The sequence below is a fragment of the Diadema antillarum genome, unplaced genomic scaffold (assembly GCF_040938485.1).
Source record: "Diadema antillarum isolate AM-2024a unplaced genomic scaffold, OU_Dant_1.0 seq00000266_RagTag, whole genome shotgun sequence".
In the NCBI taxonomy this organism is placed as follows: Eukaryota; Metazoa; Echinodermata; class Echinoidea; order Diadematoida; family Diadematidae; genus Diadema; species Diadema antillarum.
The window spans coordinates 381,424-453,512 of NW_027271303.1; the positions used below are offsets into that span (position 1 = coordinate 381,424).

General features: G+C 38.7%; 1 protein-coding gene across 1 annotated transcript; it reads right to left on the reverse strand.

The window, feature by feature from the left end:
* Nucleotides 1-1,028: 1,028 nt before the first annotated feature.
* LOC139729860 (acyl-CoA dehydrogenase family member 10-like) lies at nucleotides 1,029-58,274 on the reverse strand (the record flags this gene model as incomplete). The annotated part of the gene is made up of 17 exons (XM_071640783.1): nucleotides 1,029-1,519; nucleotides 2,427-2,570; nucleotides 3,874-3,957; nucleotides 5,159-5,497; nucleotides 6,129-6,266; nucleotides 7,758-7,898; nucleotides 8,884-9,050; nucleotides 9,630-9,848; nucleotides 14,033-14,206; nucleotides 15,030-15,172; nucleotides 19,956-20,106; nucleotides 27,270-27,451; nucleotides 28,157-28,527; nucleotides 29,186-29,344; nucleotides 45,129-45,323; nucleotides 50,323-50,471; nucleotides 58,169-58,274. Coding segments are annotated over 17 exons (3,087 nt in total), but the record flags the coding sequence as incomplete, so codon positions are not given.
* Between the last annotated feature and the right edge of the window lie 13,815 nt (nucleotides 58,275-72,089).

Below are 72,089 nucleotides of genomic sequence, written 5' to 3' on the forward strand. Positions count from 1 at the left end.
TGGTCCAGATTTGCCCTTTAACTGTGGGATTAAAGTGCCATTCTGTGGCAAAATTTTGAACAGTTCTTTTATTTCTTTAATTTCCTGAAATGTCAACAAGCCCTTTTGAAGTCGACAAATATCTACATTTGCAGACATGTCTACCTTCCAAGCGCTCAAAAACTTAAGATCGCACTTGTCCAATTTGAAAAGCACTTTCAGGAAAGGCACATGTAAAGGCTAGAGGCTGGTAGCCTACACATACTGTCACAACATACACTTCATACCAGTATTCAATGTATCTTTATATCAGCATTCATCCAATCTTATTGTTACAGTCTCTGTCTCCCTCCCCACACCCCCCCCCCAAAAAAAAATACTGTAAAAGTGAAAATTTTTGTACAAATGACGTTTTTGCTCTCCGTCCAGTAAGATGAATTTCGCATGTTTTTAATTTCAAAATATAAAACAGTACGACATACAGCAAGGAAAATATTGGAGTGTTTTTATTTTTGCACTAGTTTCATATCGCGAAAAATGTGCAAATATAACTTTTACAGTAATTGCTGGGGGGGGGGGGAGGGGTGGGAAGAATCACAAACATGATTTTCCTGTGCTGTGTAAAGTTGAGTCTGATGACACTATTTCTCAAACACTCTATCTGCATATTTGCTTTTTTGTTCAATATCATTGAAAGAAATTGTCCAAGCTTTCTTTACTCTAATCCTCAAGAAGCAATCTACGCTTGATCATGCCCACCTGTAAATGTCACAAAACCATTTTGAGCTGACATTATAAATCCAAGTATGAACTTCGTCGGTTGAGTAAAATAAGAAAGTTCAGGTTCCTTATAATCTATGGCATCAGCGGCACCTTAACTCCCTTATCTTTCTCAACCGATGACTTGTAAATTGTAAATGTCATCATCAACTGTAATGGGTTGTGATGTGGATTCAGGCATATGATGATAACTGTAAAAAAAAAAAAAGAGAGAAAAAAGGTGTATATGGAGAGCTTTGTGGTTTGTTTGAGAAGTTCACCCTGTAAGGCCCTAAAACAACTTTTATACTCAGTTTGCCCTTACATTTCCTAAGAAATTAAAGACAGGCTTAATATCTCATCACATCCATCTTACCACCAATTGTCTTAAGATTTTCTTATATTGCCCTGATTCAAGAGCAATAATTCATCACCAGCCGTAGACAAACTTAAAATCATGTATCACTGGTTTGTGCTGTTAACTGAGAGAGAGAAGAGAGAGAGAGAGCGAGACAGAAAAAAAGAAGGGCGTGGCTTCAAATCGAAACCAATCATTTCATGTTGGCTTCGCCTTCCTCAGCTCCATCCTGGCCACGGCCTGTCTGTGGACCTCGTCCGGCCCATCGGCCAGCCGGAGCGACCGGGCCAAGGCGTAGAAGTGGGAGAGGGGGAAGTCCGAGCAGACACCGGCCCCGCCGTGGGCCTGCATGGCGCGGTCGATCACGCTCAGGGCCATGTTGGGGGCAACGACCTTGATCATGGCAATCTCCCTAGCAGCAACCTGTCAAAAGAAATTTTTTACATTTTCATTAAAAAAAGGGGAAATCAACATTGGAACCATCATCTAAATTGTACAGTATTTTGGCCAAAATACACACACAGTGCAACAAGATTTATGCATCATGTGGCAAAATAATGTAATGACAATGACAAATGCTACACTTTTGTGTGAAATTGTACATTTGTATACTAGTTTATCCTTGTCCTGACTTTGTTTTGAGATGTGTTCAACCATACATTTACATGGCCTGGAAGAATAACAGGTTTCTCAATCACTCTGAAAGAGCTGCTATTGTGTTACAATAAGACTCTTCATAACTGATCGAATAATAGACTAAATGAAATGAACACATACATATTATAAATGAAGAAATGCACGCATAATTGATTTGATGAAAATAATGGACAAATAAACACATAAATCAGTGAATACTAAGTCCATGAATACATAACTACCAGCATGAATAGATATACATGGTATAAATACATAAATACACACATACATACTGCAGACATACAGTGTACATACATACATACATACATACAAACATACATACATACATTGTACATACAGTGAATCAAAGAAAAAACAGACCTGCTAAGAGCTGCCAGTATCTCTAAAGCATATACTCACTGTGTGTTAATTTAAGGGAGAGGCTGACCCAAACATACAAAGTGGATTCAATGAAATTAGAAGCCAAACATCAGACAATTCATTCATCACTTATAAATCTTTCAAACTTGAGGTTAATCTAATAATCAAATGAGTAATAAATAATCTAAATGATAATGATTAATTTCACCTGTTGAGGATGAGTCCAGAGTATACTCGGGCAAGGGTCTATGGGAAATGCATGTTGTAGCAAAATCAGCCTGTCCTCAATGGGTTAACAAAGTTAAATCCTCACCTTGTTTCCCACTGTGTCCATCATCATGGCCGCCTTGAGGGTCAGTAGTCTGGCCTGTTCAATCTCTATCCTACACTTGGCGATGTCTTGCTGGATGGCTCCCTGTTCTGCAAGGGTCTTGCCAAACGCAACTCTGCTGGTCGCCTGGTTTAATGATAAAGTAAAAAAACCAGCGAGTCAGAGAATGTCCTTTATCAATAATGCTGTCACATCACACTGGGGACAATGCTACAATGTACATCACTTTGAATCTTCCTCCTCGTACGTGGAATGTTTAACTTTCATGTGTTTTTGTAAAAATGGTGGATATTCGGAGCAAACAAAATTAGCAGATTGGAGATGACAATGTACAACACCTTAAAAGCTTCCCACTGGGCCCAACATAAATGTTCTCAACATTTTCATATATTGTGTTTGAAATAAAGATGATTCTTTTCTATCATTCCCAGCATGTTTGCCGTCTTGTTATCATACAATGACGCTATCAGTGGGGAAAGGGGTTGAGGTTGCTAACTTATAGACCGCAAACATTTTTACACCTAGAGTTTGTAGCAGAAAGCACTTTGGGAGCACTTGCAACGTATTAAACTATGTATGAATACAGCTTAACATAAAATCTTTAGCATCACATTTTTGTGGTCCTTTAATAACATCATGACATTGACTTTCAGTAGGGAAAGGGGTTGTAGTTGCTAAATTATAGACCACAAACTTTACTGTATCCAGAGTTTGCAAGAGAAAGTACATTGGGAGCTCTTGCAATGTATCAGACTGTACATTTGTATGGTTTCAGGGCTGTAGAAATGTGGATATTTATATTATATTGGATGGCCATGAATGGGATACCAGGGAATATTGCACGAGTTAGGGCCAATATTGCACGAATCGAAGATGAGTGCAATATTGAACCTAATGAGTGCAATATTCCCTGGTATTCCATGAATCAAGGCCATCCACTATAATTATTATCATCTATACAATCAAGCAGAGCAAGCATAAACTGCACAAAATTACCCGGCTTCTACTCGTCTTGGAAGTTGACTCGGCAGTCACATCCCAGCGCTGAAAAGGGGAAGCCCCTAAAACTGCGTATGAAACAAACAACTAGCAAGATGTTTGCGCGCTCGTGAATTGTAACAAAATGACGCGCACTAGTAGCAAGCGTTTGCGCATTCAGCAAGCGCTCGCGCGATAGATGAGACAGAATTGAATATGGGGTGATCTTGAATGGCAAGTAACAACGGTAGCCTATGGGGAATTATTACGTTGGCCTATGCGTTTCGTTTAATATGCTCTGATATTGAACGGTAAAAATTGAGCGGTAAAAATTGAGCGGACTACAATACGCGTTTTTAATGCGCTGCTAAAACGCTCTATATAGATGATAATGTATCATATTGTTTAAAAAGAAAGTAAGAAAGAAGAGTATTGACCATTGCCGACTCACCCTGTGTACCATGAGGTCCAGTGACCTCTCTGCTGCTCCGATGAGCCTCATACAGTGGTGTATCCTACCTGGACCAAGGCGACCCTACAAACAAACACACACAGATAGACCTTTCATCCATCAGAGAATACTTCAAACAAGACTATGAAATTTCAGATCTGCCACATCACACGTGTGGGTGTGTGTCTGTCCTAAAGCCTACATATTACTGTAAAGGAACCTTCTTTTTAACCAATGGGAACTTTGCAATTTGTTTGGAAATGTTAATTCCTGATTTGTGCTTTTGCTTGATGTTGTTTTTGTTTGATCAATGCAACTCACTGAGAAGGAAGGATCCACAATATTACCCTACAGAAACAACAGCGCCACTGAAATCACTTTGCAGTTTTAAGACGAAAATCAACATTCACAGATATTATCTTGTGGCGACAATAACATCTCTTGACTCTGCGATACATTCTCCAGAAATTGATAAAGAATGTAAAAACCTGGCAAAAGTAGGTTTCCTAGCATGATCTATATTTTGGTGCTTTACTCATGGCTTCAATATGTTAAGTTACTGTACATTCCCCCCCCCCCCCAGAGACTGTGCTTAAAGGGGCATTCCGGACGATTTTCCTAATTTCACATCATGTAGTACATAAATCGACAGCTCCATGTATAGATTTGTGGAATTTATTGTGGTCCTTGAGCAGAGAAACCAATAAATTGAAAATCTTAAACAAATTACACTGAACAGTGTTGATGACATCAGAGCCTCATCTATTTCAGAAATGTAGCAGTGTAATTCCATTACAATACCGCTTGTTCAACAAGTTCACCTGTGAAAAATCTATGCATGCCTTCTTCTTTTGTTCTGCTTCCTTGAGCCCCAACTCATGCATTCTTATGGTGAGGCTGCTATGTCATCATCCTTGTTCATTGCAATTTGTTATAGATTTTGAAAACATTCTCATTCCTCATCCCAATCACTAAAAATTCTGAAACTCTGTACTCAGTTTAACTAATTTATAGTTGTTCAAATGTAAAAGTCTGAAAATCATCCGGAGGTCCCCTTTAACTACAGAACATGCTCATGCATTCTGTATTAGTTCATTGTACTAACTTGTATCTACAAGACATATGCATTTTTCTCAATTGATTTGGAAGTAAACGTATCACAAACCGGATTAACCAATCCTTGGCGAAGATGAGAGTGCTAACATCTAATTCTCTGGGATGCTTTGATGCACGTGAGAATACAGATAATGAAGATGACATATCATAGTTTCTGTGTCCTACACACCTGCGCAATTTCAAAACCACGCCCCGCTCCAAGGATCATGTTCCCTGCCGGCACCCTGACGTCGTCGAAGACCACCTCCGCGTGGCCCTCGGGCCTGTCGTAGAAGCCGTATACCGACAGCGGGCGCGCGATGGTGACGCCCGGTGCATCCATGGGCACCAGCACCATGGACTGCTGGAGGTGCCGAGCGGCGCCGGTGTCCGACTTGCCCATGAAGATGCAGACCTTGCAGCGGGGGTTCATGGCACCCGAGGTCCACCACTTCCGCCCGTTCAGGACCAGCTCGTCCCCCTGCGTCTGGATGTCGGCGCAGATGTTGGTGGCGTCCGATGAGGCAACCTGAGGGAGAGAAGGCAAACATCTGTCTTGAGAAACAGCACCTCACTCCACTGCTTCTTGATTACAATTCAAATAATAAATTATGGAAAATGAGATTCACAAAAAGTTTTTGTTTCCTCATTTGCTATTGATTTTGATGCATAAGGTAACATATCAGGATCAGATTAAATCTGAAATATGGAAGCCCCTTGGAATGTTCACACTACATACATGTACGTATTAATCACATTGTAGTCTATATAAAGATCAGTTAGCTACAAAACTTGTATACCCTCATTCCACAGAGAGTCTTTGAAACTTTGAATCAATGCAGACTAAATAATTTTTACAATTTCTGGACTTCTGAAAGCATTTTTTAATTTTTCAGGCTGACCATACAAGGCAAAAACAGTAACTCACAGTTGTATAGTAGTGTATATCACCTCAACCCTAATAAAAACAACAGATGAAAACATGATTATACCTCAAAAGTCCATCACTTCAAATCAGTGACTACTAATAGGCAATAGCTCGACATACTATGTCTTATTACAAAATATGCCATCTGCACACAACGTTGGCAGAGAATTTAAGTTCTGCCATAGGGTCTGCAAATACCCTTTAATGGGATGGGATGGGAGGGGGCACTCACGGCAGGTTCTGTCATGCCAAAGCAGGAGCGGATCTCGCCCGCTAGGAGCGGCTCCAGCCACTGCTTCTTCTGCTCCTCCGTCCCGTATCGCACCAGGACCTCCATGTTTCCTGTGTCGGGGGCGCTGCAGTTGAAGATCTGGAGGAATGACAATAAAACACTTGGATCACTCCATGTTGGATGGATATAGACCCTATCATAGATGTAGATGCTTCCCCAAGGATCATCTCTCACTGCAAATGCAGCTGTAACATTGTATTGTATCGTATTATATGTGATTGTGCATCACAAAACGAACAAAAAGTCGCACCCCTTGATTTTACGTGAGGACTCAAAAAAGGTGAAACGGGTCAACTAGGTCAATATTGAGATTTTCATATTTTCTGAAAGAACTACCCTTCTTCTACATTATTCTTAAGTTTGGGATCATAAAATGAATGGGAAAATGCATTTTCAGCAGTTTTTCTACAACTCTTTTTTGTAGAGTAGTGAGATAAGGTATGTCATAGAGGCCCCTTTTCATTGCTCAATAACCCTTTGCACACTCTTCACTTTCAAGTCTGATAACTTTTGAAGGGATAAGGCTACTACCTTGAAAGTTGGCATTAATCATGGTCAGAATGTGTTAATAGAGCATGTTCAATTTTAACTTAATTTGATAATTCCTTCATTGTTGTTGCCCCAGTGGTTTACCTCCTGTTTTTTGTCCCTTTCATCGCACAGCTAGCACCGCTTTGGTAAAGATTAAGCGCTTGAATAGACAGATAAGACCCTATACTCCAGAGCCTCTTTTCTCTGTTCACAATTTTTCCAGAGTGCGTGCTTTCTTTCCAATATTTAGATAGGTTAGGAGAGTCCATTTCAATTGAGCTATACATCATTTTAAAGCTTAGAGTCTGTTCTTTCAGAATCTGCCCTTAACTAAAAATCCATATCTGGCGACTTTTTGTTTGTTTTGTGATGCAGGGTCACATATAGTGAAGGCAAGCAAAGTAAATTTGCTACTTTATGTTTGTTAGGGGAGTTTGTTTCATATAACATACACAAGCAATTCAAATAAGAAAAGGGGGTCTTGACCTTGACCCCCCGTCCTGCAGCCCCCCTCCCCCTACATCCACACTGACAAACATTCTGCGGCCCCTGCAGCAGCAGTGCAAGCCATCTTTCACTGGCACTCAATGCATTGTGTAGATAGAGACTTTCGTGTGCATTTCACTTTTGCTTATCTTGGCTCCTCAAAAACTGTGCGAAAGTTTTATGTGGGCAAAAAATTTCTGGTTTTGCAGTATGTAGCTCTGGTGCATATGGACTGTGACCAAAATTCACGAAAGTTTCACACATGCAAAAATGTATGGTTTTACTGAATGTACAGTGTACCTCTGGTGCATATAAACTGCAACCCAAATTCACGAAAGTTTCATGCATGCCAAATTTCTGGTTTTACAGTGTGCACAAAGGTGTACGTCTGGTGCATATACACTGTGACCCAAATTCATGATAGTTTTATGCATGGGATTGGGAAAATTTCTGGTTTTACAGTATGTAGCTCTGGTGCATACACACTGCAATCAAAATTCACAAAAGTTTCGTGCATGCAAGAATTTCTGGTTCTACACTACATGTACATACCTCTGGTGCATATAAACTACGACCCATGACCTCACAGAGGTGGGCGTACTCCACGTTGGTCAGACCGGCTCCATACTTGACCTCTGGGTCAGACTCTATGGGCAGGAAGAGGTTCCAAAGGCCTTGGGCCTTAGCCTTTGCCTGCATGGACCAAAAAAAAATAACAACACCAACAACAGTAGCCGAGGCAAAAAATTAAATTAAAATAGAGGCTAATGATGAAAAAAGCAAAGATTGTGGTGATAATACTGACTATAAACTGACGACAATGATGAGAATGATACTCCGCTTGACAACAGTACTGATAACAGTAAAAATTGTATCGTCTAGCTCCTGAGTAATTTTATAATGGTGTGAAAAAACAACTATTCATATGACTATGATGATACTGCTCTCACCTGACAGAAGAAAATGAATTATGTGGACACTAATGTTTAACAAAACTGCAGTTATCCCAAAATGTCATCACTAGTGACCATTTTGATGTTGTTCTCAACGTTCTGTCACTGATGTGGATTCATCACTATGTTTTGTTTTGTTTTGTTTTGTTTCGGAAAGAAATCAATTAAGAAATGTATATAAAAAATGTCGCTTTTGAAATAGACATCATTAAAAGATAGTATGACTCTTTTGCAAACATCACAAAATTTTGCATGGTTGAAGAATACTGCCTCCAATATAATGTATACAATCTTGATGTAATACAACTCAGAGTTTTTAAAACAGAAATGGAAAACTAACCCCATATTACTCAAGAAGATGCTCCCCTTCTGTACCTGGAATAGCATATGGAACTTTCTCAGGGTCCCAAAAATTCATTGGAAATCTTTTAGTAGTTATTCCCCCTCTATTATAGAGTGTAAGTTTCATGTTTTACTATTCTGAGGATAGGAATGAGTCACCTACATCTATGATATATCAGCTTTTGAAAGGATTCTAATTTTTGGGGGTTGCAAAAGCGACACACAAACTTAAACCCTCTCAAAATCACCACCTCCAAACTTCCATTGACATTGCATTTGGTTGTCATGACTTTGGGTACGACAGGGGACAGGATGCAAGTCTCACCCAGCTCTCTTTCCAACATGCTTTGGATGACGGATTGCACATGATCATGTCAAATTACCTTCAGCTCTTCCATCAGTGGGTGTGACTCCCACGTGCTGCTGTTGAGGTAGAACTCCTCCATCTCTTTCTCCGCGGGGAGGATGTGCGTGTCCAGGAACTGCACCACCTGGGCGTGGAGCTCTTGCACCCTCTCAGAGAGGGCGGAGGGGGTGCAGGCCAGGAGTCCTGGTGGCAGATAAATCAGACTTTAACCCCTGATGATAAATTCGGCATGTACCAAGCGGTGGTCCATAACTTTTGCAAACCATCCAAACAATTAGACTTGTACAACATTTATCGTCTGTACTCGATAACGTATTTCTTGATGAAAGCGACAGTTCTTTCATTTTTGCACTAAATGTTAAAGTCTATAATGTCATCATTATCTTCATTATAGTCAATGCCATATATATTCAAAATTACATTTTTATTGCTATCATCATTATCATCAGCATCATCATCATCTGTTATTATCATTTATACTTTCATGTTTCTTATTATCTGTTTGGCAACTTATGCCAATCAGCAGCATGTCATAAGCAAACTTTCTTGGTAGAATAGCATGCAGTGTGAAAGAAGCCTCTAAATTCTGACTATTAAAACTTGTTTTGATAATCATACAATATCCCTCCCCAAGTGGCATCTTTAAGACCCTGCGTGCACTGGTTACACAATGTGATATTTCCTCATCATCCTCTGTAACATAGCTATATGTACGTGTATCTGATACTAAATGTGAAGGGTCAAAGTTCACAATCTCTTTACCTGTCTGGGGGGAACTCCCCTGAGAATACTGTCTGATAGGGGTGTGCGTGATGCAGCTTGGGCGTGGCAGGGTGGAAAAGCCCCTGGATGGGGGCTGTCCAGCTGGGCGGGGCACCTGGCCACCGGGCGTGGAAGTGGGCGTGGCGAAGGACCAGCCGAGGTCAGCAATGCTCTCTGCTAGGGCCCCCACGGCCTTGGCCTTGGCTGAGCTGGCCTGACCTGGACATGTCAATGATGGACATTCACAGTGGTCAGGATTTCCATCTGAATTTTAGAGTCACTCCACAATTTGGGCATCAGAAGTATACTTAAAGAAACAAAAAGTCTAATTTCAACTTGTTCCTGAAGACATATATCGTCGCTGGGGTGACAAGACCTCGTATCTACAAAATGTCAAATGTTCAGGAGAGCAAAAAAACATGGCAGCCAAAGGACTATATCAAATGGGGTAGCCTTTCGTTTTATATGCCATGGTGGCTTCATTTTGGGGTAAGAAAGCTAGGATTTGGACAGGACATCACTGAACTGATTATCTGGTCATTAATCAAAGAAAGTCATTTTCACCAAAACTTCAGCTGCAAGGTCTTGTCACCCCAGCGTCAATATGCAGCTTCACACAAGTTGGAATTGGGAGAATGAAAGGAAAGTTAAACTTAACGAAGAAAATGTATAGGAAACTACAAAGATGTGAGCAAATAGTACAAATTACCTAGGCATGAAGTAACACTCATATATACAATGTACTTCATTTATCAAAACCTATGCATGTCATTTGATTGAGTAACATTAGCCTTTATTCAAGACTGTCACATACTTACATCTGCTCATGTTTCATCAGTATACACCAAGTCCATTTCTAGTGTGCAATAAGACTATGAAATATTTTGGAATAATATTCCTTGGAGTACTTTTCCGACTCACTACTGACGTTCACACATCCACCAAACTCCTCGACAAGTACTCACCTTATGCAATCCAAACTCCGTGACAACCATCAAAACAAATAAGAATGTGTATTTTTCAAAAGGTTTCCAAAGGAAAAACAAAAAGGGGGGAAAGCACATGTTGTGACATGTGACGGCACCCATTTGACCCAACACCTCCAAGGTAAAACAGGTGTCAAATTGGCAGCTTCCACGATGAATGGGGAATGATTTTTTTGTGTGTGTGTGTGTGTCTAAAAGCGTGTTGAGCTATTGATGATGAACAGGTCAACGAGATGTTACAATAATTGTGCCTAACACACTTACTTTTTCGATATTGTGAATGTTGTTTGAGCAGGTATGTGTGTTCGTGTGTGTGTATGTGTGCGTGTGTGTGTGTGCGTGCGTGCGTGCGTGTGTGTGTGTGTGTGTGTTTGTGTGTGTGTATATATATGTCTGTATGTCTCTGTGCATATATTGGGCTGGATTCAAAAGGGGAAGGGAAATGTGAATATGGAGGGGTTTTGATATTTTGCATACACTGTAGTTGTAAAGGTATATCAATATGAAGGGTAATTAGGCAGAATCAAATTTGGGATGGGTTTCATATTTGATATAATATAATTCTGTTTTTTCATCTTTTTTATTTGGGGGGGGGAGGGAGGGTTGGTAATTCCATCTGTTAAAATGAAAAACAAAATGTGTGTCTCAAATGTTACCTTTATCAATTTCTATTTCCAAGTGCAGAAATGTTATGAATTTAATTCATTTTTACTTTGTTGTACAGTAATACCAAACTGAATCGCTGATTGAGTATCATTTAACCGGAAGTCAATGAATATTTTTTTTTTAATGTACCTGGTAGTAAAATCTTTCACTTTCATGTTTCTCTGTCCACAATGCGTTGAGAAACTGAGCAGGAGAGGGTCAATGACAGCTTATGATGACTGCGGCTAATACACTTACTTTCTCTCGATAGTGTGAATGTTGTTTGTGTGAGTGTGTGTGTGTGTCTGTTTGTCTGTCTGTCTGCGTGCATGTATCTAAGCCTTTATTGGCTCACACCTATGCAAGTCATGAAAAGTGAATCCTACGGATGTGAAGAAGAAAAAATAAACATTATCAAAATGCAGTTGGAAAGTTTCAAGTTTCATTATAGGAAGCGTCCTGGCCGTCACAACATCTTCGCCGACAAACAAAGAAACGGACAGAAAGGAGAGAACGAAGAATCGATATTCAGTCGACGCCAACAAAATCCGAGGCGGCAGAAGTACCGCGCCAGACAGAGACGTAAAAACCCAAAGAGGTGTGATGTGATTATGTGACGAGAAACTGCTAAACAAGTGACGGATGCGGGGAAAACAGACACACCTGCCGTTACCCACTCATCTAGCTTCACACGCTCCACAGTCTTTTCACAAATTGAAGTCAGGATGCAGGTGTTGACGGACAATAGAAGAACTTCACACAAAGATGCAGTCTTGGGTTGGTCATTAACTTCTCCTCTCTTTCTATATTCCATCATTCTTTTCATATCATCTTGTTCTTGATACAAAAATTTGATTTCGTAAAGAGAGGGAGAGTGGTTATCTTTAACTATCAACAGAGGCATGGTAGCAAAGAACAACAAGAAGAGTGGATGGCTGAGTAAAAATCAAGCGCATGAAGTAAATTTTGTGAAAACTTACTAAATCAGACTCTTTCTCTCTTAAGTTTTCATGGACCAAAAAATTATATTTTCTTGAAGTTATTAGAAGACTTGGAATAAAGCAGGTTAAGCCCTTGTCATTGACCAAATGGCTCAGTTATGATGATCATAACTGAGCCATGACAGCATTTTTAATTAGATATATTAGTGCTAGAAGTCAAGAACTATTGTACAATAATGGTATATACGGTATTAATAACCTAAGGTGGGAATTTTCTTCAATTTGCCTCCCTCTAAAAAGTAAAATTTGTAAGATCTTACAATTTGAAGAAAATCCACATCTCAACCTTCATCCCTCTAATAATAATTAATAATTGATATGATTTATATAGCGCCAAATCCACTCTGTAGAGTGCTCCAGGCGCGGAAGGAAGAGAAAGTGAAGAAGATAAAGAACATACAAAATTCAAAATAATGAGTAATCAAATGGAGGCCTTAAACAGGTGAGTTTTTAGACTGCTTTTAAAAGAATCTCATTGCTTTTATCAATAACCTGTCGAAAAATTACAACAGAAGCAGCCACTGTTGTGTTTATGTAAAGGTGTGTGCTATTGTGTTGTGTGTGTGTGGCTTTTTTTTTTTTTGCATGTTATCATACAGATCCACATCAAATATAAGATGTAACTTTATTACTCTTACAGTCACATCCATCCTGCATATAAAGTATGAATAGTTAGGATGTAGAAAGGCAAGTAATAACATTACTTTCTACAGTTGAATAGTGCCCTTCTCGCTGTCAACACACACAAACAAGTGCAAAACACAAAACACAATAATACCAACATCAACCACAATCCAGCACAGTAATAACGAACTTTGGTGGGTTTTTTTTTACCGCTATACTTGTCAATGCTTTCGTTAATATGAATTTGGAATTAGAGTTATGCAAAGTATAGTGTGAATGGATATGAATTCACTTCCAATCCCTTTCTTGTTGTGACCACCATCCAAATGAAGCTCGGCTTATAATGGCGGATGGTATTTTCCCCTACTTTCACACATATGATTTCTACACATTCATACATACATATGTACATACATACACACACATACATGTACATACATACATACATACATACTATACATACATAATTTTATACATACATACATATATACATACATATATAGTGTATATCAATCACCTACTACTTTGTCAACTCACTATTACTAAGTGAATGAATGAAATGCCATGACAATTTCCCAAGGGATTTGTAAGACTCTTTACGTTGCACGCTGTGACAGTTACAGTACTTCAAGTGAAAGCAGGCATAAGAAAAACAAAAACAAATAGAGATTCCGAGAGATTACAAAAAAAAAAGGAAGAATATCAAGAATGATAACAACCATACACTGGTACCAGAGCAGCCACATGGCCAAACACGTGGAATGGCGCGGTCAACATCATGACGCATCAGAGGTGTTAGCCTGCAAAGGAACGTTGCACAGCACGTGGTGTGGGACAATGTGGGGTGGGGTCGTAAACAGGAAAATATTGAGAAAGTCAACGACACTTGCGAGTAGTGCAAGCAGGTGGAACACACACACACACACACACACACACACACACACAAACACACACACACACACACACAAACACACACACACACACACACACACAACAATAACAACTTCACCGGTCCCGTAAACAACCCTGGCATCCCATTGTTCTGGAGGCGTTGCTGGTTCGGTCAATGCATACGTTAAAGCGCTACAACATCAGCAGTCATTTCTTTTTACTTTGACATGGGCTACAAGTTTTCACGCCGTCTCACCTTGCGTGGAACGCTTGTAAACGCCTTGGAGAATGGCGGCGATGCGGAAGTAGCTGAAGGCCATGTAGAACTCGAGGTTGTTGATGGGCAGGAGACCCCTTTTTTCGCAGTATGCTGTCGTTACATCATCCATGGACGGTATACCCAAGCTGGAAATATCCACGCCGCGGAAACCTAACAACAACAACAACAACAACAACAAAAACGTAAAAGAAACAAGCAAGCAAACAGTTTATTCCGGCCATAGTTTGGACACACATATATACATGTACATATTTGTTGTTTACTTCCACGTTAGAATCACACAATGAACAGTATGACTGTACTATTCATCACTCTGCTAAATTTGTGAATGATGCATTTAAGAAGATCACTGTTTCTGATTCAAATTGGCAATCATTCTAGCTTATTGGGGTTTGTTTCGTGCAGACTTATTCAACCTTCACCAGTTCTGTCTAATTCTCCAGCACAGGATTTGCAGCTAATTTCAGTGTTGCCAATTTGATGACAAGAAGGACATTTCTGTGGCAAAATTCCCCCATGACTCAAGGGTTTGATTAGTAGAGGCTACAACTGTGTCTCGGATAGTTGTGTTTCTGTGGAGGAGCAACACTGTGCCAGGTTGGGCACGATGGTGACACAACATTTGCTCCAGCGACAATTGCTCCAGTCTTATTTTCTCCAAGGACTTCAGGTTAGGGTTAGCGCTGTGATAGGGTTTTAGGTTTAGTTTGATGTGAGGATTAGGATTAGGGTTAGGGTTGTAAATGTTTGTGGGTAGAATTTATGCTTGGCTTTAGTAGCGTGCAGATATTTCACAAAAGTAGTTGTCGCAGGAGCAAATGTAATGGAACCAGGCAGGGCATATAGCTAAATTGTATGCAAAAACATATGGCAAGATAGCATACAGAACAGGCATAAACATCTTTGATAGAGAGTGTGCATAATACTGGTACATGTGAAAGATTTGGGCAAAGCTAAGGAGGAGACTGTGCACCTTTTATCAGGGGAGAGTCTGGTAGGAAGTATGGCAGGCAGCAGTAGGCAAGATCTGAGATGGGATCACCAAGTGTGGATAGCTCCCAGTCCAGGACAGCCAATACTTCGGGCTTCTCCGGGTGGAATATCAGGTTGTCCAGCCTGGGTCAGGATATAAACATGAGACTGTGATAAATTCTGTTGCTGATTATCACTGGGGTGACAAGACCTTGTCTCTCATATGTCGGTGATATGACTTTTTTTGATCAAAGGTCAGATCATAAGTTAAATTATGTCCTGTCCAAATCCTAGCTGTCTTACCCCAAAAATGAAGCCACCATGGCATGTCAAAGGAAAGGCTATCCCATTTGATATAGTGCTTTGGCCGCCATGTTTTTGCTCTACTGAACATTTGACATTTTGTAGATACCAGGTCTTGTCTTCCCAGGAACAAAAAGTTTAGTAATAATGCTTTCATATTTACCTAAGATAGCTTCTTTAGTGTAACTATGTGGTGTACTGTTTATCCCTAGAGGCCCTGCCATTATTTTCACCCCTGGCCAGTAATTACAAGGCACCCACTGTACCCCTGGGTCAAAATATATTGTGGATATTACTGACATTCTGCCCATGAACACACGCATCAGGAACGACTTGAACCATTGGTTCCCTATTTGAGAGCTTATAGCATTCCATCCACAATACAACAGTATTCCTAGATCAAGTAATAATTATGATATCATATACTATCAGTAGTCTTACCATGTACTTGTCTATTACATACACTTCTTCTTATCATCAATATCATCAGAGTAGTTAGCAAGCCATTGCCATTAAATTGTTAGTTTACCAACATCATCATCATTTACTTTAATATGCTACTGTGTATGTCCTCTGAAGCATCATCGTGATAGTCAACAAAACATCAATTTTACTATTAAACTGCAACATATTGCACGCAGTATAAAAATGATATCAGTACAAGTGGGAGTAATGCTCCATTTCAGGCCTCTTCTTAATCAATACAAGCAATATAATATTTTCCCCTATTACTCAATATCTTGTCCACATTAAACCAAAATCCAGTTAACAATCCATGATAACAACATTCATGAGAACTTGTGACAAATGTTACCTTTAAAGGGATGGTACACTTTTGGTTTAGATGGGGCTGCAGGTTTCCAACTTTGTGTGTGTGTGTGTGTGTGTGTGTGTGTGTGTGTGTGTGTGTGTGTGTGTGTTTATGAGATAATTAGAAACCTCTTATGAAATATGAAAGAACTTGAAAGAACTTGGAATTCAGTTTATTTGATAAAAATTGGCCTTGAAATGGCTGAGACGTCAAAAAAAAAAAAGCAATCCTAATAACATGTGACAGGCCACGACTTTTATTAGGATCTCTTTCTTTCACATTGTTTTGGATATCTCAGTCCACCGATTTTCATCAAATAAGCTATCAATTCCCCTTAGAATCATATACTCTTTAACATTTCATGGAGTGGTTTCTAAATATCTTGCAAACCGTAAAAGCTGAATCATCACCTCACCCAATACTATACCATCCCTCTAAGTGTAATTACATCACAAATAACCACAAGAAGATCAGTTATTTATGTAAAAAATGCAAGTTGTTCATTACCTAGTCACTTTAGCATAAAACAATATAAATTGTCCAATTTGACGAAACATTTAAAAACAAACTGAAAGATGATGTTCAGCAGTAGAAATGCTGAATTAAAACAGATACATGTAGCTAGAAATAACCTGTCTGACAATGTCTTCTAATTGGAAATGAAAGATACAAAATATTAGGCAACAGGAAACTGTTTTAAAGGGAAGATAAACCCCAAGAGCAATGTGGATTGAGTGAAAGCAGCAACATTAGTAGAACACATCAGTGAAAGTTTGAAGAAAATCGGACAATCGATGCAAAAGTTATGAATTTTTAAAGTTTTGATGTTGGAACCGCTGGATGAGGAGACTACTAGAGGTTATGACGTATGAGTGGACAACAACACCAAGAAAATATAAAGAAAATTCTGGAAAAATCCATTTTTCATGAAAATTACAAATTCCATCAACTTGATATTGACATATGTTAAGGGTAGCAATTATTCCCCCTGCTTTCTGAAAGCGGTTGGTCCATTGCTCTTTCATAATTCTAGAAAAGTGAATTTTTGTTGAATTTCCTTTATATTTTCTTTGTATTGTTGTCCACTCATACATTTGTACGTCATATCCGCTAGTAGTCTCCTCATCCAGCGGTTCCAACACCAAAACTTTAAAAATTCATAACTTTTGCATCGATTGTCCGATTTTCCTCGAACTTTCACTAATGGGTTCTACTAATGTTGCTGCTTTCACTCAATCCACATTGTTCTTTGGGTTTACCTTACCTTTAATAAATTACATAATATACAATGTACTGAATTTTTTAAATACAAGAACCACACTACACAGTTCATTCAAGCACTATGATGAAAAGAAAATGACAATGTATCAAATTATCTCAAATAGCCGTGGTACAGATGACAGCAATGTTTACAATGAATTTCTCTGACAACTACGATTAATACTATTTTTAGTCAACATATTTGTAGTGTGATTTTTTTCTATTAAAGAATTTATGTTTCTTCCAACAGCTCCAATCCAGGACAGAGACTCCAACTCTCCCGCTTTCGACAGGAGATCTCCCGCCGAAAGCCCATTTTTGCAAAATCCCCCGCTCTCCCGCTTGAGCTCTAATTTCTCCCGCCCTGGCTCTGTGTCTCCCGCTTGAAATGATTTCTTACTTATATTGTCAACGTATAAGTTGAAAAATAAGCCTTTGATAGCACGGAGAGAGAATCTAAAACCCTAGAACTTCGCGCATATCAAGTTAGAGTCTCCCGTTCGCTGAGGGTTTCAGGCGGGAGAATCTCCAGATCAGAAGGGGCTTGGGGTTGGAGTCTCTGCCAGGACAGCAGAAAACAAAAAGGTAATTTCAGTTCTGACCATATTATGGACATGTACATTGAATTTTACCACAAACCAATGTGGATTTAAATATGGGGAGACAAAATCTATGGCAATATTAGATTTGAGACATAAATATACATGTTACATACATATTATAACCTAAAGTTATATATTACTCAAGATTTTGTTTACACAAATACTTTTTTTAAAACTTAATATGGAAATTTGTTCAGATGGTTTTCATTTTGTAAAAAGTTGTTAAACTGACGATTTGTGTCAATTTACATATGGGATATCACTCAACTTTTCTCATGTTACCTCATTAATTTCACATCAATTATAGTAATCAACAAAGTTCTTCATCACATTCAATCATACAAAAAGCTGATCATTAATTGTTGAGTTTTTGGTGAAGTACTGGGTCACTTCATTTTCTTGAGTAAATAACTAGCAGAACAAAGCTAAACATTTGCATTCTTTTATATCACTCAAAAAGTCAATATAAATGCCATTTATGAGTGGAGATCCATATTGTAAAACCAGAAATTCTCGTGTGCATTTCAATTTCGCAAATTTCGCGAGTCAAGATTTGCGAAATTAAAAATGCATGCGAAAGTTCTTGTCTACACTATATGCGTTGAATACCAGTGGCAATTCGTGAAAATTTCATGCTACAAATATTTCTGATTTAACAGTAATGTGCAATGGAAGAATGCTGAGGAACTCCTGAGAGACAAATCAGTTGATCTCTGAGAATGTCAAAAATAGATATACGCTACTTGTAAAATGAATACATGCATGCATCACATTTATGACTGGAACATGGACAAAATTCTACAAAACTAAGAAAAATCATACAAGTGTTCAATACTAATCTGATCTACCAACATCCACAAAGACAAGAGCTAGTACCATGATTAACATCACGTTATCCTTATCTTACCCCACATGCCCCTGTGAACGTGTCAAAATTACCATGCATTACCGCATGAATTGATATTTCGATAACTCGTGGTGGCCGTGATCACATTTCATAATAATTTTTCTTACACTTTTTGAAAGTAGAATTAAACAAGGGGTTTGTGCTGTCGACGATAGTAAATCAAGGAATTCTCTCAAAATTCTCATCTCATATTACAATGGCTCTCACTTTGATCTCTTGGGCTAAGATATTTCTTTACAATGAGGTTCACGTGAAAATGCCTAAAGACTTCCAATATGCAGAGTGCAAGGATAGTGGCAATTCAAATTTCTTGTTTAAAAAGGAAGAAAAAGTAGATGTAGTATGTAGAGAAATTTTAAACACTTTCTGCATCTATTTCATTCTCCCTATTTCTATACCAACACCGTAGTACACTAGACTGATCAGCTTTCTAATGGTAGCTTTTATGAGATCAAACAAATCATCTTGGCTTATTTTTCAGATGAGTCCATATTGAACGTCTTCACAACATTGCCACTTGCATGCTACATGGCTGTTCTTTTGTTTAACAACAGATTGGCATGTATAATTTCTGTATTTTTGTTTTCATTGTTGAGGGATTTCAGTGGGAATACACAAAATTGAAAAGCAAATGAATAAGATATAAAAAGTAGATCCCCCTGACATTTATGCCGAATCCAGCGCTCTTTTGAAATGCCGCTGTAACTATTAGTTTAGAGTTTGTTTGCTTGCTCTTCTAAAGTCCACTGATCCCGCCTACGGCCACGCTGGCGTCGGCCGCAGATTTTCACTCCAAGCGTCAATGCTAGGATCAAACATGGAAGCACCACACCGATCACACACTCATCGGATTATAGTGCAGGCAAAAAAATCAATGCTCCCCAACAGGGGATGGACATTTATTTTTCATACGGGTCTTGTCCGGGCAATGAGAAGAAAAACACTGGAATGTGTGATGATTGTGATCTGATATTAGAAAGACGTAGGAGCTTATCATCCTCGCTAAAGAGGATTTATCTCCAAGAAGGGGAAGGGGTGGCTCACCTGAAGTCTCCATGAACTACCGTCGTCTCGTCCCTCTCGGGGGTGTGCCGCGGCAGCCACTCCATCAGCTTGTTCATGGACTCGATCTCGTGCGTCTTGCTGGCGAGGTACTGCTTGGACCACGTCTTCACCTGCCTGGCCACGTAGTTCCCTGCACGCCACAGATTTGCGAGGTGGTATATTGGTACATTGTTTAATTTCAAAGGTGACTTTGAATAATTTCAATCTTTGATTGTTTCGGAAATAAACCAATGACTATTTGAGTAAGTGAGACAATTAATTAACTAGGATTGTAAAAAATAAATAAATGATATAATAATAATAGTAATAATAATAATAACAATAAGAATAATAATAATAATAATAACAACGATAATAATGTTACTAACAAATAGATGAAAAATCTCATGTGATTTTTATCCATTTCCTTAACAAAGTCAATCAGAGGGTTGATAAAAGAATACAGCAGAATTTGGAAATTAAATAATGTGACTGTAGCACACCCATTAAACACTCTTTATCATAACTGGAAGTCTCATTCATTACACATCTCTAAGGAAATAATTTAGTACACTCTACTGTAAATATTCAGTTAATTAAGATTAAATTCAATTGAATCACTTTACATTTCTACTGAACAAAAGGCAATACATAATACAAAGTATATGAACAAAGAAGTTAAGCAGGACCGTATACAACATGCACTGTGAAGCAAAATATTTTCACGACATGAAATTTTTGTGAATTGAAGCTGGCGACTTTTTTTCCCGCCATGAAATTATCACGAATTGCAACTGGCACGTAATGTAGACAAGAACTTTCGCCTGCATTCTAATTCTGTAAATCTCGACTCTCGTGAAATTCATGAAATCAAAATACGTGCCAACATTTCTGGTTTTACAGTAGCACAAAATACATGCAGAATGAATGAATGCATAGCATAAGAGAAACAATGCATACTTTGTAAGAAGGACAATGAGAAGTAAATGAAGGGATGGAAAAGACTGAGCCATTGGAAATAAAAAATTGTGACTCGCTACAACAAATAGATCCGAAAGTCGGGGCAGGACAATTTTCTGAAAAAGGCATGACATTATTCCCTTACTCTTCTACTTTAATTTCATATTATTTCACAACTGATAAAAGTACTCTGTTGCGGAGATATCAATGATTTTATTAACGCATGTCAAGTGGTTGTGGAAATCGGAGTTTCAAGAAAAAAGCCTTCATAGTTTTCCTTCCGGCGCTGTCATGATCAAGGGGAGGCGAGACAGTTTTCACAGCTAGACAGTAGAAGGTATGCTCCTGGCGACCTCCGCGATGTTCATTCAAGCATAGCGCCAGCGGACTACGCACAACCAATCAGTAACCAGGATGCCATGCAATGACCAATAAGATCACTCCCTTGTTGCTAAGGGTGGAGTCTAGCTGTGGCGCTAAATCCAAATCTTCGGACACGTTTCTGTTACGTTAAAAGTCGAAAAATCACGGCCCAGAAAAAAGCTGATTTCTTGCCTTTTCTTTGATCATTTAGCTTCGAAAATTCAGCAGATGATAGACAAAACATTAGACTACAAAATTATGCCGAAAACAGAAATCCAATTGTTTTGACCAATTTTGATGATGTGAATTCAAACTTGATTTTCTCGGCTCAGCCGTCAGCCACTTTAGGATCCTTTTGTTGCAGCGGGTCACAATTGTCCATCACTTTTAAAGATCTGTTCTACTTCTCTCCTCTTCCCTCTCCATCAGCTCTGGCTATAAAGGTGATTATACAACAAATGGGCAGCTTAACCAAACCAGGTGCTCCACCAAACCTTGGCCATTCTAGTCTACATACTATATGCCCCCCAAAAAAATTACAACGGGATCCTCCACAATGATAACTTTAAAAATAGTGAATTAATTCAAATACAATTTCGGGGTATGAAACTATAACTTACTACCCACATCTTGAAGAAAACCCCATTTGATTTGCTTCTGTGTTCAACGAGAAATTAGGGATTTCGTAGAGCATGTCAGGAATCCATTCCCTGCAAGTTCTGTCTATTGTGAACCCACATTGATAGGCAGTTCCAAGAGCATCCAGGTGCTAAACTTGGAAGAATCAGACCCATATCAAGCTTTATAACAATGATCCACATTTCTCTGTGAATACTTTAATAACCAAATTGAATGGATTTTTCTGCAAAATATAGCTAAATTGTAAGATGTTGTATTTGAAGACCCTGAAAAAGCATTCAGACAGTTTAATCATATTGGAAGTTATCATTGCGAAATCTGATTGTATTTTTTTTTTGTGTGGACATACTGTATATGCCAGAGGTGACTGCCAGCTTCAAGCCATGTGAGCTTCATGCACCCTGCCAACCTAGACCACTACATAAAAAGCCATCAAATGACAGTGGCCTTCAAGACATATCTTTCACTGTGAATGGGGGAACATTTTGCCATGTGATATTCACGATGCTGTGTGTGAGCCGTGTGATTACTCCAAGGCCTGTGAATGACATTCCATGCGATATGAAACATAACATGCGAAGACGGGACTGATGATTCGAGCGTTTAATTTCTGGGGCAAAAATAATTGTTCACAGCCAGCAATTATCATTATCATTATTATTTTTGTTTTTGCTATAAACAGTGTTAGAACAACAACAACAACAAAATCTTACTGACTGCACAGTACAGTAATTGTCTACATTACGGTTTCAAAAAACACAAAGTACAAATATCTTGTCAGAGCATGTGGGACATGGGGAGTATGAAAGACAGCATCATATACATATGAGCAATAGTAATCAAATCAGTGCAAGTGACTCTCTCAGTCCAAATGCAGTACTAATCATCACTGTCACAAAATGTTGACGTCATTCAGCAACAACGAGCATGAAAATAAGAGCAATTAATAACGGTCAATTTAAATGCATGCCGAGAAAAAAAAAATGCTTGATTCATGTTCAGCAGCTCTGAATGCGGACTTGCACCATGTACACGTGTAGCTGCAGACTGACAAAAAGGAATAATATTGAAAATTACAATTCTTCTAAAGACTGCCTTGCCAAGATTTTGACCCTGGTGACTTGCTGCCAAACTTTGCTGCCAAATTTTCAGTTTGAATGTGAATTAGAATGAAAATTCCTTTCCATAATAATTCTGGCAAACAGGGCATAACTGATCACATTAAATGACAGAAATTATCAAATTTACAGGGGAGTAATAGCACATACAAAAAACATTTAAACAGACAATATGTGACCGTGCATCACAAAACGAACAAAAAGTCGCACACACTGATTTTGTGTGAAGACTGAAAATAGGTGAAATGGGTCAACCTAGCCGATCTTGACTTTTTCATATTTTCTGAAAGAGCAAGTCTTCTTCTACATTATGCTAAAATTTGGAATCATAAAATGGGCAGGAAGTGTGTTTTTTAGCAGTTTATCTTGAACATTTTTTGGTAGAATAGTGTGAATAGGTGTGCCTTTAGAGTCCCCTTTTCATTTCTTAAAAACCTTGTACACACTCTTCACTTTCAACTCTTACAACTTTTGAAAGGATGATGCTACTGCTTTGAAAGTTGGCATTAATTATGGACAGAATGTGTTAATAAGGCATGCTCAATTTCAGTTACATCTGATAATCCCTTCATTGTTGTTACTCCGCTGGTTTACATCATGTTTTCTTTTTGTCCCATTCATCGCACAGCTAGCACAGCTGGTAAAGGTTAAACGCTTGAATAGACACTGTACTTCAGAGCCTCTTTTCTCAGTTCACACTTTTCCTGAGTGTGTGCTTTCTCTCCAATATTTAGATAGGTTGGAGAGTCCATTTGACTTGAGTTGTACATCATTTTAAAGCTTAAAGTCTGCTCTTTCAGAATATGCTCTTAACTACAATTTCATGTCTGGCGACTTTCTGTTTGTTTTGTGATGCAGGGTCACATATATAGACAGTACTGACAAGCATAATTGATAGCAAGCCGGGGATAATCTATGAGGTGGAAAGCAAGTGCTTGTTCAAAATCTTTACACCTAAAAGGACAAGTCCTTTGATACTTGTACAATAAAAAACAACTCCTTTGCAAATCTTTCTCTTTTTCCTTTTTTTTTTTTGTCAGTGTTTTCTCAGTGGCAGTCTTCTAGTTCAAATATGGCTCTTTATAATCTCACTGGCACCGGCCTGTGGGTACTGATGTGTGGCTGCTTTTGAAGAAGGCATCCATCATAGGAGATCACCACTTTTCAATCTCTAATCATATGCAGACGGGGATCCTTTAATATTCACGTTGGTTTGCACACAGCTGAATGACAAAAAAAAAAAAAAAAAATAAGAGGCACAGAAATGTGCACACCTGGTATTCTAGGGCAGCTCCTCATTCAAGATCTGACAGGCATTAACACAGATGTACACGCAGTAGGTAGACCTCATGTTCTGATTTAATAATAATGACACATCCATTTCTGACTTGATCTAATGCTTGAAAGATTTGATTCAGACGCTAAAATGGATTTACCACAGCCTCACACTCGAGACACCATTTTTCATCAGGGAAACTGTCTCTTGATACACTAACACCCAAGTTTCTGTATATTTATGAATATTCCAAAGGTGAACGACATACACGTTGTATACTCTTAAACATGAAAAGCTTTTCGTTACGTGACTTCACCAAAGAAAGAAAAAAAATGATCAAACTCTCAAATAACCAAGACAAGATCATAAAAATGTGTGTGTGTGTGTGTGGGGGGGGGGGGGGGGGGGGTCCCAAACATGAGTCTTTTAGCTGTAAGATGAATTACAGTTGAACCTCTCGTATCCGGACATGTCGGGACCGGGGCTCATCCGGATAAGGGATTTGGCCGGATACGGGAGACTCAATGCTTTATACATGTACATATACACACACACATGTACTGATGTAGCCCATTGTAGTACCACATGTAGTATGTGTATACTGCAACCTTTTCATTGTTACACTCAGTAACAGACCCCAAAATAGAGGTTCGTGTTTGCAAGAATGAAATCATTTTCTTTTATAAATTCTTGGGATGATTTACCTAAATAATTATTAAGAAATGTATCAAGTTTATGTAATTCATGTGTGTTTGTGTAGGAGTTCTCAAGGAGTTGGGAATCCCCCTCTCCTCCCGTAATTATTTTTTTAAAAAAATCATGGCGAGATTGCGTCCGTATAATAGAGATCCGGATAAAGGGAGGCCGGATAAGAGAGGTTCAACTGTACTTCAACTTGCTAAAATACCCAGATCATGACTGCAGTAAATTTGTAATTTTGTCTTGCTTTATGCGTTTCTCCTTTCAATCTGACAAAAGAGTTTAACAAGTACAATCATGTTTTTGTTTTTTTTCAGCACTGGACAAGAAAACCTTATCATTCTTTTTACCTCTAAATGTTTTCAGCAATAAATCACCAGTACAGAACAGCAGAGAGAGAGAGAGAGAGAGAGAACTGACAAGTGAAATCCAAGGCAGCGACAAAAGGAAGGCTCTGAGAAATGAAGGCTCTAGCAAAAGACTCCACAATTTACAGGAGTTTTCAGGCTCTGGGAATAAAAGGACAACAGTGCACTCCCGTTATAACGAACATGATTATCACAAAATTCTGGTTACAACAAAATAAAAATTCAGGTGGCAACACCATCCAATTTATGTTTTTTTTTACTATTCATTTGTTATAACAAAATTCTGATATAACGAAAGAAAACTGCCGGTCTTGAGGACTTTGTTATAATAACGGGAGTCCATTGTATTAAACAACAAAAGAAAACAAATTACTGAATAGACAGGTTTAGACAAAATACAAAAAAAAAAAAAAAAAAAAATATGCTCTAGGAATTGAATGATGAACACATAAGAGTCTACGATTTAGAAGGATTTACAACAAACGTCCTTGGGACCCCGTGCTCCCCAGTTTGTTATACAGATACCTCTCTTGGGGGCTTGAAAACCAGAAGCATGGGGATACCACGGAGTGGGCAAGGCTGGCCCGACTTGGATATATTCAAGAATCCCTGTAACGAATTGTATAATTAGCTTTTTCACCGATCTTTGTGTAAGTACACACACAGCCAAAGAATTTCAAGTGGAGTCTACCAATACCGATGAGGGTATGCCTTGATGCATATATTCGCTAACCTGTGCTGTTTGCAGTTAGCGAATGTACCCCGGCGGACAGCGAATGAATCGGGCCACCTATGACTCCCAACACTACTGAGTCTCTAATTTTGGTCCACTGCCATATAAAATTATACTTCACAGAAATAATCCAACCAACCTGAAAACCTGGCTATACCTCTTCTGGATCCAGAGAAGATGACATTTATGATTTCCAAAGTGTAAGTACACTGAGACTTTTGGGTCCTTGCCTTAAGACTGAGGTGGTACAGAGACTCCAACCCAAAGTATCTTTAATCAAAATGGAAGATTCTCCTGCCTGAAACCTCTGGCAAACGGGAGACTCTGATTGTATGGACATGGGCCAGCACAATATTGCGTAAACGTAGCGCACATCATGAGCGTGAAGTGCAATGTCCCCTGCTCGCGGCTGGAGTCCACGGCTTGCTGAAGGGTGCTGCAAGCTCTAGGGTTGTAGATGCTCTCCGGTATTATCTTACCCATATCTTTAAACATTTACGATGAAAGTAATGTTGGGCGGGAAAATGCTGAATCTCTTAGAAGAAGAAAATACATCTGAAGCACAAGACACAAGGCTTAGAGCGGGAGAAGTTCAAACTCGAGCAGGAAAACGGGAGCTTTTGAGAAAATGGCCTCAAAGCGGGATTTTTCCCGCCAAAAGCAGGAGAGTTGGAGTCTCTGTGTGTTATGCGTATATGGTGGGGAGAGCTGAAGGCCACTGGCTACAAAAGGGCTACACACCTCTCGGTCAATAGTTCAATACCTAGCAGTGAACCCTGCGAGGGCTGAGAAGAAACACCTCCACAGGACATTAAATTATCTTGGCCCTGCTGCATAAAAGTTTGGATCAAACATAAGTCAGAACATCAAACATAAGTCTCTGAATACTCAATTATGATTGGCTGATACATACCCGTCTTACATTTGATTGTCTGACTTATGTTTGATTGAATCTTTTTATGCCACATGGCCCTGGTCTCATCCATATGGATATCATAGACTGAGCAGCCTAGACTAGAGGCCATGAGGGTAATAAAAAGACTAGAACCACAGAGAGAGAAAATGGATGTCGAATGATGATAATGATGAAGGATGGAGTGATGGTGAAATGAGAAAAGAGGGATGGTGAAGACAGTGAATTCCTGCGAATGCACTCACCGTGTTTTCCGTAGTTCTCCAGTCCCACCTCCTTCATGTTCACCGAGTGGATCTTGCAGAGCACGTCCACCATGGCGCGGTAGATGTCGCGTCTCTCGGCAACGCTCATCCCGGGCAGGGTGGGGTCCTCGAACACTCTCCCACCCACGTACTCCATCACGTAGAACGGTGTTCCCAGCACACTGGCAACAAGATTGCATCATATAATAACACTTACGTGTGGATTGATAATAGCGGAACATGTCGGCGATGTTTAAGGAAAATCTGACAATTTCATTAAAAGTTCAGAATTTACAAGTTTCAGTGAAGCCATTTACAACTGGATGAGAAGACTTCTGGTTTCTGATGTCACATATGAACAAAGATATAATGAAGATATGAGAAGAAAATTCCTTAAACTTTCATTTTTTTTATAAAAGGTACTGAGTTCCTTGACTTGTTACTGACAGCTAGCATAAAATCGTTCCTCCTGCTTTCTGAAAGAGGTAAGTCAAATGCTTTTTCACTACGCTAGAAAAGTTAAAAAATGCTGACTTTTCTTTACAGTATTTTCTTTCTACGATTGTTCATATGTGACATCACAAAGCGTTGAGAGTTTTCTGATCAAGTCATGGCCTACAGACTGTCCGATTTTCCTCCAACTTTACTGATGTGTTCTACTAGTAAATATGGGTTCAGTCCCTAATCGACATATGATCATATACTTGAGTTCTATTCTCCTTAAAATAAGGACATCATGCAAAAGTTGTGGTGGTGATAATGGAAGACTCCGCTGGGTATTTGAGACCAAGAGTGCTTTTCTTATCTTTTGTCATCTGCAATCACCATTATACAACAGAACCTCTGATCATATCTATCCATCCAAGTCCCAAGCCCTACATGCTCACCTGTCATCCTCGCAGAGTCCCAGGAGGGGAGGGACAGGTACCCCGGCCCCGCCCAGCGCCTTCATCACCTCGTACTCCCTCTCCACCATGTGGGCCATCGGGAGCAGCTTTCCCGGCGGCTTCTTCCGCAGGACCAGCTCTCGCCCGCCGCACCGCAGGAAGTACGTCGGGTTGGACTGGCCATGCTTGAACTTGCGGATGGTGAGGGCGCCGTCGCTGGACGCCACGCCCAGGGAGGCCAGGTACCCCTTCAGGCTGGCCTCGTCCAGCTCTAGGCCTTTGCGGACGGACGTGGTCCCCGGCTGGAAACCCTGGATGGGGAACTGAAGGTGCTGCTGGAGATCTCTGATGCCTTGTTCCGTGTCATCCACCTACAGGAGATTAAAATCACATGTCTTGGGGCATATAAACCATCCATTCACATTATTCAGACTTTGACTGTTTTCTCACATTTAGACCCAACTTGCCAGGATCCATTCTATACTTATTCTTCTCTTGAACAAAGTTAATGCCCCTATACTACACACTAAAGGGTATGTGTATTTCATGTTTCAACATTAGCGGTGGCCTAGTGGTATAAGTTCTTATATCCCAAATGGGACATCAGACAAACAAGTTAGTGCCTAGCCCTGTACTCACATGGCAAAATGACAACACAATATTTACAATAAGCATAGTTACTCTTTTGTACATACTTTCATAATTAAAGCGTAAATTAGATATTCTCTAGTAAAATATGAAGGTAGATTTAAACCTCAGAAAAAGCACTAATGAGGCAGTAGAGCGAACAAAACATCTAGAAAATACTTCATGCAACATGAACGTAACACCATCCCCGGGGCTTACTAAGTTCTTGCGAATAGCTCATTGTCTCTACAATGTATGACATCCACACACAAACACACACAAAAGAGAGACTAAATTAACCTGTTGAGGACGGTTTGATTTTGCTACACAACGCATTTCCCACAGACACCTGCCCAAGCATACTCGGGACTCGTCCTCAAAGGGTTAACCTCTCCCTCTCACCTCTATTGCCTTGATACCAGCCGCTTTGGCACCTTTGATGTTGTCCTTCAGGTCGTCCAGGAAGACCACCTCATCAGCTGCCATGCCCAGCTGCTCCAGGCACAGGTGGTAGATTTCTGGGTCAGGCTTGGCGTACCCCACACAGCATGACTCAATGATCTGAGAAGACGATCATAACAATTGGATCCTCAATGTCAAAAATACACTGAATGCAAGAATACAATGAAACTGACTGACAAATTGCCCTACATCGATGTATTGAGGCACTGAATTGATCAGTCTTTCAGCAGTACGTAGCCATGATAAAAGAAATCATGGGGGTACGATACTCGAGCAGATTCGGACCTACGACCTTCTGATCTCTGGACAGGCATCATCTCCACTAGACCACCGAACTTCTGCCCGACAGCAAGTGTCGGTTCTAATCCTTACTGCATGCAACGGGTACTGCGTAATTATGCTGATGTAGGGCAATTTGTCAATCAGTTTGCATGAAAACATCTCGATGGAAGAATTTAATGAATTTGAAGAATACAATGTACGCTTAATATGTATGCTCATAAGATTATATCTACACAATGCTACAAGCAATCAATGCAGTAAAATATGCCATGCTGTATGTGCCAGAGACTCCATGAAGAAAATCATTACCAGGGTATTGTCTTAACATAAAAACTAACGAATAGAACAGCAACAGCAACAGTCAACAACACATAATGTACTTCTGTAATGATGATGATGATGATGATGATAATAATGACAATGATGATGATGACGACAGCAATGAAGACGGCGATGACGACGACGATGACGGCGATGACGACGACGATGACAACAACTTACAACAATAACAACAACAACAACAACAACAACAACAACAACAACAACAACAACAACAACAATCAAAGGGTCTTCTTTATCCAGGGTAGCCTCTTCAGTATTGCCACTGTTCTACTAGAGGGCCCTGCCATTATTATTACCCTTAAGTAGCTGGCATTGTGATGTGACAGAAGTGGATGAATACCCATAACAACACAGAGTACTCTTAAAATCTTCATACTGTGGGGCTTTTCAAAAGTAAAATGCATTACATGTACTTACACTTGTATCTGGAAATGAATTTTACAGACATAACATACTGGTTCCCTTTTCAATTTCAGTCAGGGTTCTTTTTAATGGTGCATCCATCCTGCTGCAACCGCAAACCCTGCATATATACTGCTTCAAAATTCTACTGCTGTAGGTTTCATTGTCATTAAAATGTGACATGATTTCATCTGATTCTGACTGAATATTGCTCGTGGAGGATTTAAAAAAATATATATACATATATCAGGGCTCGACACTAACGGTGGCCCGGTGGCCCACCTCGGGCCACCAAAGTTTTTTGAAAAGGTAGTGCTAACTCGTATGTTTTCATAACTTTTCTTCATTAAACAAAGTTAAAAACAGATGGTTGTCTACTGGGAATCTTTTTTTCCAAAAAAAAAAAAAAAAGTGGTACCTTAATGCCACTCTCGCAAAGAAGATTCATTCCAAGTATGCATAGCCACTCAGTCCATTAGCACACCTTAATCTTTCAACCTACTCTTGGATACATGTAACCCCACACTCATATTTTTGTGAAGCAGTTCTAAGAATAATGGTAGCATGGCTCATCAAGTGATGCTTCCCTTTTTTATCTGACTGCTATGTTCTATGACAGGATGGCATTTTCCAGAACTTTCCATAATGGTTGCAACGAACGATCTGCCCTTTGGGCTACAGGCGACGAGCTCAAACACTACATCGGCACATAATGTAATACCAGGATGTTTATGAAACAAACATATTAGCCTTTTCCCTTCCACTACCAGGGGTGGATCCAGGAATTCCGTAAAGGGGAGGCGCCTTTACAAAATTAAAAAGGGGGGGGGCGCATGCGCTCCCCCATTTTTTCTTCTTATTTCTTTTGTTTTAACGAAGAAAATAAAAGGGGGGCGTGCGCCCGGTGCACCCTGCCCTGGATCCACCACTGACTACAGCCAGCTCCTGGTGTGTTTACTGTTGTTGTCACACTTTTGAGGATTCTGCATACAAACGACTTGCTACATCACTACTCCATACTCGTCTTTAATACTTCCTTTTCCACTACAGCTGAATTGCTGGGGAGGTTTTCACGCCATCACGAATGCCGAATTACAAACGCAATTGCAATTACGATTTGAATCATCATTTCTTCACGCGACTGAGGAAGGCTTTGCAGATTCTGCCATTTTGAATTTCGGGGGGGGGGGGGGGGGGAAGGAGGTGTGGCTCCTTTCTGAGTTATCATCAATCACTCTTGAGCTGTAAGTAGCATGCGCTTTGAAGTTGCAGCGCGAGCATTTGAAGAATGCATTCTTTCTGTAGAGGTGGTTGAAAGGTCAACACCATATGCTCCACCCAAAAAAAACACGACTGGAGGTCAATCCATTCACACAACTGTTTAGCTTCGTAATTCCAGCGAAACGTGATTGGAAAACATCTCTGGACCATCATTTGTAACATGATTGGAGTTACAATTTCAAATCACCGTCTGTGATTCCAGCTTGCATTCACACAGCAAGAATGCTATATTTGAAGCATGATTCTCTTGGTACATCATTAAAATCATGGGTCATATTCAGCACTGTCTGTACCCGTGTGAAAGCAAGGCCTGGTGTACTATTTGGAAAAAAGTGCCATCATTATTCTACTTATTGCCAACACGCCACGTTGAACATGGTGATGACCACTGCATATTCATATCTCTTGGAAGCTCAGGGGATTTAGTCGTTTTGTGTGCCTCCCCCGCCTCACGCTCCTTCGAGACACAAGACGAGTTTGATGAAACATATCCCTGATCAGTCAGCGATAGCCACTGCTGGGGTTCAATGAGCCTCCCAAATTGGCAACCAGCCAATGAGTTTCCATAACAACAAGCAAAGTGATTATCAGGGTGCAGCCTGCACATGATAAGCCCCGATGAGCTTCCCACTTAAAGGACAAGTTCACCTTCATAGACATGTGGGTTGAGTGAATGCAGCAATGTTAGAAGAACACATCAATGAGAGTTTGAGCAAAATCGGACAATCCGTTAAAAAGTTATGAAGTTTTGAAGTTTCTGCTCAGTCACGGCTGGATGAAAAGACTACTATAGCTTGTGATGTCACATGAGTACAACGACATAAAGAAAGAATAAAGAAAATTCAACATATTTCCATTTTTCTCGCATAAAAAAAGAACACTCGACTTCTCTCTTTCAGAAGGCAGGGGGAATAATATTACCCTTAACATACGTCAGCAGCAAGTCGAAGAAATGTGCACTTTATTCAAAAAGTAAAGTTTTGCGAAATTCTCTTTTTATTTTCCTTATATAGTTGTACGCATGTGACATCATACACTGTAGTAGTCTTCTCTTCCAGCAGTGACTGCACAGATCATACTTAAAATATTCGTAACTTTTGAATGGATTGTCCAATTTTCCTCAAACTTTCACTGATGTGTTCTACTAATAATTGCTGCATTCTCTAAATCCTATGCATATGAAGGTGGACTTGTCCTTTAATCTTCAGTATAGCAAACCTCTCTTTCTCACTCTTCGGTAACTTTACCATGATGTTCCATGCATTCAAAGAAGTTACATACAAGAACTTGAGAAAAAAAAACCCATAATTCTTCATCAGTGTTTGATGCAGCTTCAGGTACCATTGCCATATTTTTTCCACTACGGTAAAAGATGAAAATCTTTGTGCAAATATTTTTTTTTAATTTTTTTTTTGCGCTCAGGTGGGTAAGATGATATTTGCATGTTTAAAATTCTGCAGAATAAAACCATAAAATTAATAGTGTTACACAAGCAAAAAAATAATGTGTGCTCTTATTTTTGCACTGTTTTTTTTTTTTCATTGCACAAAATGCGCATCAATCTTAAATGCATCCTCTTTTGGAAAAAAAAAAATCCAAAAACAAAAACAAAATCTTTTGTCCATTCTGGGTAAGAGGTTTGAAGGAAACTGCACTGAAGTTGAGAACAAAGCGTTTCTCAGGTCATTGTCAATTAATATGCATGATCATGTTGGGGATTTGCACGCATACAGACGAACTCTTTGAAGTACAGCAAAGTGTGCCAGCGTTCATCAATCATTTGGGATGCCTTGAGAAGGTATTATCCTACGCTTGTCATCTTATTCTTAATTCGCCAGGTCACCACACTCACAAATTCATCCCGCCATCATCACAGTCTAAAACGGATCCTCCCCGGGAATAGAAATAAAAGCAAAAGTCCACGCCAGCCCCACAGGTATAATCTCAATTTAAAGCATGGCTAAGAGCCTGGTGTGTCATCTTAAAACTGCTTTCTCAGAGGTTTTTAGATGAAAAGCTTTTTTTCTCCAAATTATAGAAATTTACTCTGAAGTGACGGATATACTTGTTCAAGATGGGATAGAATAATATCGTCGCTGGGGCGACAAGACCTCGTATCTACAAAATGTCAAATGTTCAGGAGAGCCAAAAAACATGGCGGCCAAAGCACTATACCGAATGGGACAGCCGTTCCTCTGACGTGCCATGGTGGCTTCATTTTGGGGGTAACACATCTAGGATTTGGACAGGACATCACTTAACCGATTATTTGACCATAAATGCAAAAAAGTCATTTTCACCAAAATTGCAGATACAAGGTCTTGTCACCCCAGCGACGATATGTAACATGTAAAAAAAAACACCAAACTAACAAACAGAAGATACATAGGAAAAAAAAAATATGTACAAATCTTTGAGTTTTGTCGACTTTTTTTTTCTCATGTCTGGGTTAAATGGTTGCAATATTTTCCTTTATGTTATGTTATTGATGCTGCAAACCAGTACGAAATGTGTGTATTGTGAGCATACTGAACATCACTTTTGCCCTCACTACCATCATCATCATCATTAGTCAAACAGGTAGAATGAGGCAGGGGATGTGGAATGGGGGGTGGGGCATTGCAGCACACACGCACACACATACACATACTCACTTTTGGCTCAAGCAAACAAAAACAAAAAAAAGAGAGAGGAAAAACTAGAAATGTCACTATGGCGACTGGTATGCCACCGCCATAATGCATGATTCTCCTAATAGGTCTATGGTACGTCTTGACAATGTGTGATAACAGTCTCACACAAGTATTTCAGTTTCAAGTTCATCGTGCCACTGCTGGCAACCATGGACAGCCTGGTGGTACGTACACTGTAGTGTCGCTGCCCCGAAAGCAGGAGATGACAGGTCAGAGTCCTGTGGTTCTTTTTTTTTTTCTGACATGCTTGTTAAATTACAGATCAGCAGTTGCAATCTTTCAAATTTCATACATGTGTAGATGGAGACAAACTGAAGAAAATTCACGCCTCTGGTTTCTCACTATTTCACACACACAAAAAAGGGTGGAAGCCTGATGCCCCGTCTCAACCAAAATTATACTATCCCTTCGAGCATAGATATGAACAGAGGTGGAAATAAGCTGCTTAGTGGAGGTCAAGGTTTACAATGAGCATGGTGTATCACCCCTAAATGTGATATCAACGCTAAATGTAATATCGACCCTAAGTGTAATACACCTTAACCCTAAATGTAATAACAACCCTAAATGTAATACATTTTAACGCTAAATGTAATAATCGAGTCAACCCTAAATGTAATACATTTTAACCCTAAATGTAATAACTGGAGACAACCCTAAATGTACTACATGTTAACCCTAGATGTAATATCGACCCTCAATGTAATACATGTCAACCCTAAATGTAATATCGACCCTAAATGTAATACTTTTTAACCCTAAATGTAATATCGACCCTAAATGTAATACATCTTAACCCTAAATGTAATATCGACCCTAAATGTAATACACCTTAACCCTAAATGTAATAACAACCCTAAATGTAATACATTTCAACCCTAAATGTAATATCGACCCTAAATGTAATACATCTTAACACATTTAGCGTTGATATTACATTTAGGGGTGATACACATGGAAGCCCTGTTGCTAACTGACAGAGGAAAATGCTATAAACTATAATGTATCTACTTTGCCACAATCGTGTGATTGCACTCTACACTGTCACACATGGATGTGAGATTTGCTTCTCATAATTTCACAGCAATGAATTTTCTATAATTCCTTGAAGAGGACTGGAGATTCATCAAAAGTAAAATCAAATACATTTGAATGAATAAAAAATTAGCTTGGCAAGCTTCGGGAAATAAAGCATAATATGGATAATTGAAAGTTTCAGAAGGGGAGAAAAAATGGCAAGCTACTTGCCATTTGTCATTAGGTGATCCGAGTATCCTCTCGGATCACCTATTGTATCTGTACGGATTCTTTCTTCTTCTTCTTCTTCTTCTTCTTTATTTCTTTCTCCTCAAATCTTGTGCAGCGGTTAACTCAAAAAGTCCCCCACCTATCACTTTCAAACTTATACCATGTATGTATCATGTCCTAAGGACGACAGATCTAGTGTATCAATGTGATCAGTTGACCGTGACGTCATTATGACGTCATTATCTGAAATCACGTTTACATCTATCTCATTAATGGAACGGAATTTTTGAATGAAATTAAGATATCATATAGTTCAAGTCAAGGTCTATTGATATATTTCATAAAATTTGGTCACGTTCATACTAAACGAGCGCGTACGCGCGCGTTGAAATTTAAACATGCTCTAATTAACCTCAAAATTGTTTTGCACACGTTTCAGGTCATTATACAGCATTTCAAAAAAAATCGACGGACGCGTACGCGCGCGCGCATATACGCACGCACAGCTCATATGCAATAGAAATTTCCCGTTTTATCGTACGGATCGAATGTCTGAAATGTCAAGGAATATTTCTACCAAGTTTCAAGTCGATCCGACTCAATATGACGTCATACGGGCCAATCAAAGTTTAAATTCCGCGCGCGCGTCAATGGCGATATACAGTGCAACTATGCCAAAAAACCGCCAATTTTAAATCCGATTTTACTCGTCAGGATGGACGGTGACCCCCCATTTTCTTTACATATTTTGAAAGCTGATGAGTTTTGTACATGTCATTTCATGGGGTGGTAATGCTGACAAAATGATCAAAAGATATCAAATTTCTTAATAAAGTAAAAAAAGTGAATTTTCAAAATGACGTCATCAAATTTCAAGTTTATTCGAGCATATCTCACTAGTCCTTTGCCAATTTTCACCCAGATTTCAGTATATTGTAGCTTATTTAATGTTCTTACAAACACAAAATTACAAAGTTTTGATTGGATAACGGTATCACCTCGTAAAAATGGATTGAAAGTAATCTTGTCAAGTTTTACCAGTTTACGTGTTATCTCTACGGGAGTGCAGTTTTTCTGGAAATGAAAATTGACATGACTATCTTTATCGAGCACTAGCTCACTTACCCTTCGGTAAATTTCTCCCAGATTTTAATATGTTGTAGCTTAGACTTTACGCTACCGTAAATGTGCCCTTCATTTTTTCATACGCTGTCGGGATCACGTCAAAGATTTTGGTTGAAATTCAAGCTTATCTTCGATGTATTGAGATATTTCTTTCTTTCTGCAACTTTCTTTGCAATAACTCAAGAAAAACGGCCTCTATCACTTCCATATTTTGCACATGTTAAGTTCATGTCACGTAAATTATTTCATAAAATAACAACTACTTGATCAGACACCATCTTGGGTATGTAAATTAGGGTCAAAGGTCATAAGTGTTTCATCCTGTATCTTGGTGAATACATGTCCTATCTTTCCCATATTTTGCACACGTAAAGACCATGTTACAGGGATCATTTCATAAAATAACCACTTTTTGCTCAGATGCCATCTTGTCTGTGCAAAGTGGGGTCAAAGGTCATATGTACTTCTTTTTCTATCTTTGCTATGACGTGTTATCTCTATGGGAGGGAATTTTTTAGATGTGAAAATTGACATGACTCTCTTTATCGAGCACTATCTTACTTATGCTTCGGTGAATTTCTCTCAGATTTTAATATGTTGTAGCTGAGACTTTGCAGTATCAGGACTCGAATCATTGATTAAAAAAAAAGATCGGATCACCTTAATTTGTCAGTGATGACAAATTACAATCTCTAGTTTTCTTTTTTTTTTTTGTTCTGCTCACATTCCCATACCAGAGAAGAGGGATTTGCAGGACATATTCATTAAAATTGTAAAAAAATGAAGATGAGTCTGTATTCGAGTGTGGATTAGTGAGCATTATCTGCTGACAGTCCTTGTTTCTGCCTCAAGGGACGGAAACTAAGCACCTCATCAATCACCCGCTTGTAACTGAAGTACGACCAGAGTACATGTACTTAATATGCCGACATGGCTTGTTTAAACCCCCACAAAATCTTCCACCTAAGGTGGTTCTTCAAACGACACTAATACAATATTTAGCAGAATCTGCTACAATTGAAGTTTAGAGGTACATGTACTACAACAGCTTTTGGCTTTGTCTGTGTGTTTGTTTGTTTTGTTTTGGGTTTTTTTACCAGTAAAAAAAAATTCTGCGGAGCAGAAAATGAAACATTCATTGCAGGATCACCCTGCTTTTTCCCCCCTGATTTTGAAGTGAAGGGAAACTTCAAACAAGCCCTATGAGAGGATCTATTATACATTACACCCTTCTTGCAGATCAACTGACAGTCTTCTTTAAACTTGGCTGAGAAAACTAGAGACTGTAAAAGCCAAGTAGCATATTTTTCTTTTTTCAATAGACCAAAGAAGATTTTTTTTTTTAAATGATAAGTATTGGTCGAGGTGAGGATTCAACTTTTAACTTTTTGCACGAAATCATAAACCACTTTATGTAATGTTAAAAGGCATACAATTCCAGGAGGAATTCATTTGAAGTTTATTTGATGAAAATCGGTTCTGAAATAGCTGAGATATTTAAAACAAAGTAAAACAAAGCGACCCTTGTATAAAAGGTGGGTCCCACCTTTTGTTAGGATCACTTTGGTTTGCATATCTCAGCCAATTTTCATCAAATAAACTTTGAATTCCTCTCAGAATTATATGCCAACTCTCTTCATGCTCTTTCATATTTCATAAGAGGTTTCTCATTATCTCAAAAGAATCATCATCAAAAAACGCTGGAAACCTGAAACCCCATCTCAATCGAAACTGTACCGTCACTCTAAACTCCATGAAGAGGTGACAATAGGATTCATTTGATAGATTACTACTCAAATCTAAACTAATCTAAGCATTTACAAACATTCTCATTTTATGGGAAATCAATTGCCCTGCATTCATTTTCCATTCCTCTGTAAATGTGCCTGAAAGAAGGCATAAAAGTACCATTCTCTTTGCATCAAAAATGATGCGTTATTTCCGGTTACAATAAGGATTGCAGGCAACCCAAATATAAATAACAAGTTTCACTGTTTGAACAGAGAAATCACAAAATTTGTGCATTTTTTTTCCCGCTTGCAATAGATGTGAAGTTGTACAGTGAGAACAGTGCTGCAAAAAAAAGAAGAAGTAAAAATCCATATCCCACAATGCACTGCATGTGGTGCTTCTTGCTATTTTTAGCAGCTGTGGGAGGCAATGGCATATCAAATTGGCATTGTGATGTAGTCAGCATACCATTATTCATGTACTATGCAAATCACCTTCAAAATAATCGCGACCCACGTTTCGCAATTTTTTACAGTGAGACTGGTGAATCAAATGGATGCATACCAGGTCGCGACCTAAATTTTGAAAATATTTACACTTGAGAACAGTACTTAAAGACTGAATTTCAATGCCATATGAATGACGATCATGAAGTATTCTAAAAAGACTTTTATATACCATGGGAATTTTTTAAAGTGTTATGCCACATCACTGTCAAAGCTTTATTTTGTTTTTAAAAAATGAATAATCTTGGACAAACAAAATGGTAAAAGGAAATGCAGAAACACATAATTCAGATGCTGATGCTGGCAGATACTAGTGAATGTTCAGCTTCAGTCTGTCGGTGAATGTTACACACAGCATAACTGTTCACCTGTCAGTCCGTGCACTATATGATTTTCTAGGTTTAAAGCAAAATAAATTGGCATATACTGTAAAAGTGGATATTTTCGCGCGACTAATTTTTCACGCTTGGCCGGGTAAGAAGAGTTTCGCGTGTTTTTAATTCCGCGGAATCAAGACATCGCGCACAGGAACATAAATGGCAAGCAAAAACATTTGAGTGCTTTTATTTTCGCGCTAGTTTCTGGTTGCGCGAAATGCGCAAAAATTTCAACACCGCGAAAATGCCCACTTTTACAGTACAGTGTATTGACTTTAATTCACAGTCAGTTTCATACATGTACTTGCAGCGAAGGGAGATGTGAGAAGAGGAGCTTTAATTGTCAAACCTCATACAGTTAACCTTGCTTAAATCAACCTCGGACACAGTCGAATAATCGCCTATTAAAGTCGAAGGTCTTTTCCAATCCGCTTCTCTTTATATTCTATTGATTTTAATACCTCATTTATAAGTCAAATTTTCTTCAGTCCAAACAGATTCAATTTAAATAGGCAAGGATGACTGTATAAAAAATTAAGAAAATATCTTGTTTATTTTTTTCCTGTTGTAGAAACATCATACACACAGCAGGAATTATGTCCATTTATACCTCCGGATGTACAACTGTCAATCAAATCATCACCAAAGAAAAGTGCATACAATAAAATCTAACTTGTGATATTTTAGTCATTTGTTCTCAAAAGAAGTGGGGGGGGGGGGGTTGTCGGTAAATCTCAGGTATCTGGTACTTTGCCTACAGAATTTCAAGTGTGGTGATGTGGAAAATGCAGATTGAGGGATCGTCAAACTTCTAAGAGGTGGTTGCCATGGCAGCCGACAGAAAATGGAAAGCATACAGTAAAAAAAGAAAAAAAAATAGTCAAGAGCAATTCGCTAGAAGTAGCCTTTAATGACTGCACTCAAACACACAGTATCTGTTATATTGTATTTTTGACACACCGGTACTCTAGGAAATATGTGTGTGTGTATGCGTGTGTGTGTGTGTGTGTGTTAGGGGGAGGTGTGAAAATTTTAACTTAAGCCTGTTGATAGACACGTACATACTTGTAGTCAAGAATGCAACATGTGTAGGGAAGATCAAGAGAACTACAACACCACGTCACATGTCCATTATCCCCTGCTTTTCAAACTAAAACTACCCTAGTATTAAACTGATGGGCAAGTTGCGTGGGTGTGGAATCGGCAGTGGAAAAGTACAAAAAAAAAGAGAATAAAATGATGGCCTTGCCAAAATGTCCATTAGGGCTGGAGGGAAAAAAGAGAGAATATAATGAAAGTCAGGTACATGACATCTTCTTTGCTAAGACACTTCATGCTGTGGAAGGCAAGTCACCTTTTTTTTAATGTTTGGTGGGAGGAAAAAGTCATGTTACAAGAGAATATATGCATATAATTTCAGATCTAAGAGAAAATCTGTCTTGTACTTTTTTTTTTGAGGTCTCACAAATGCGAGACATACAATTGCAATGTTAACTAAAGCTTCAAAGATTGCACATCATGTAGAGTACTAAATTATAGACACCTCACAAAAAGGCCGGACAAGGTACATATTGTGTATTATAAATCTGCTACTTGATTGATGGTGGGGAAAAAAATCTGTCATTCTAAGGAACTGTTTTGCAGACATTAGCAAAGCTTCAACATTTCATAACTTCCTTATTTTTCATCCGATTTCAGTCAAATTTTTACCAATGAACTTGTTAGATTTTACTCTTTTTTGTCAGACTAACTCAATTTTTGGACTGGATCTCCCCTTTCACAGTTTTATGGCAGTAAATTACCTGAGTGGAAAAGTCTTGAAGCACTGCAAAAGTGGATACTTTCGCATGAGCAATGTTTTGCACTCGGCTGGCTGAAGTGAGTACCGCATGTTTCATTTCCACAAAATTAGAATATGAACTAGTATCCCATATATATGAAGCAAAACTGTTTGCATGCTTTAATTTTCATGCTAGGTGCACGTTTTGCAAAATGTGCAAAAATTACCATACTGTGAAAATGTCCATGCATGTGTGACATGGATGTCAAAACTTTTCGTTGAAAAAAAAATGGCAAAGTAAAAACCTGTAGCAGAGAACAAATTTAGTGCCTGTCCTTTCTTGGCTCTTGCCTTCTCATGTACATGTGGCAATGTAATGAACCACCTCACTCTAACCACACCTCACAATAGAATACTGTACGTCCCCCAAAAAAATTACAGTGGTACCCTCCGCAATGATGACATTATAATAGTGAATCAATCCAATTTCAGGGTACGAAACTACTGTATAACTTATCGCCCACATCTTGCAGAAAACCCATCCGATTTGCTTCAGTGGTCAAAGAGATATTAAGAGGATTTTTGTAGAGCATGTCAGGAATCCCTTCGCTCCAAGTTCTGTCCATTGTGTTCACGCATTAGTATGCAGTTCAAAGAGCATCCAAGCACTAAACATGGAAGGATCACATACACGACATACTTCACAACGATTCACATTTCTCTGTGACCACTTCACCAAATTAAATGGGGTTTCTGGAAAACATAGAAAAGATCCTGAAATAGCATTCAGACATTTTAATCATATTGGAAGTTATCAATGCAAAAATCTGAAGGTATTTTTTTTTTTTGGGGGGGGGGGGGCATATTGTTTAGTATTGTAGCCACCATATATTTAGCACGTCTACAGATGTATGTTTTTGGTTGTTGTATTTTTGGCAACAATTTTGCAAGTGATTAAATTCACAATCGTGGAGTCCAGCAATGGATGGAGAAATTTGGTATCATTCACTCATTTTCAGGAAGCAAAATTTGCACTTGTGCATCGAAAACAAAAATGCTACAAATTTACGCAAAAGCATGGACAACTGCCTGGAATACAGGTACAAAGTACAATGTAGTCCTATCAAGATAATTCAACAATCATTTGAATGAAGCAGACATTCACAATACTTGTACTAATTACAATGTACATGCGCTAGCACAAGCACAAACATGATTTTAAACATGTGCATGGTCATGTTCCCATGCCATGTGCAAGTTGTATTTGCACTGCTATTAAAAGTAAACACATTGGAATCAGAGTTATACAGTATCACTTAAGTGTATTGTCTGATCCAGCTGTTCTGAATACTGAAGATATGGCGCACATGCTTACAAACTCATTACAGAGTACAAGATGATATCATTCTACAATATTCCAGATATCAAAAACTAATACCAGTTAATAGAAAGATATTTGAAAGGGGATGTTCAAAAACTCACAACCACACAAGTATATACACACAAAAACAAAAGAATAAAAAAAAATACTCTAATTTCATACTGAACATGATACAAATAACTGTGATAAGATGGTGACAAGTCAGGAAAAGATAGAATGACAGAAAAGACTTTTTTTTAAAACATATCAAGCCATAAATAACTTTTTACAAAGACTACCAGTAAGATGATTTCAAAAGGGAAAAAAATAACAACAGATATAGCAATACAAAAGGAAATCCTGGGTGATAACAGTGGTTTTTTTTTCTTAGGCAAGCAAGGATATAATTTGAGTTGCAATTGAAAACATGTTTAAGCTCTGCATCAGCTTTAAAATTAAGCCGAAAGTCACCTTAGGGCTGAATTCTATGATTGAGTGGTTGTATCAGACATACTTGTATGCGAAAGGAGGCAGTGAACTTTGAATTTAGAATGTGATCCTCACTTGAAAGTGGAGATCTTTGGATTGCAAAATGCATCTTTTGGCATAAATACTGTAAAACACAATATTTTTGCGGCACAAAATTTTGGTGAATTGGAACTGACGGCCTTTTTTGCAGCATGAAATTTTTGTGATTTGCCTCTAACATTCAATGCGTATAGATTAGACAAGAACTTCCATATGCATTTTGGCTCTTGCGAAATTAAAATGCATGCAACTGCAAACATTCCTCATTTTATAGTATGTTGAAAAGCATGATAGAAAGTTTGCAAGCCTTTTTGTAAAGAAACTGCTTTAAGAGGATTTGTAGATCAATTAAAACTTCTTTGACAAATAAGGACAGAACTGAACACAAAACTTTCAAACTTTTTTTTTGTCCTCAAACATTCCTGGGGTTTTTGTAAAGAAACTGCTTTAAGAGGATTTGTAGATCAATTAAAACTTCTTTGACAAATAAGAACAGAACTGAACACAAAACTTTCAAACTTTTTTTTGTCCTCAAACATTCCTGGGATTTTGACCCCCCCCCCCCCCCCCCCCCCCCCCCCCCCCCCCCCCCGTATTCCTCCCAATAATTTGTGGAATGGCAGATTTTTGTGTATCAAATATTAAATAATCCTTCCGCTGCATGACCTGTACAGGATGAATTCCGTAAAACTCTCAAACACTTGAGAGCAGGTGTTTGTGTATGCACAACACTGTATGTACAACACTGTATGTAAATACACAGTACCACACAAATACAGTTTTCACATTGTATGTTTGTTACAATGTGATAGAAACCTTGTAAAAATTTAAAAAAAAAACAGAAAAAATGGTTGCACAAGGAACATTGTGTCCAAAGACTGCATATATTGCTTCCTTTGAACAGTCCCTGTAAACAGGTCTGACTGTGTTATGAGTGTGTGATATCCTGTGGTACTCATGATCAGCATAACCACCAGTTTGTCCACAGTCTATTATTAGTTCACATCACCATAAGATAAACAGGCAGGGAAGTCAAGCATAGCACGCCAGGCATGAAAAGGATCACCATGAGAGGTGGTGTTGTTACCTAACAGAAGGTATTACACCTGTACCTCATATATAGAATCCTCTCATTTGATTGGTTAAAAGGGGGGTCACGAAAATAGCTGTGCCCCATTGTTGATCAAAATGACGTCATGATTTACTGTGCCCTGTAAATACGTTTGGAGACAGACAGTCGCAACCCCGTACACATAGGTCACTCATTATGTATGCACCAATGATACGACCGCTGCGTTGTCGAACAGCGTTGATTACGAATACTACGGTATCTATATTTCGGAATCTATATTTTCAGTATATAAAACAAATAATGACAGCTTGATATTCGGGGCACAGTTAAAATTATGTAGGCCCTCGGTGATGTGAAAACCGTAACTATGCCCGAAGCGAACCTGCGGCCCATAATTTTAACTGTGCCCCTCATAGCACTCATTATTTGTATACTGTCACATCAGAGTTATCACATGTGACATAAGATACCACAGTTATTCTTCATCACCGTTGTCACGTGTGAAATACTGCGGGGTAATTGATACCACAGGATTTCAGCTGGTACTGTTCTCACTCCAAATATAATAACCGAAAAGAACACCTACATTGTATCTATTAAGGTAAGCACTGTGCACGCGCATATTTCCCGGGAAAGGAGAGGAAGTGTGTCAAATCGTATCAGAAGTACACTGCAGTGTGTTGGATGGTATTTTAAGACACAATTCACACTCAAAACTCACATACATGTGCATTTTGTGTAAAATTTAAATCCCCACTCAAAAATAATGGTATTTCATGTCTTACTTTGCGAGGCTTTTTAGCGGTGCATATTGTGTTCAAATTCTGAAATACCACACAAAATATCACATTCTTTCACTGTAAATATGAATAAGCCAAGAGTACATATTTTGAATGAAGAAACACTCCAAATGAATTATAGCTACACCACACACGAACAAACAAACAGCCTCTTTACTGTCAACTGACTCATCAGATATATACAACGTGTATAAGCTCTTATCAAAGCATGATCGCTCCTTTTATATACACATTGAAGACAAGCTGACTTTGCTATAAAACTTGTCAGAGCTGACAACTCCCATAAAACGGTGCCCAGGGTCTCGAATGATGCAAAATGAAAGCACTGGCCAGCAGTCCTCACAAATATGACTCACCACATCGAAGAGTGACCGGTCAATGGGCAGGGGCGCCAGCTCCTGACCCTCGTACCTCCAGATGTTGGAGAGGACAGCCGTTTTCAGACCCTCGCCGCGAATGCAGCGGACCGCATCCAGCATCTCGGGGAATGGTCTCGTGATGCGGGACTCGAAGAAGGGGAGCAGGTCGGAGAAATTGGAGTCGATTCCGAGCTGCAGCAGTTTTAAGAGTAAAAACATAGACAAAAGAATACCATAAAATCTAAAACTTGTCATACAGGCCTGCGAATAAAGAGCAGCATGTGAATTAAAGATTTTAAGGTTAGCCATTCATAAAGGCTAAGTTTATGCTAAACCAAAAGCTTCCCAAAAACAAATGGGCTTTAAATATGAAGTTTGAATGCACCATTAGAGCACATGAATGGAGCACTTGTCGCAAAGGTACATAAAATTGGGTACAGATGAGCACTACTATTATAAAAGTCTTGAAAATGACTTCCACTACAGCTGAATAAATACTGCACATAAACGTTTAAAAAGCTGAGATAATGGTACTGTAGAAGGCTTTAAAAAAGCAAAAAACTGAGGCATCTACATTGTACTATACATTGTCGGGTGGTTGGATTACCACAAAGTACATATTGGATATCTTTTTTAAAAAGTAGCTGCACTACAGAAATGGGAAAAATGCTGCAGAATCATGAGCATACGGAAACAACTGACTAAAATACGGAAGGGGTCATCAAGGGTATGTTTGGAATTTTCAGACATACATTCTCTTTGAGTAGGTGAAGCAAAATGTAAAGGGATGAACTTTTTTTTTAACATTGGTACAATTACTGTATACGCTGTTATTTTCGCTTACAGATATTTTCGCGAATGACGAGGCCATAGACATTTTCGCAAGATGTTGTTTTCGCGAATTGACACTGACACTTACGTTAATGTACTATTAACAGGACGCATGGAGACATTTTCACGTGTTGCTAAATTCGTGATCCAACTGTGATTCGCGAAATTCGCGAAAATTCAACCCTTTTGAAAGTAACAGCTTATACAGTATCAGGTTGCTGCTTGATTCATGAGACTGCTATAAATTTAGAGTACCACAAGTTTGAGGATATTAAACATATCAAACAACTTTCCCAAACCGTAACTAGTTGTTCTAAAATTTTTCAAAATTTTGGCAAGCGATGCCCAGGATCTATCACTTTTCTATTCATTTTATCTACCATTTTTTAAAAATCTTCTATGTATGGACTTCTTTTTGAGTGTGTGTATGTGTGTGTGTGTGTGTGTGTGTGTGATCTCTGAAACAAGAGCCATGATGCCACCAATAAAGAAAAAACAAAACCAACGAAAAAATCACCAGGCATTGACTTTTCTATTCTGAAAAAGAAGATTTTAAGCTTTAATATGATAACTCAATCAATGCAAATGGAGTTTCCTATTACAAACCTATCTGAATATTGGAATGAAGACACACATTGTAGAACAGTGTGTACTGAGAAAAGAGGTTCTCAAGTATTAGGTCTATTCAAGCGCTTGCCATGCTGTCTGCGATGAATATGGGACGAAAACAAAACAAAACAAGCCAGGATGTATACACCATAGCAAGAACAATGATGGGATAATCAGATTAAGCTGAGCATGCTATACAAACACATTCTGTCCATGACAAATACCAACTTTCAAAGCAGTAGCACCATCCTTTCACAAGTTTTTAGAGTTGAAAGTGAAGATTTTTTACTGGATTTTCAAGAAATGAAAAGAGTCCCCTAAGACATACCAAATTACACTATTCTACAAAAACATTATTTTAGAAAAGCTGCTAAAAATGCAATTTCCCATTTGTTTTGTGATCATAAACTTTTGAGTGATATAGAAGAATTGCTCTTTCAGAAAATATGAAAAACTTGAGCTTGACTAGGTTGACCTGCTTCACTTGCTTTGAGTCCTCATTTGTTTGTTGTTGTTGGTAATGTTGGTTTTGTGATGCACATCAGTCACAAATGATCTTGAGACAGTGATCCCCCCCAACTGTTCCATCTTCCATCATACTGAACTGAAAATTTCCCTATCAAGTATTGAATATCTTTACCTTCATACTCAGTGCGTTTAATAGTGCGAAGGACAGTCAACTAATAAATTAAGTAGCTGAAATCTTAATTGTACTTCACATTGCTGGCAATTCCTCCCCCCCCCCCCCACACACACACCCGAGTGCACTGCATTTCCTGTCAGAAAGTCCATGAACAGTATGACCTTTTGCGCAAGAAGGCCTTTACACGAAGATGTCAATCTTGACAAAAAAAAAAAACAATCTTTCCACACCAAGGAAGCATGGTCTATATCATACAGCAGCATGACCTTTAAGATCCCAAAAGCTTTGCAATACGTGATGACGAAGGTGACAGAGTTCCTATAATAAGAATGGAGGTGCTACCAAGGTCTATTGTGAACAAGACAATGTATTTTGATATAGAAAGCGAAGGTTTTCCTCAACTTGACCTGTGCACATCAGCTCTTTCGAGTGTTTTATAATTTGGTGGTTCTTCTACACATCCGTTTTGATATACTTCTCAACAAACCGTTTACTACTAGCACTGCCACACTCACTCACATCTAGCAAACTCGAGCAATTCTGGAACATTGCCTGACAAATTGCAGACGCGGTCATGTCTGCAGTCTTAAATCAGGGAACCATTTGATAGCGGCATGCAATTTTTATATTTTTTACAAAATTCTAAGCAAACAAAGAGAGCACTACAGTCACATCCAACGCAAGATGACAAAATGTGCCTTTACGGGCTCGCCAAATTTAACGCATTTATTGTGGGGAAAAACAGTCAGCCCTGAAAGGATAAAAATAAGAACACTCTGCATTATTCAAAGGGAAACATGATTCTCATGCCTGCAGAACTTTCAATTTTTGCTCCAAAATGTACACATGCAATGTAAATGCATACGAAATGTGTGAAATAATGTTATGCTACCATGATTTCAGTATAGGTAATGGCAAAAATGCAAAACGGAAGTCGAAAACGTTCCCCAGAATTACTACAGTCTCAGAGCACACCTAAACCACTGTTGATACTTCATTCTTTTTAAGTAATTATTGATAATCGGCAAATCGGGCAACAGCAGCATCCACTGATCTTTCCACCCTAACGTGAAACACCTGCAGCATGTTGGAAAATATGATTGCTATTTAAGTCACGATCAATCATCACTTAACGGTCTACCTTCCAATAGCTGAACAGGGAAAGCACTACATTCGTATTTTAACGATTTTACACTTTAGATCTCAAAATATGGTACTCCAAAACAACTCATTATCGTGGCACATCACATCAGCCAAATATCTTGGTAGACTCCTTCGAGGTATTGCAAGTGAATTTTGAGCCCTTCTGAAAACTCTCTTCTTCTTTTTTGCCTTCAATGTCTTGCAAAGGTATGCTGTGGCAATTTTCATCCATCATTGTCATTTATCAGAGAGAAGTTTCCCAAGAGAGGAATTTTTCACCCAAAAAGCAAGTACTGTAACTCTACTACTGGCATCACTGGCTATGGATAGGAAAACTCACAGTTTGAAGCCCACAAAAGAAACCAACATTCATCTTTATATGATGCTACTGGCATTAAAAACAACAACAACAAAAAATATCCTGTAAATGAACTCTGCACGAGTGCATCTCATCCTCAGTTCCGGATTCCTGAAAATTCCCCTTTTCACCATTCCTCTTTGGCTGCTCGATGTGAATGTTATCCTTTGTTTTCTCTCTCTCATTTTTTTTTATTTAAAACTAGGAAGCAATCGTGCCATTCACTGCCTTCCTGTTCAACAGTTTGTTACGGTCACCTACACATACTATACAATGAATTTCAGTATTCTGCTCGACTTCTTGGCAACACTGTGTATAATGCTATATTTCAGAGTATGTACAAGCCAACTGTAGTGCGACAGTATATTATGCCATCCGTACATAGTTTTTTGTAAAGATTGTATTTCTTTCATGGTGAAAGTGACTGAGTTTGCTGCTCACAACCAACAGTGACAGAATGAGAAATAAGTATACAATTGTAATTAATTCCTTCTCCGAGAGAAAAGTTATCACTTTCAAATAATAAAGGGACATCATACATCAGGCCTGTCTTTCGTCAGACCAAAGTTTTTCAAAACAGCGCACTATTTTGTGGTTAGGAAATTAGCCAGATGTCAAATTGACCTGCTATTTATGCGATGAAGACACAAACAGGAGCTATTTGATCAGGAAAATTTCCTCCAAAATCTCAGTCCAGTACGGTGAAATAGCACACCACTTTGTGAATTAGCATGTGATTTGGGTTGCATCTCCATCAGCCCCAAATTTTTTTGATCCCATCAAACTGGAGAAACCACTTTCGAAACCAGACGCTGAGCTGGTAGCCAGATAATGATGCAAAGTATGCATGCTGATGCGTAAAATTCAGTCTAATTTCCCAAGTGGGCTAATTTCCCAAGCGGACTGATACTCCTGGACCAGAAAAGTAACCACTTACAAAATAATTGTCAATTTGTGGCCAATGAAAACACACACATTGGCTGTATTTACAAACCACAGTAGCCCACTACTTTCAGCTTCGGTGTGATAAAGCCACGCCTATTGCGGTTACGTTACAGGTGACAATATTTTGTGAGATATGAACACCAGGGTATATTATACATTGTACTGTGTGTACACATTATGTACTCTATGGACACTACTTCTTGCGAAAATTCAACTCAATGTAAAAATACATGTTCATGAATACTCACACACAAACACACTTAAACACACACACACACACACACACACACTATAATGGGCATGACATAGGGCCTACTTGATGCATATATATGCCAAACGAAGAGAAAATCTTAAAAACAAAATGGAGGAAAGAAATGCATTTTGTTGGTTCTCCGTGGCCAATTCTTAAAGGCACTGCACTTGCTAATTGATATTTCATAATCAGGACATACATGTAGTTGCTTCTGGACAATAATACATACATTAAGAGTTCATTTAGGGTGGAGATCTAAAAGGACAGTTGTTGCAGTTTTTTTTTTTTAAAGGGGGGAAGGGTTCTATTTACAATTGTAACACATCCTCCAATAGCCTTTATATCAGCCCCTATCAACATCGATTCGATCTTAATAGGGTCTGAGCACGCACATCCACACGTGACTCACCAGCTCTTTGCCCTCCTTGCTGAAAGCCGCCCCGAACGTTTCCGCCGTGAGGCGCCCTCGCTCAAGCTGCCTGAAAGAGCCGGCGCTTCCTGCCGCCACGATGATGTCCTTCACTGCCCCGTTGGGAATTCCTTTCATCGCCTCGTACTCTGGACAAACACAAATGGACGGAATCAACGTCAGTCTCGTATTGTCACTTCCATCTTTAACAAACAGAACCAAAGCCACTGCTGGAAGAGCTGTTAGATTTATATTCATTATGTCAAACAATGACAGCCAGTCCATTTAGATTTGAAACTGTCTATCTATTTTGCTAAAAATACCACGCAAAATGATTTAAAAACATGACGTTCTTCAGTTCCTATTGACCAGCTCAAGGATTTTTATCTATGATGAAAATTTTTCATTTAATCTAATGATTTTTTTTCTCTCTTGTATCGGTCATACTTGGGTCTATTCACATCATTCAATATCTTTCAACCGACCACGTTTGCAAACAAATTAACATTGGCACATAGTATGCATTATAGAAGCAATGCATTATAAATTTACCTTGCACTACAGCAAAACATTATGGGGTATGAATATAATCTCATTTCTTGCCTTGGTTGAATTTTCATGCGTTCATAAAGTGACTGACAAAAAGGCCGGTCATGACTGCTTTTGACTGATCATCACGATGGTCAGTTTGTCTGCTAATCAGTGTAGGCAACAGATATCATTAAACGAAAAGAAAAACAAATGGCGAAGCAACAAATCATGAAAAAAATTATTTCAACAGATTTGCACACATATTAGGGTTTAATTAGGAAACACACTTTAAATCTAAGTCTATAGCACTGCTTGTTCCTACCACAAAGGAACGCACAACCCATGCACAGTGTTCTATGCATCAGAATGTACATTATTTTATAGTGAATAGATAGTGCAAACGATATCTTGTGCATTGAATCAGTCTTTTGCTGAAGTGTTTTAGAGCTCTTTCTGACAAAAGAAGAATCCAGCTTGTAGTCATCTCCATGAATCATGATTGTAATCCTGATTTCAGTTAACAAATGATCAGATGCTCGTATGTAAAGAATGAAGCTCTTTCAGATGACAGAGCAGCCGGCAAGTATCTGGAGGTCTCGGGTTCGAATCCCGATGGAATCCCATTTTCTTCGCTCATTTTTCCACCAAGAATCTCTCTCGTAATCATGTTTATTAATCATGCCTGCAATCATGATCTGAGTTTTAGCAGTACACGTACATGTACATGTCGTACAACATGCTTCCTGACCTGTTCATCAAAATTGCAAAGCTTGCGAAAGCCAGTGCAGCACAGGGAGATTAAATTACATTTTGCATAGCCTCTGGACTGAAGTAAAAGTTGGGTTGAGCTACAATTGTATGCTCCCCTTCCTGTCATGTTCTGGAGATCAGACGGGAAGTGCACACTGCAAATTGAGACCTCGATTTGAAAATCTAGAGTCTACACTCATGATTACAATAATTTGCTTTCAGATGCAAGAAATATCTCAATATCAAAGTCATGATAACAAGAGAGATTCTTTTACCATCTGAAAGGGGGGGCAGTTTCCTTGGTGCTATATATCTGGAATAATCAGTAAACGTTTGGGCTTATCCACCACTGGGAATGCATCTTGGAAATTTCTGTTTGAATTAAATATTGGAGATTGGGGGGGGGGGACTTCATATCTTCATGAGATAACTATGATGAATGTGGAAACAATTACCTGATCTACAATATTGCACTTGGTCAAGTGATCCGAATTGACCTAAAGAAAATATACTGTAAAACGAGGAATGTTTGCATGAATTTAATTTCGCAAATTTCGCGAGCGCCAAGATTCGCGAAATGTGACCCGCTACAACAAAATGGTCCTAAAGTCGCGCACGGTCAAAGCCGTGAAAATCGAGTTTGAAGTCAGAGCATCAAAATTGGTCAAAACTTACCATTTTCTGAATTTGACATACAATTAGAGTCTGACATGTCTTCTATTGTCTGTCGAAATTTTGAAGCAAAATGATGAAAGGAAAGACCAAAAAATAGCGTTGTTCTGGGCCATGTTTTTTGGCGTTTCAACGAAGCAGAAACTGGTTCAAACATTTGGATTGAGCGCCACAGATAGGCTCCGCCCCTAACAACGACCAGAGTGATCTCATTGGTCAGTTTGCTGCTTGCCGCTAACCGAAGCGTGAAGCTCGCACACTGCCCAGTCGACTGGTGCGTGCTGGCGGGGTGCGCTATGCCCAGCCGCTTCTCCTGGCATCCTGGTCACTGATTGGTCGGTGAGGAGACCGCCGACGCTGTGTTTGAATAAGCATTTCGGGGGTTGCTAGGGCTTACCTTCTGTTGTCCGGAGGTGAATACTGACGGCGTGTCCCTTGATCGTGATTGCGTCGCAAGGAGAACTTTTAGGCCGCTTTTCTCGAAACAGTGATTTCCCAGACGTCTCGACATGCTCTCTTTTAAACATCGATATCTCCACAGCCGATTATTTTTATAAGATGTGTTACATATCATTTTAAAGCAGAAAGATTAGGGAATTGTGTCATGCAATTTTCAAATAATCGACCTCACCCGACTTTAGGATCATTTTGTTGTAGCGGGTCACAAATTAAAATGCACGCGAAAGATCTTGTCTACACTATATATGCATTGAATGCCAGTGGCAGTTCACAAAAATTTCATGCCGCAAAAAAGGCCGTCGGCTCCAATTCGCGAAAAATTCATGCCGCGAATATATCATGTTTTACAGTACCGATATTCAAAAGTATTACAATTCATGACAGTGTAATTATGCAGTCCATCTCTATGTAATAAAGAAAATATCTAAAGATTGTTGTTTGCATGGCGGCATCACACACCAAAAACGTGCTCAAATTTCCACACACACTGTAGCAAAATATTCTGCACTTACAGCAAATGTCACTTAAGCTAGGTAATCAACTCTTTAAATGCAAATCCTCAAAATCCCAAATTGTTTGGTAAACTTAAGGATATCTGTCAGAAGCTGACTTCCTCAAAGGATAACATGCTTTTTATAGCAAGCAAGCTCGTAAAACTGGGTTGATGGGCAATTACCTAGAAGCGATGGGGATCGGTCATAAATACAAACTAGAAATGTCGCTATGGCGACTGATGCCTCCGCCATAATGCATAATTCTCCCAATAGGCGTATAGTACAATGTCTTCACAATGTGTGATCCATGACAGTTTCACATAACTGGCAAAATACTGAAATGACAGGTTTGTCAGAAATGTCTTGAACTGGGTTTGCTTTAATTTTCTAAGAGTGAAGACCTTTGGGGAATTGAGAATTTTTACTTGAATTCTGACAGACCTTTTTATAAGTTTATGCATTGAGTAATTTCCAAGGTATGAAGAAAGAGTGTAATAACGGTACAAAATGGATTTTTTTTTTTTTTTTTTTTTGGGGGGGGGGGATTGAAACCTGGCCTTTGACCCTTAACCTTTGACCTTTGACCTTCTGGCTGGAAAACTCCCAGAGAATCTCCATTAGGTAATGCATGTATTAAGTTTTGAAACTAATAATGCAAGCATTGCATTACTAGTATATGAGGGAAATAGTAAAATTTTGAGGAGTTGACCTTGACCCCTGACTATTGACCCATGACCCCTAAATTCCCTAGATAATCTCTGCCAGTCAGTACATGCGTATGTACCAAGTTCCACGAAGATACATTGAACCATTTGCGAGAAAAGTGATATTGCAACATTTTCACCTAACCTTTGACCTTATGACATGAAACTCTCTCTGGAGAATCTTTACGCAGTATAGTAGTACATGTCCACACCAAGTTTCAAGAAAATACCTTTGGGCATTGCATAGATATGGGGGAAATTGCACCATTTGTAGCATTTGACCTTGACCTTTTGACCTTTGACCTCTTGCCAATGTCACAAAAATCTACTCAACTAATTGTCCCATCATACATCATCCTTGGATCAAGTTTGGTGAAAGCTGTTTCATCCAGTGTTGAGTTATCACGTAAACAGATAAATTTTAGGATTTGACCTTGATCTTTGACCTTTGATCTCTGTCCGATTTCACTGAAAAACTAATCAACTAATTGTCCCATCATACATCATCCTCCAACAAAGTTTGGTGAAATTTGCTCTATCCAGTCTTGAGTTATCGCGTAAACGGATACAATTTCATGATTTGACCTTGACCTTTGACCTTTGACCTTTAGCCGATTTCACTCAAAATCTAGTCAAATAATTGCCCTATCATACTTCATACTTGGACCAAGTTTGGTAAAATTCCAGTAAAAATTACTCAAGTTATCGCGTAAACGAAAGCGGACGGACGGACGGAAGGACTGACAACCCGAAAACATAATGCCTCCGGCCCCACTTCGTGGCGGAGGCATAAAAATTCCTGCCTTGAAGATCAAAAGCATCTTGACACAACTTATTGCTGAATGTGAAAAAACAAGAATATTGGCACCCCAAAGTGTGCTAGTAAATCTAAATGATTCACTTCCTGAGAGGGGAGTGTGTATTACCGTAAAACATGATATATTCGCGGCACAAAATTTTCGTAAATTGGAGTTAACAGCATTTTTGTGGCATGAAATTATTGCGAATTGCCACTGGCGTTCAATGCATATAGTGTAGACCAGAAATTTTGTGTGCATTTCAATTTCGCGAATCTTGGCGCTCACGAGATTCGCGAAATTAAATGCACGCGGACATTCCTGGTTTTACAGCACACTGGTTCTGATACCAGGTAGCATGAACATGGCAGGTGAGAGAAAAATTGGCAATGTAATTTTTCTCTCTTTTTTTTTTCAAATTAAGGAATCAACTGGCAGGCAACATCTCACAGACCCTATAAAGTTTAAAAATTAAACCGAAATTACTGATGGAGAGTCATTAAAGGACAAGTCCACCTTCATATGTGAATTGAGTGAAGGCAACAATATTAGTAGAATACATCAGTGAAAGTTTGGGGAAAATTGGACAATCCGTTCAAAAGTTATGAATTTTTATAGTATCTGTGCAGTCCCTGCTGGAAGAGAAGACTACTACAGTGTATGATGTCACATGCATACAACGATATAAGGAAAATAAAAAGAGAATTTCACTAAACTTTATTTTTTGAAAAAAGTGCACATTTTTTTAGTTGTTATGACGTATGTTAAGGGTAATATTACCCCCCCCCCCCCCCCCCCGCCTTCTGAAAGAGAGAAGTCGAGTGTTTTTTTGTTATGCGAGAAAAATGTGACATCACAAGCTATAGTAGTCTTCTCATCCAGCCGTGACTGAGCAGAAACTTCAAAAATTCACAACTTTTGAACGGATTGTCCGATTTTCCTTAAACTCTCACTGATGTGTTCTACAAATATTTCTGCTTTCACTCAACCCACAAGTCTGTGAAGGTGAACTTGTCCTTTAACACATAAGTACATTTTTGTTTTGTTTTTTTTTGTTTTGTTTTGTTCATACAGTGATAACAGTGGAGGTAGGGGGAATAATATTTACCTGATAGTACCATCATACTGTATTATATATCTCATCACCAATAAGCCTTCAGGGAATATATGTACTTGTACTTGTACTTCACATAAAACATATTGTGTAATTCTCTTCATAATTTTTCTACATTGTTTCAGTATTTTGCCATCATGGACCAGAGACTCCAACTCTCCCACTATCAACGGGAGATCTCCCGCCGAAAACCCATTTTTGCAAAATCTCCCGTTCTCCCGCTTGAGATTTAATTTCTCCCGCCCTGGCTCTGTGTCTCCCGTTGGAAAGGATTTCTTACTTATTTGCTATTGTATGTTGAAAAAATAAGTCTTAGATAGCACCAGGGAGCATGTAGAACCCTAAGAACTTCACGCTTCACACACATCAACTTGGAATCTCCCGTTTGCTAGGGGTTTCAGGCAGGAGAATCTCCAGATCAGAAGGTGCTTTGGGTTGGAGTCTCTGCATGTACTATTGAAGCCTTCTCATACAGTGATGACGCATTATGGATATAGTGAAAAAGATGAAAATTCATAACTTCTTATTCTACCTACATGTAGGGTCTCCATTTATCGAAAAAGGCAGGGGAATTTCATCACCCTCATATCTCAGTAATAAATCCTAGGAATCTGTACTTTTATTTTCTTTTAAGGGAAAATGTCTTTGCATTTTCTCTCTACTGTTCCACTGCTATTGTCACAAATTGTTTTTAATAAGTTCTCTTTGCCAGTGATGACGCACATGAATCTAGTACCGGTACTTAAAATACGAAAATTCTCAACCTTTGAATGGTTAAAATCCAATTTCCTTCAAACTTCACTGATGTGTTTTCCTGTTATTGCTGCACTCGCTGAAGCCGCATGTATAATTTCAGGATAAGTTCCCCTTTAAAAGTTGTGGCTTATCCTTGGCAAGTGGTTATAAAGATTGGGGGATTTCATCAAAATGTAAATGAAAGGCATTATTCTAATGGCATATAAAGTGAATGCATGAGAAACCAAGGTATCCCCATCAACAGTGGATTTATTTATACACGCAAATTGCTCTAGTTTGAAATGATAACACAGAGATGTATTCATCATAAAATGTGACAGTGCACCTCAAAACGAACATAAAGTCGCACACACTGATTTTGCGTGAGGACTGAAAATAAGTGAAATGGGTCAACCTAGCCAATCTTGACTTTTTCATATTTTCTGAAAGAGCGGGTCTTCTTTTACATTATGCTAAAATTTGGTATCATAAAACGGGCAGGAAAGTGTGTTTTTTTAGCAGTTTATCTCGAACATTTTTGGTAGAATACTGTGATCAGGTGTGTCTTTAGAATCCCCTTTTCCATTCTGAAAAACCTTGTCCACACTCTTCACTTTCAACTCTAATAACTTTTGAAGGGATAATGCTACTGCTTTGAAAGTTGGCATTAAGTATGGACAGAATGTGTTAATGAGGCATGCTTAATTTCAGTTTAATCTGATAATCCCTTCATTGTTGTTACTCTGGTGGTTTACTTCCTGTTTTTTGTCCCATTCAACGCACAGCCAGCACGGTTTGGTAAAGATTAAGCGCTTGAATAGACACTGTACTTCATAGCCTCTTTTCTCAGTTCACACTTTTCCTGAGTTTGTGCTTTCTTTCCAATATTTAGATAGGTTAGGAGAGTCCATTTGATTTGAGTTATACATCATTTTAAAGCTCAAAGTCTGCTCTTTTAGAATATGGTCTTAACTTAAAATTCATGTCTGGCGACTTTTTGTTTGTTTTGAGGTGCAGAGTCACAAATAAAATGCAGGAAATATTCACTGATACAGGAATAATCACTTTGCAGAGGAGGAGTTGCAGTTATCATACATTGAAAAAAAATGATGTAATCGATGGTCATGGTGTTGATAATACTGTATAAGCTGTCATTTTTGCATACAAATAGTTTCACGAATGAGGAGGTAGCGCCAAGCGGACATTTTCGCAAGATGCTGTTAATTTGTGAACTGACACCGGGGCTATTGTAAGTGCACTTTTTACAGTAGTTATCCTAGCACATGGCAACAATTTCGCGTGTTGTTAAATTCGCAGTCTGACAATGGTTCGCATAATTTACAGTATGTATGAAAATTTTACCCTTGCGAAAACTCAGCTTTTACAGCAGTATTGATGATAACAATAGAATAATAATTGAAAAGAAAATGATAATGATAGTGATAAAGATAACGATAATGAAAATGATAATAATGATAATAATAACAATAATCAATAACAACAACAAATGACAAAAAAGTCTACTTACAACATACAAAGTGCACTATTAGGTCAACACATTATAAGTTTGTCAGCAAGCCTGAACTTTACCTGCAAAGATGGGATATGGTTTGGGCACTAGGACTCCACCAAGGTCAAAGATGACTGCCTTCGTCTTCTGTTGCCATGATGATAGACTCAGCTCCCGGCACTGGCCACGTGATTGGTCCCTTGCTTCATGTCTGGTCAGTCTGCACCACGGATACGCCCACTGCCACTGGGTTCTCCTGCATCCAGGGCGAGCCGCTAGCCTCAGGAGATGCATGGCCAACAGCTCCACTGGACGATTACAGACTGCAATGAATGTGGAACTGACCTTTAATCATAGGAACCATAATTTCCCATTTATATTGCAATTTTTGACACCCTGATTAATAATTGACCGATGAATTCCCATCGGCACTGTTGGCAGTGTCAGTTATTTTACTGAAGTGTTCCCAAGACTGTAGGTTGATCTAACTGATGCTGTGGAAGTGACTACTGTAAACCTAGAAATTTTCGCGAGCATGAAACTTTCGTGAATTTCATGAGGAGTCAAGATTTGTGAAAGTAACATGCATGCAGTACATGTGTCTGTCAACACAACACAATCTGAATGCATCATATTCCAGTGGTGACTCACAAAAGTTTCATGCTGGAAAAAAGGCTATTGGCTCCAATTCGTGAAAGTTTTGTGCTGTAAATGTTTCTGGTTTTACAGTTTCGTATTCATGCAACCCTCCCACGAAAACAAAACAAAAAAAAAATGTACCACCCCTGCCCCCATCTTTGTATTCACACTCTTTTACATTGGAGAGGAAGTTGGTCGTCAGCTGTCATGGTTTATGATTGAATCCATCTTTGTTTGCTGCCCATCCGGTTACATCAAACAATCACAACTAGTGCAAGCCTGCTGAAATAGAATTGTCCAGCAGCAAATATGTGCACCAAAGACATCATTCTCATTGTTAACAGTTATTACTCCAGTTAATGTTGAGCAAGTGATTCTTCGGCTGCATGCGCGCCGCATACATTGGCTGCGTATAAAGCTGTACATCATTAGTTATGGGGATTGAGCCCAGCGATACACTACGTACACACAATGCTCATGATCCAGTGTCGCACCAAGTTCGGGCAGTCGGAAACTGACTTTAATTACAAGTGAATGTCAAATATATCAAATTTGTGAGTCGGGTGCTATTTGCAAATTTTCAAACACAAGAAAATATGAAATTTGATCTTGACATGAAATGTGACGTGCACGCATACATTTCTGTGTTCGGTACTGTACTCCACAATTGTGAATTGAACCACGCGCAAAATTGTTGGAAAGTCCCACTTCACGAAAAACTAGATTTGCTAACTATATGGCGTACACATTGCCATTTTTTTGCTCCCTGCAAGCTCCTTTAATAGTCCTCTAAAAGTGTGGATAAGCGAACAAATGGTGGAGTTACATAATATGGATGACTCTCGGCCTTTAACAACCCTGTATGCACACTTCGTAGTCATTGCAAAATACAATGTGTAATGACGATGAAACCATTTTACTCATTTGCCATCCTATTCACCCTACCTCCATTGCCACTTCCAGTTTGACACATTTAATAGATCCATTTCACGATATACTGTATGCACATACACTGTGCACTATTTTGCCCGCTGTTGTGCATTTGAATTTTCAGCATTCCCAGGAGGGCGCATGGCTTTTGCCCACATGGAACATGCATGTACATAAGGTATAGTTTTGCATCCCTCTTTAATAGAAAACAAAGTGCTCATAGTTTTGTGGGTTGTGTGATTGCATGCTAAAACTTCTGGAAACTATCGGGAAGTAAATTACGCATAGCTTTAGCGTAATGTGACCGTGGCTTATGATGAAATTGGCTGAGATAAATTGAGAGAAATCAAACCAATAGAGTGATAGAAGTTTTATCAAAACCAGAAAATAAAAAAGCAAAATAAAAATACGAAAGCTACAAGTATGAGAAACTCTAAATATTTCACACTTAAAAGAAACAATGACACAACCATGTATTTTGCATTTAAGCAGGACACAACTATGCAAACTAAAGGTGGTCATATCATGACCCCACAGATCTAGACACAACTCTTTCTCATATTTCTCTTGTGATATACGAGATAAAATTGGAAGGAAAAGGATATGTCCCTTCCAACCACAGTGTTACCATGAAATGAAGGTCCACTGCTAACCATCTAGTAACTTTTTTCTTTCTTTTGCCTACATTACACCAATTTAATCAGGCAAGGAGTCAATGAACTCATTGTACAATCTCATGGAATTTGCTTGGTGTTTATTCGTCAGCATTACAGCATTGTTGAAAGTCATCAGGCCTGGACATAACAGAACTTCAACTATGTGCACAACCTGAGCCAAAACTTTTTTTTTTTTTTTAAAGGGACAACAGCAAAGTGCAAGAATAATTCACTGGGCGATAGATTGCTGTTTATGAAAAGTAAGTGTGTTTGTTTTGATCGTGACCACAAGCAAAAAGGTGTACAATGCACTCACTTGATGCGTGTAAGCTGTACCCGATCACCTTTTCGTAAAGCTGGCCTTTTACCTTAATGCCCCAGTCACATATAAATAAACACGGATGCTCAAGGATTTACACGGTGATGCGGGGAGATCCGGGATTTTGGTATGACTGTACACACGGTATCAACATGGCAGCTACACGGATAAGGCCGGAAGAGCGCGGCGTCTACACGGACAAACACGGCATCTACACGGATCAACATGGCAGCTACACGGCAGCCACACGGACCACCCCGGATTGCTCTGCCAACACGGCAATCCCCGGATGACGCCGAATGTTTTTGACCTCTAAAAGTTGCCGTGTTGGCCTCCCGGCGTCAACACGGATCTCTCCCTGGATCAGATCCGGGGTGGTCCGGGGTGATCCGGGATGTCTATGTGACTGGGGCAATACTTTTCAAAACAAATTCATACTTCGATCCATTATCACTTTAATCATCCATGCATACAATATTCAGTACAAAAATAATTGTATTTGAGAAGTTTTATGTCAAAAAAATAAGAATATCAAACGATAGTATATAATTTGAAAATATTGAAAAGTTTTAAAGTGACTTGCTTAAGCAACCAATCAAAACATTACATAGTTCTCCACACGACCTCACAAGTCTCCGTGAATGGTGCGGCCTTTTCGCAATGTGAAGGAAATTGTTTACTTAGTATATAATAAGGGATGAAGGTAAACTTCAATTGATGGAGGGTGAACTTGTCCTTTAATCATGTGACATACAGCTGAAAGTATCAGAAAGGACAAGCAAGATATCACAGGTGGAGTGGTACAAAAAGTCCTTGATCTGTTTTTCCATAAAAAAACAAACAAACACTAGAAGCCATGTAAGACTGATATTTTCCATTACCTTAATGCTTGCAGTTACCAACACTGTAATACATCAAGTTCCTGCACACTGATGTCAGAATTTGATGATTGCAGAAGAGCAAATGAATTGTTATTCAAAACTCATCTGAATTTCCCAGTATCAAATGAATATAAAAAACAAACAAACAAACATCAATTTAGGGAAGTATAGATGACAACTTTACCATAATTCAGACATTTGAGAAATTAAGTCCTTGATACAATTTTTCTCAGACTCAGAAATAACAAACATGAAAACAATGAGGTATTGATATCACATGGCCAATTCTGCAGTATCACTGCCATCAAGTACATTGAGTTTTTCATTCATTACATCTGGAACATAACAATATTCAATTTCCATACGAGCGAATAAACTGAACAGATTTAATTGAATTGCAAAAAGTATGGTTTCTTTATTGATTTCAATTTGAAAGCTGTCAAAAAAATTGCACTCTGACGGGTGTCATAAATCTCTAAATATAAAGTCACACATGACAGGGTTATCAAAGTCCTTGATATGTTGTTGTTTTTTTCTCAGATTCATGAAAAAAAATGAACCCAATGTGATCTACTATAGTGCAAGACACAAGACTACTGAATAGCATTGTAAGTCCACTGCTTTTACATTGTACCTGTGACCTCTACACTGCAAAATAGAGAAGTTTTAGGTACATGTATATAGACAAGTGTATGTAATGGCATAACAAAACCAAACAACAACAAAAACATTATTTTTGCATGGTCAATGCTTTATACTTCACAGCACTTAAACTAGTTCATTAGTAAGCATTCCTTAAAAATCAATATGTGGTCACATACAAACACCAATTGTGTATTAAAATCAGTGCATATATGACACATCATACTATATGGGGAAGTCCGTATCCGGGCAATTGCCCCCAGAGGGCAATTACCCCCCGGCTAAATACTGGTTAGTGGTAAGGTTAGAGTAAAGATTAGGGTTAGGGCTAGGGTTAGGAGTTTGGGTTAGGGTTAGGATTAGGTTCAGGATTAGGATTAGGATAAGCCCAGGGGAAGGGTCCGGGGTAATTGCCCAGGGGGCAATTGCCCTACACCCGGAAAGTCAGATTAGATAATGTGAGCCATGTACATACAGTACATTGTAGTAGTCAGCCATTGCCTATAGATAATGATACAACTTAAAGATCTGTTCCAAACTTTACACTTCCCTACTCCCCTTTCTAAAAGTGGAACAACCCACCCTTGAGATTGTGGCTAGAAAGGATTCAGGCATTACTAACAAGTCATGATTGCCGATCAGCACTTTCGTCAAGTGCTTCCACATATGTTTTTCACGCCATAACAATACACTCATTTCTCAAAAACACTTGCCATTTACCAGCATCTATAACCACTAATAATGTGTCCAACATGTCTATATTGAAGGTAGAATTTCATTAAATTATAGGCATATGACAAAGTGAATGAACGTGAACATTGCAACTTGCCATTGCTATTAAAGCTCGACAGGTCAATTCCATTGTGACTTATGGGACAAAGTGACAATTGTCGGCAATTTCAAACCAGTATTTTGAGAAAATAGTTGCATCAAATGCATTTTTCTCAGTTCATGGTTAGATCCATCATATCACAGTTTATGAAAACACCATACTTAGTTTGAAAAGTATCATTGCTTTACGTACAGCAACGAAAAATTGCTGTCGTGACTTATGGGACATTTGAGGACCACCGTTTTTCACATGGGAAAGTAAGTTCTGAAATATTCTTACACACAGAGTCTCTGGAAAGATATTTTCTTTCCTGAATGTAGTAAAAGGTTGGTGCTTACCCTGAGCCAAGTGATATGAATATCTACTCATTGGTACAGTAGCAGGATAGGGAAAACCAGTGTGACTGATGGGACACAAAAACGTGACTTATGGGACGCTATCAACTACCACATTTTGAGATTGAGAGAATAATATTTACTGATGGCGGAACAAGTTCTAGAACATCATAAAACCAATCTATGACCAAAGAACATTCAGAAAATAAGCCATCTTAGAATTACACAAGCTGTATTATGGTCATAATAGTGTATCAGAAATGATACATAAATTCTGCAAAAATTGGCAATTTTCATGAAAAATGAAGGTTTTTCGGACATAACTCCACTCCACGTTCACAAATGAGGTATCAAAATATCCGTTGTGAAAGGCTGCTTTGAGTAAACAATACCAGATCATCTAATTAAGCTTCATTAATCATCTATACTCAATAGTTTGATTTTCATAAAATGCAACCTTTCCATGGAATTGACCGACAGAATTATGGAGTATGTCCTTCGGCAAAATTAGTCATTAACTACATTTGTACTTTAAGATGAAGAGAAAAAACATAAACCATCAGCTCTGAAAGCAAATTTTCCAGCAACAGAAGCTCTAAATGTCTGGTGAATGCTACTGTGACTGCGCAGCTAAAGAGCTTGCGGCAAATGACTGCAGTGATTAAAAAGTAGTACTAGTACTAGTACTAGTACTAGAGTAAACACTACTACTGCAAAAGAGAGTAAACCTTCTCTGGAAAGACATCAGTTATAAATACAGATGAAATTGACCACTTTCCATGTTCTTCACATGTTCTACAACATACCTTGATGACACTGCAACATGTAAGTACACTGATTTATAAATGTTGTTACTTTTTTCATTATGTGCAGTGGATGTTTTGTTTTGCATCTGGGCAATTCCACGGTAACTAGGACACAGGTGCCAAAAATTCAAAATGATATTTGTTTCAAACACCATACATTTTCAGACAGTACTTGAGTTGAAGTTTTAAGAATCATTATGTTTTTCAATAAAAGCGGCCATTTTGATTTTCAAAATGGCTGCCAAAATATGCCTATAACTCAATGGTGAAAAGAGTGTATTGTCGCATAACTTACTCTCTGTATATCCACTTTATTAGTACTCTAAACAACAATCTTTCATATGTATGCAGTTACCAGAGAAGTCTTTTACCACACGATAGAAAAAAAAAAGCTGGTAGCTTTAAAGAATTTGATAAAAACTGTTAATTACTTTGGTAATGATGGATGTAACGTCAGTTACCAAAAACAAGGAATTTTTAAGTTTATTCATCAAAGGAAGTGAGCTGTATGATGTAACTTGGGATTTCTAATGTATGCCTATATGCCTTTATTTTAATACCAGAAATAAGGATACTTGGCATACTGGAGAGTCAAAATGAACACTACAAAATGTGTAACGTCAGTTACCGAAACATCATACACGAGTATGTAACGTCAGTTACCATGACAGTAATTATAACTGAGGCAAATTTTTTGACTTTTGGCCATTTCAATACCTCTGGGAAGTCAACTTACAACAAAGAGCAGCAATCCCTTTCATAGGAAATGATGTCATTACCATGGTATGTCCATGGATATTTTTTTTTATATTTAATTTTATTTCTAAATTCATTTATTCATTCATTTACCATGATTATCTTTTTTTTTTTTTTGGGGGGGGGGGGGGCTTGAGCTTTCGATTTTTGATTCAGCACAAGTTTAAGGTTAAATCATCTGGAAGTTTAGTTTGCCACATGCAGTATATGCACTCAAATTAGTACATTCCCAGTCCTACGGGATGATAAAGCTACCAAAGTTTGTAGGCCTAATCAGTGACATGATGGCATGTTAACCACATTTTCTATAAGAACAAAAAACAAACTTCTGCACAGCTGTATACCAACAGTTTAACAATCTTCACCAATGTTTGCTTTTGCTGGCATTTTTCTTTTTTTTTCAGGAAAAGGCAAATGCACAAACAGATATTTCTTCTCTTGCACTTAAATGTGTGGTGTAGTTAACATGGCTCATCTTGTATTATGTTACGTAAGGCATGTACTCATTATTGTTTGAAACTTAACACTGATGTTGCTCAAAGTGAGAGAGGATTCTATAGGGTTTTAAAAAAAAATTGTTCATACAGTGTGTATTTGTTGATTACTTTATTCTATTCATGCAGGGACATTTTGTAATACAACACATGATAATTATGAACAGGAAGAGTTTTTTATATTGATTTTAGTATTCTTTCGTTACAAAGTCCGATTTCTTGGTATCTCGAATGTATTTGCAAGCCGTGATACACTATATCAGTGAAAAGGAAAAGAAAAACAGTTAAATTCCTTCAAGCTAGGAATAAAATAATGCTCTTTTGACCAAAAAAACATTTATTTTTCTTCTTCACAGAGAAATATTAAAAGTGCGACACTTTTCATTTAAATCAATTGATGATGGAGATCATCAGGAGTAAAATAAAGAAAAGAAGGAGAAATATATCACAATAGATTTCATACATATTTATGCATATTTATGAGTTGATACATGTTTTTTTTCCCCATGACCTGGAAGATATTTTGATATTTTTTTCAAGCACAAAAATATCCATGTCTTGTGTAGTACTACAAGGTATTATGGGTGGAGCACTCTATGTAGATAAAAACTTTCCTGTTCATTGAAAAACAAACAAACAAACAAACAAACAAAAAAGCCCTTAGTCATGTCAATATATTTATACTTGGAACTGCTTAATCTATTAATGGCTCTGTGTAATCATAAATGTTGAATAAAAATTGAATCTTCAGACAAATGTCAAGAAATATCCTCTTGTGCATTTACATTATTTTTGCCCAACTGTGCTATGGCATGGGGGGGGGGGGGGTACCCCCTAAGAGCCCACCCAATATTATTTGTGTCTTTAGATTTTGTTTTAATTTGTTGATGTAGTTGCCTGGGATTGTCACTGGTACATTGCAGCAGTATAATAACCTGTTAAATAAATTAGTTCTATGTAAACCCCACGGCAAAGTATGTGTAACGTCAGTTACGTAACGTCAGTTACTGACATGTTTACCTTTAAGTTTTCATAGAACACAAAGAAAATGGACTACTGTTTCATTTCATTGTGTATTTATGACTGATGAACCAAGGTATGACTCCATATCAACCAAATCATTCTGAATGGTCAGAATTATGAAATATCACATAGCTATTCCCAATCATGATTTTGCATGTGTAAACCCTATGGCAAATGTAAGCGTAACGTCAGTTACGTAACGTCAGTTACCGTCATGCCTTCATTGAAATTGGCATGGTGGTAAAAGGAGACAACTAAAGTGCACATTATTTTGCACACCTGTTCCTAAGAACCTAGGTGTATTGCCATATTAAACACATAAAGGCTAAAAGTCAGGGACATGAGATATTTCCATTTACACCTACACCATAATTTCCCATGTCCTTTTTCCGTAACATCAGTTACCGACACATTTTCACTTGCTATGTGATAAGAAATGCAGTTTGAGAGAAAAACTTTCCACCTATTTCTTCATTCTCATGAACTTATTCATCAATGCTAATTGCAAGCCCAAGGTGCTTTCATTCACAAAACTACAAGGTAAACAATTTCATGAAAATCCTTACATGTAACGTCAGTTACCGTGGAATTGCCCATCTAGTGATTAGATGGGTACAAGTCACGAGACTGACACCCACAAGTGAAGTCATGTACAGCCCATGAGTTTGATTCTAAGCAAACCAGGCCCACAAGATTGACACATTTAAGCCCCATGTTGTAATGTCAAACTTGTGGGCTGTTTTTACCTAGTGTCCAATTCATGGGCTTTATTTTCATTGTCAAACTCGTGAGTTGTATCAACTCTTGGGCTGTATGACTTGTGGGTGTCCATCTTGTGGAATGACCCCAATTAGACAGTATCATATTGACTGATAAGAGACAGATTACAAATTCTTGGCCCAACTTGACCCCAACAGACGAGGTGTGAGATCTTTCAAATATTTCAACTAATGGTAGAATCAACAAAGGTCAAGGATGCGTGGGGTTTTACTCTACAATTTATATCACTTCAACTAAAAGTAGTCAATATATGTTGTAGAAAATTGTAAATGTGGAGCTAGCTCCTGTCTAAAAGTTATTAGTATTTTTACAGTGTGGTAACAAACAATGTCAGTTTTTAGTGTTTTTCTATCTTTATAGATCTATTTTACCCCTCTCAGCATATATCAGCATTCATATCTCGTTTCTATGACAACTTAACCAGAAATCATTGATTTGAATTAAGTTGTTTTGTTGTGTTGCTGCTTTGTTTTTTCTTTGCCTCAGACAAGTCAACCCCAATCCATGGCCATCATTCTGAAAGTGAGGCATATTATTACAGCACTTGGTGTCTGTAGCATGCATTAGATGTACATTACCCCCCCCCCCCCCCCCCCCCCCGCCTCATGGCTTGATGAGTACCCAGCATGGAACAACCAAATTGAAGACTTTCTTGCATCCTAACTGAATTGATTGAAAACCTCACCTCATCTCGGTCAGCTTTGTTGATAAAATCTAATGAGCACTGTTCATTCACTAACTTGCCAGCGGATGAAGTGACCTACTTGTATGCCATGGTAAAACCAGGGACAACTGTGCCATGGTCACTCTTGATCCTCATAAATCATAAACAACTTGGATGTGATTTTCACGCATATTATGTTAAGTGTGAACACTAGCTGGCAGATCGATTGTGATTAATCTATTGTATGAATATGCACAAATCATTCACCCATTGCCAGCTGATGAATTACAACAAACTGTAGAATGGGAATGATGAGCACCTGATTTTATAAAATATTCAGGAAATTTTAGATTCTTTTTTTCTTCTAATCACTGCAGTGGTCACTGCTTGTGCTTTCTGAGCATAAAAGTGATGTCTAGATTGGTACAGGGTAGATTATTCCGCTATATAAACAAACAGAAATTTCTTTCAGCCAGTGATACAGCAAGCAGCTGGACATACATGTACTTTATTAAATAAATTACACACACAGAAGTGTTTGAGCATTGTAAACCTCTTCAATCATAGCAACACTTTAAGTATGGGACTTCTCGATAGATTCTATACACTGTACAAGCCTACAATTACTCTCTAGAATAACTTATAAAACATTGCCATCACTTTAATACAATAATGCATAACTTACACTCTGACATTTGGATAGGGATCTCCACTTTCAAGTCAGATAAAGACTGGAGATAACATGTGACCCGCTACAACAAAAAGGTCCTAAAGTCGCGCACGGTCGAAGCCGTGAAAATCGAGTTTGAAGTCAGAGCATTAAAATTGGTCAAAACTTACGATTTTCTGATTTTGATATATTATTGGAGTCTAACATGTCTTCTATCATCTGTCGAAATTTTGAAGCAAAATGATCTAAGGAAAGACCAAAAAATAGCGTTTTTCTGAGCCATGTTTTTTTGGCGTTTCAACGAAGCAGAAACTGGTTCAAAAATTTGGATTGAGCGCCACAGATAGGTTCCTCCCCTAACAACGACCAGAGTGATCTCATTGGTCAGTTTGCTGCTTGCTGTTAACCGAAGCATGAAGCTCGCACACTGCCCAGTCGACTGGTGCGTGCGGGTGGGGTGCGCTATGCTCAGCCGCTTCCCACATCCTGGTCACTAATTGGTTGGTGAGGAGACCGCCGACGCTGATGTGCTTGCATGAACTCTTCGGGGGTTGCTAGGGCTTACCTTCTATTGTCCAGAGGTGAAAACTGACTTGCGTGTCCCTTGATCGCGATTGCGTCGAAAGGAAGACTTTTAGGGTGCTTTTCTCGAAATAGTGATTTTCCAGACGTCTCGACATGCTCTCTTTTAAACATCGATATCTCCGCAGCCGATTATTTTTTATAAAATGTGTTATATATCAATTTAAAGCAGAAAGATTAGGGGATTATATCATGCAATTTTCAAATAATCGACCTCGCCCGACTTTAGGATCATTTTGTTGTAGCGGGTCACATATCATTTTCTATACAGTATGGGAGATCTACCATAGTTTGATGAGGGGCAGAGAACTTTAATGCATCACTAAATATTTTGAAATCATGATTGTAAAGGACAAATCAGATAGATCAGATCACCGACAGAATTTTCAGGTCAACCTACAAAATTGTAGCTATGACTGTCTCATGAACCTATAAGCAAGTGCTACACACTGTACACAAAACACCCTTCAATAAAGGATCTCATTGTCATACTGCTGACTGACTGTGGCTGTGTTGTCTGGGGCACTTCTCGTTCATTGCAAATTAGTTCCTAATTGCTAATGGAGGAGTCAGGCTCTAAGACACAAGCTGAAGCTTTTGAACTATTGACAAATGCACCTGTTGTGCTGATGCAATGCTAAAATTTGAGGGATTGTGATTTAATTAGATTAGATCATATGTTGGGTGACTGGAGGTTCTACAATGTAGGTAATATAATATCAATGTAAATTTTATCCACCTTTAGCCATAGCACAGCTAATAATGTGTAGTGGAAAAAAGAAAACTGACACCAGAGAGGTGTTAGCAGACAAGGATAAGCAGCTACTGTTCTCCTTTGAAGTCATACTCGGCACCACCTAGAAGTTATGCGTTCAACTGCAGGTGTTACCCATGTGCTTTGACAAAAGAGAGCATCAATAATCGGGACAAGCACTCTGATCATATCAGGAAAGCCTTCCCCCCTGGCTGACTGCATAGTTCGCTCTCCCTTTCAATGTGACGGCAACAATGAAATGGAGTGCCTCGAATTGAAGCAGCAAATCAAAATGCAGTGTAATACCGACGATTTTACTAGCAAAAAGTTTAAAAGCGAGATGGAACACACTTCAACGATGGCGGAGTCCTTTATTTGAAAGATCAAGATATCCCAGATTATAAAATAGACTAACACGCAAATGTGCACATCATAGAAAAATATTAGTTTTTGGAGGACCTGATTTTCATTTCATTTTTATGTGTATGTGGGTATTTACTATTAGGAAGAAACTAGAAACACATGTATTGTACATTGTATAATATTGAATTCTTTCCTAAACAATAAACTGTCCTAAATCAATTTGAGCATTTCATTTAAAGTTTGATGGTGAAATACAGATAGCTCATAATACAATTTACAAACTCAAACTCGTTTCCAAACTTCGTCTTGCAACCTCAGTCGTGTTGAGCATGACTTAAAAGCATAGCGCCTAGCAGAATGTACATCATTGCTAACGTTAGACATCCCGATTTGTGATGCTTTTTTAACCCAAACATGTGCTTGCATGCATTTCAGTCCGGGAAACCTGCTCATGAGGACCGATCCGACTATGAGGAGCGATCCGACTGATCCGACTAGTCGGATCAGGCCGCTAGGTGCGGCAGTCTTGCATTGTGCGAACACGCTGGCGCCCGTGTTTTGATGGGCGCTCTGCATCGGTTGATTAAAACTCGATTTTTGAAAAAAAAAAACAGATAGGATTTTTTTCTTCTTTTCATCATGGATAGTGGACATGTGTGTGTAACAAAAAATCACTGTGCAAAGTTGCGACAATTTATACGTCAGATGTGAGACGAATAGAAGTGAATAGGGGGCCTCATGAGGCGTTTCCCCCCTCCCCCCCCCCCCCCCCCCCCCCCCGGGCCTCATGAGGCGTGGGGCGGTCCTCATGAGGCAGGGCAGTCCTCGTACGCGGGAGCAGTCCTCATGAGCGGGTTTCCCGGACTGATTTAGAGTTGCCACTCCATCTATGTAAGACATTTCTCCTGACACTGACAGATAAGATAGATAAGTGCTCCAGTCTACACTTTCCCTCTCTTTTTTCCCCTCTCCTAAATAAAGCAGTGCTAATATTAATGGCTAATCATTATTTTCTCGTGTCGGTCATAAACACTGCTTGTAATTTATTTCGTGTAGATCTAGTAGTGGCAGTGAAAACTGACAGCATACTCCTGAATGCAAGAGTACTGAGTACTCCAAATAGAGTCCAATACAGTGTCTCAGACCAGAGTAACGTATAATGTCGACGGAGTAGTAGATAAAAGATATTATCATAAAGATTATTAGGTAGAATAGGGGTTCTAGCTACAGTAAATCTACATGTAATTTTATCACACAGCATGCAGTATGTGCGTGCTACGCCAGGTAACACCAAACCCTACGTATGGGGCCACGCTATTTGCCATCATAATCTAATCGGCTGATCAAGCAGCAACGAAGAAAACATAAAATGCCATCTACGAACGCCAACAAAATGTGACTATATGAGGTGACAGCTTAACATTTTCGAATACAGGCTAGCAACCTCAGTTACTTACCAGATTATCAACGCGACGGTCCTTGTTGAGTACTAGAAGACGTGTCACAGGCCACTTCTGAACGGACAGTTATTGTGACCTTCTCACTCGTCGACCTTCTAAAAACAGGGTTGATCCGTGAACTGCAAGATGATGAGCGATCGCGCATGTTTTGCAGCTGCTTCCCAGGTACGTTTCGGTACCTCGATTTTCCACGGACAGTCGGCAGTGAACATGAGTGGCTATGGCTGCCAGTAAAAGAATATTCAGAGGGTGTCTTTTGAGTACGAGTATAGGGTACCAGGTGGCCATGGGGTGGGGTTGATGGGCATTCCGGCAAGGTGCCCATATCATCATCTATATATGGATCATGGGCGGGGTACCCCCGTTCCAGGTATTTCGTGGGATTGGTGCATGGTTATCGCAACATTGTAGTGTT